This window comes from Furipterus horrens, unplaced genomic scaffold, assembly GCF_987537825.1.
Source record: "Furipterus horrens unplaced genomic scaffold, mFurHor1.1.pri manual_scaffold_8, whole genome shotgun sequence".
NCBI lineage: Eukaryota > Metazoa > Chordata > Mammalia > Chiroptera > Furipteridae > Furipterus > Furipterus horrens.
Window position 1 is genome coordinate 67321161 of NW_028327178.1, and position 72089 is coordinate 67393249.

Genomic DNA, 72089 nt, shown 5'->3' on the forward strand with positions numbered 1-72089 from the left:
GAAAACACTCAGCAAAATGGGAATAGAGGGAGGATACCTTAACATAATTAAGGCTATATATGAGAAGCCTGAGGCCAACATCATACTCAATGGACAAAAACTGAAAGCATTCCCCTTGAAATCAGGAACTAGACAAGGCTGCCCACTCTCTCCACTCCTATTCAGCATAGTGTTGGAAGTCCTAGCCACAGCAATCAGACAAGAAAAAGAAATAAAAGGCATCCAAATTGGGAAAGGAGAAGTAAAACTATTATTATATGCAGATGAAATGATAGTATATCTAGAAAACCCTATAAACTTCACTAAAAGACTACTCGATATAATAAGTGAATTTGGCAAAATAGCAGGGTACAAAATAAATATACAGAAATTTAAGGTTTTTCTGTACAACAATAAAATATCAGAGACAGACAAAAAAGAAAATACCACTTACTATAGCAACAAAAAAAAAATAAAGTAGCTAGGAATAAACTTAACCAAAGAGATAAAAGACCTGTACTCTGAAAATTACCTACCATTGAAGAAAGAAATTAAGGAAGATACAAATAAATGGAAGCAAATACAATGTTCTTTGACGGAAAAAATCAACATCATCAAAATGGCCATACTACCCAAAGCAATTTACAGATTCAATGCAACCCCTATTAAAATACCAATGACATATTTCACAGACCTAGAACAAATACACCAAAAATTCATATGGAACCAAAAAAACCCCGAATAGCAAAAGCAATCTTGAGACAGGAGAACACAGCAGAAGGAATCACAAAACCAGATATCAAACAATACTACAAAGGCACTGTGATCAAAAGAGTCTGGTACTGGCATAAGAACAGACATATAGATCAGTGGAACAGAATAGAGAGTCCAGAAATAAACCCAGGCCTCTATGGTTAACTAATATTTGACAAAGTACAGAGGAACATAAAATGGAGTGAGAAGAGCCTTTTTAACAAATGGTGCTGGGAGAACTGAATAGGGACGTGCAAACAAAATGAAACTAGACCACCAACTTACACCACACACGAGAATAAACTCAAGATGGATCAAAGACTTAAATATAAGCCGTGACACCATAAAAGTCCTAGAGGAAAACATAGGCAGGAAAATTTCAGATATTTCACATAACAATATCTTCACGGATACATCTCCTAAGGCAAGAGAAATAAAGGAAAAAATAAACAAATGGGATTACATCAAACTAAAGAGTTTCTGCTCAGCAAAAGAAAATATCATCAAGATGAAAAAGAAACCAACTATATGGGAATGTATATTTGCCAATGACATCACAGACAGAGGACTGATCTTCAAAATATATAAAGAGCTTATATGATTCAACATCAAGAAAACAAACAACCCAATTTAAAAATGAGCAAAGGACCTGAAAAAACACTTCTCCAAAGAGGACATACAGAAGGACCATTAGCCACATGAAAAAATGCTCAACGTCACTAGCCATCAGAGAGATGCAAATAAAAACCACAATGAGATACCAGTTTACACTAGTCATAATCGCCATCATCAACAAATCAACAAACAACAAGTGCTGGCGAGGATGTGGAGAAATGGGAACCCGACTGCATTGTTGTTGGGAATGCAGACTGGTGCAGCCACTATGGAAAACAGTATGGGATTACTTCAAAAAACTAAAAATGGAACTGCCTTTTGAACCAGCAGGTCCACTACTAGGATTATACTTGAAAAATCCTAAAACACTAATTCAAAAGTACTTATGCACACCTATGTTTATAGCAGCACTGTTTACAATACCCAAGTGCTGGAAACAGCCTAAATGCCCATCTGTAGATGAGTGGATCAAAAAACGGTGGTACATTTACACAATGGAATACTACATAGCAAAAAGAAAGAAGGAACTCCTGCCATTTGCGACAACATACATGGAACTAGAGAGAATTATGCTTAGTGAAATAAGCCAGGCAAAGAAAGAAAAATACTATATGGTATCACCTAATACAGGAAACTAAAGAACAACACAAGCAAAAGAACTAAATAGAACAAAGAGCAGAATAGCAGTCAATAGGGGGAGGGGGGAGGCAAAGAAGGGTTATAAGTAAGGTAAAGGTTTAATCAAAGAACGTTTATAAATGACTCATGGACATGGACAATGGGCAGGGATATGATTGTGGGGGAAGGAGTGGGCTAGGTGGGGGGAAGAAATGGGGGAAAAATGGGACAACTGTAATTGAAAAACCAAAATAAATGAATAAATAAGAAGAAGAAGAAGAAGAAGAAGAAATCAAGAAGTTCTCAAAACAAATGATAATAAACACACAACAACCTAAAACCTATGTAACACAGCCAAAACAGTCCTGAGAGGAAAGTTCATAGCAATACAGGCCTCCCTAAAAAGGATACAAGAATCTCTAATAAAAAATCTAACCCTACAGCTACAAGAACTAGTGGAACAACAACAAGCAAAGCCCTGATTGAGTAGAAGGAAGAAAATCATCAAGATCAGAGGAGAATTAAATGACATAGAGACTAAACAAATAATTCAAAAGATTAACAAAACTAGGAACTTATTCTTTGTAAAGATAAACAAAATCTACAAGACTTTGCCAGGCTCACATAAAAAGAAAGAGAGAGATGACTCAAATAAACGAAATCAGAAATGAAAGAGAAGAAATCACAACTGATAACACAGAACTACAAATGATTGTAAGAAATTACTTCAAACAACTATATGGCCAGAAACTTGACAACCTAGATGAAGTGGACAAATTTCTAGAAACATATAGTCTTCAAAAACTGAATCAAGAAAAAGCAGAAGGCCTGAGCAGATCAATAACAAAGATTGAAATTGAAACAGTAATCAGAACACTCCCAGCACACAAAAGCCCTTGACCAGATGGCTTCACAGGTGAATTTTACAAAACATTTAGGGAGAAACTAATGCCTACCCTTCTCAAACTATTTTTAAAATCCAAGAAGAGGGAAGACTCCTAAACTTTCTCTGAAGCCAGTATTACCCTAATTCCAAAACCAGGACAAGACACAACAAAGAATGAAACTACAGGCCAATATCTCTTATGAACATACATGCTAAAATCCTCAAAAAACGTTGGCAAACTGGATTTAGCAACACATTTAAAAGATTACACAACACAATCAGGTGGAATTCATCCCAGGGATGCAAGGATAGTTTTTGTTGTTGTTGTTGTTGTTTGTTTTAGTATTTATTTATTTATTTTAGAGAGAAGAGGAGGGAGGGAGAGAAACATTGATATGTGAGAGATACATCAATTGGTTGCCTCTCGCACACCCCCAATTGGGGACCTGGCCAACAACAGAGGCATGTGACCTGACCTGGAATTGATCCCCCAACATTTTGGTTCATTGGTCGGGGTTCAATCCACTGAACCACACCAGCCAGGGTGCAAGGATGGTTTAATATTTGCAAATAAATAAACATAATACACCACATAAACAAAATGAAAGACAAAAACCACATGATCATATTAATAAATGCTGAAAAAGCATTTGATTAAATACAACAACCATTTATGATGAAAACACTTAGCAAAATGGGAACACAAGGAGCATACTTCAATATAATACAGCCATATACATGAACTCTGAAGCCAACATCATACGCAATGGGAAAAAAATGAAAGCATTCCCCCTGAGATCAGGAGCAAGATGAGGATGTTCACTTTCTCCACTCCTATTCAACATATTGTTGGAAGTTTTAGCTACAGCAATCAGACAAGAAAAAGAAATAAAAGGCATCCAAATTGGAAAAGAGGAAGTAAAACTGTCATTATTTGCAGATGACATGGTAGTGTACATAGAAAACCCTACAGACTCCACAGAAAAACTGCTCAGCATAATAAGTGAATTTGGCAAAATAGCGGGGTACAAAGTTAATATTCAGAAATGAAAGGCATTTATATACACCAACAATAAAAGATCAGAGATAAAAATGGGGGAAAAAATCTGATTTAATATAGCAACAAGAAAAGTAAAATACCTAGGAATAAACTTATCCAAAGAGATGAAAGACCTGTGCTGGGAATACTATGGAACACTGGAGAATGAAATTAAGGAAGATACAAATAAATGGAAACATAAACCGTGTTCATGGATGGGAAGAATCAACATCATTAAAGGGTCCATTCTACCCAAAGCTTTTTTTACATTCAACAAAATCCTTATTAAAATACCAGTAACATATTTCACAGACCTAGAATAAATTCTTCAAAAATTTATATGGAATCAAAAAGGACCCCAAATAGCCAAAGCAACCTTGAGACAGAAGAACACAACAGGAGGAATCACAATACCAGACCTCAAACAATACTACAATGCCACTGTAATCAAAACGTCTGGTACTGGCACAAGAATAGACATGTAGATCAATGGAACAGAATAGAGATCCCAGAAATAAACCCAAATCTATATGGTCAACTAATATTTGACAAAGGCGGAAGGAACATAAAATAGAGTTAAAAGAGCCTTTTCAACAAATGGTGCTAGGATAACTGGACAGGGACGTACAAAAAAATGAAACTAGACAACCAACTTACACCACACACTATAGTAAACTCAAGATAGATCAAAGACTTAAATATAAGCCATTACAACATAAAAGTCCTAAAGGAAAACATAGGCAGGAAAATTTCAGACATCGCACGTAACAATATTTTCACTGATACTTCTCCTAAGGCAAGGGAAATAAAGGAAAGAATAAACAAATAAGACTACATCAAACTAAAGAGTTTCTGCTCAGCAAAAGAAAACATCAGCAAGATGAAAAGGGAACCAACCATTTGGGAAAACATATTTTCCAATGATACCTCAGACAATGGATTGATCTCCAAAGTATATAAAGAACTTACACATCTCAACATCAAGAAAACAAACAACCCAATTAAAAAATGGGCAAAGGACCTGAACAAACACTTGTCCAAGGAGTATATACAGATCCATAGGCATATGAAAGAATGTTCAACATCACTAGCTTCAGAGAGATGTAAATAATAACCACAATGAGATACCACTTTACACCAGTCAGAATGGCCATGACCAGCAAATCAACAAACAAGAAGAGCTGGCAAGGATGTGGAGAAATGAGAACCCTAGTGCACTGTTGGTGGGAATGCAGACTGGTGCAGCCACTATGGAAAACAGTATGGAATTACCTCAAAAAACTAAAAGTGGAACTGCCTTTTGAACCAGTGATTCCGCTGTTAAGATTATACCTGAAGAATCCTGGAACACCAATTCAGAAGATCCTGTGAACCCCCATGTTCATAGCAGTGCTATTTACAGTACCCAAGTGCTGGAAAGAGCCTAAGTGCCCATCTGTAAATGAGTGGATTAAAAAACTGTGGTATATTTACACAATGGAATACTATGCAGCTGAAAGAAGGAAGGAACTCCTGTAATTTGTGATAACATGGATGGAACTATAGAGAATTATGCTTAGCAAAATAAGTCAGGCAAGGAAAGTAAAATACCATATAATATCAGCTGATACAGGAGACTAATGAACAACATTGAACCAGAGGCATGTAAACAAGGAACAGAATAACAGTTACCAAGGGTGAGTGGAGGGGATAGAAGGGGCTCAAGTAGAGGAAGGATTTAGTAAAGGAACTAGTATAAATAACTGATGGACATATTCAAGGTGTGGTTAGATTGTGGGAGAAGGGATTGTCTTGGTGGTAGGGAGCAATGAGGGAAGATGTGGGACAACTGTAATAGAAAAACATTAAAATAATTTTTAAAATATTTTCTGTCTTAATCTTGAATATACCTCAGCAGAGACAATTCAGATGATTCAGAAGGCTGCAGCTATGGACAATTGATGATTGATAGCTTCACCATGACAGTGTGCCCCCTCATGCATCATGTCTCATGCTGTTTTTTTTGTGTGTGTGTGTGAAACACCAAATTATGTAGGTGACTCAGTCCCCCTATAGTCCAGATTTGGCACCCTACAATGTCTGGCTTTTCCAAAAACTAAAATCACCTTTGAAAGGGAAAAGATTTCAGACTATCTATGAGAGTCAGAAAAGTACAATGGAATACCTGGGGCAACTGGGAGAACTATGTGAGGTCCCAAAGTGTCTACTTTGAAGGGGATTGATGTGTCATTGTCCTATGTACAATGTTTCTTGTATCTTGTATATTCTTCAATAAATGTCTCTTTTTCATAGTATATGGCTGGATACCTTCTGGATAGACTTCTTATTTTCAAATATATGACTTCCTCAATTTTCCAGTTTACTGTCTATATGTAAATATTTTTAAAAAACAAAATATCTAAAACTTTTCACACTTCCCATGTTCCCTCTAGGATACAGATAACTCGACAGTTTTTAAAAATACATTTATTCACTCTCCTCATTCACAACTAATTTGATAACAATCCAGAAGTGTCTCCCAATTCCATAGTTAATGTTTGTTTCATACAATGGTAGTCAATGTCTTAATGAGAACCCTGATAAGATGCTGAAGTGACTTCCAAGTCATTTAAGAGAAAATTGTAAATTTGTTTTAAAACAACATTTTGTAGAAATTTATGATCCTTTTAATAGTCATCATATTTCATTTTAATTGTCTATTAAAGTAGATAACAAAACAACCATAAATTTTTCCCATCCAAGTATGCACATCAGTTTGCAATGTGACTTTGCTATTGTCCCATAAAGGAGTGGAAATTATTTTGTCATCTTTAGAATCTGAGTTTGCCTTATGACTTGCTTTAACCAATAGAAGGATGTGGAAGTGATGTTATCCAACTTTCAAGACTAGACCTTAAGAGAACTTACAGCTTCTACTTTCACCCTCTTGGACTGCTGCCCTAAGACTGCTACATAAGGAAGTTGCTCTAGTTTACTGGATTAGAAGAGGCCATAAAGAGTAGACCTGAGGAGTTTCAGTCAACACCAACTGCTGCCTTAGACCTTCCAGCCCAGCCAACCTCCAAGTGAATAAAGCCGCACAAGGTAGACCAGGGGAAACTAGCTAAGAAACCACCCAGCCAACCTACATATTCCTGAGAAATAATAAATTGTTGTTACTTTAAACTACTACATTTTTAATTTTGTTTTGTTGAATTTATTGGGGTGACATTGGTTAATAAAAGTCTATAGATTTCAGGTATACAGTTCTATAATACATCATCTGTATATTGTATTGTGTGTTCACCACCCCCAAGTAAGCCCCTACATTTTAGAATGGTTTGTTACACAGCAAAATCCAGCTGATAAATCTATGGCAATGATGTAATTGTCATGTTTAAGTGATAACTCCTCATTGCCTTGGAGCCAACTCAATGTAAGAACTCTCCAAAAGTAACATCATATAGACACCACAAATAGGTAAAACTTGAAGAGCAAAGACTCTCCACTTAGGGGCAAGGAAGAGGAGAGGATGAAACCACAGAGGGGTTTATCAGAATCTCTTAGTTTTGCAGTGATTAAGTATAGGCTCTGAGGCAAAGTATTCTGGACCTGCCATTATTAGTTGGATAACCTCAAGCAAGTCATGTTATTCCTCTGTTCCTTAATTTCTTCATCTTCCAATGGGAATAGAAATAGTACCTTCCCTGAGGCTTGTGAGGGTTGAATTAGAAAATATTCATAAAGTATTTCGAAACTTACACAACATCTAGTAAGAGCATAATAAACATTAGCCTTTATTATTGGGAGTGGATAAAGGAAACCTATGCACTTTGTAAGCACAAATTCAATATAAGATGATCGCCTATGTTTGTGCAGCCCATTCTCCCACACCTTGGCCTTAAAAACTGTAGCATTAATTGTTATTGATGTGTATCTTTTTATCTCTTCTACAAAAGCTTGGGACAAACAAGGGACTCCACCTTTCCAGTAATATCAAAGTGTCTCATAAAGAGATAAAGAGAAAGAGAGAGAGAGAAAGGTTTTCAAAATTAAAACATTTTCTCTTAATATTACTTCCTTTTTAAACCACATTACTTATTTTGAAGCAAGAATATTTTATATGTATAATGAGAATTTTACTTTTATACAGGAAATCCTGAGTTTAATGGCTCTACACTGATAAAAACAGATGGAAGTTAGACCATTTATTATTTTCATGTGTATTAAACTCTCAAAAGAAGTGCTTCACTGGACCAGTACTTACACCTGTTACAGCAATTGATAATATCACAACTGAAAGTGGAACATTTTTTAACCCTTAATTTTTCAATGTTTTTATTGTTGTTCTGTTACAGTGGTTTCATTTTTCCCCAACTGCTCTTTCCTGACCCACCCACCTCCCTCTTCTCTCACAGTCAATCCCTACCCTGTTGTCCATGTTCATAGGAAGTTTATATTAGTTCCTTAACTAGACCCATCCCCTTCTTTCTCCCCTTCTCTCCCCCCTCCTCCACTCTGGTCACTGTCAATCTGTTCCTTGTTTCCATGCCTCTGATTCTATTTTGTTCAATTGTTTGTTTTGTTCATTAGGTTCCTGTATTAGGTGAGATCGTATGGTATTTTTCTTTCTCTGCCTGGCTTATTTCACTAAGCATAATAATCTCCAGTTCCACCCATGTTGTCATGAAAGGTAGGAGTTCCTTCTTTCTTTCTGATGTGCAGTATTTCATTGTGTAAATATGCCATAGTTTTTTTGTCCATTCATCCACTGATGAGCACTTTGGCTGGTTCCAGTGTTTGGCTACTGTGAATAGCGCTGCTATGAACCTAGAGGTGCATAGGTTCTTCTGAATTGGTGCTTCAGGATTCTTTGGGTATAATCTTAGCAGTGGAATCACTGGTTCAAAAGGCAGTTTTATTCTTAGGTTTTTGAGGAAATTCCATACTGTTTTCCATAGTGGCTACACCAGTCTGCATTCCCATAAACAGTACACTGGGGTTTCCTTTTCTCAACATCCTCGCCAGCACTTGTTTGTTGATTTGTTAATGATGGCCATTCTGACTGGTGTGAAGTGATATCTTATTGTAGTTTTAGTTTGCATCTCTCTGATGGCTAGAGATGTTGAGCATTCTTTCACATGCTTATGAGCCCTCTGTATGTCCTCCTTGGAGAAGTATCTGTTAAGGCCTTTTACCCATTTTTTAATTGAGCTCTCTGTCTTCTTGGCATTGAGTCATATAAGTTCTTAATATATCTTGGAGATCAAACCCTTGTCTGAAGTATTATTGGCAAATATGTTTTTCCATATGGCATATTCCTTTTTCATCTTGCTGATGTTTTCTTTTGTTGAGCAGAAGCGCTTTAGTTGGATTTAGTCCCATTGGTTTATTCTTTTCTTTATTTCCCTTACCCTAGAAGATATATCTACAAAAATATTGCTATGTGGGATGCCTGAAATTTTAGTGCCTATGATTTCCTCTATGACTTTTATGGTGTCAAAGCTTACATTTAAGTCTTTTATTCATCTTGAGTTTATTCTGGTATATGGTGTGAATTGGTGATCTAGTTTCATTTTTTGCATGTTCTTGCCCAGTTCTACAATACAATTTGCTGAAGAGGCTATTTCACTCCATTTTATGCTCCTTCTTCCTTTGTCAAATATTAATTGGCCATAGAAACCTGGGTTTATTTCTGGGCTCTTTATTCTATTCCATTGATCTATCTGCCAGTACCAGACTGTTTTGATTACAGTGGCCTTGTAATATAGTTTGATATCAGGTATTGTGATTCTTCCTACTTAATTATTCTTAAGATTGCTGAGGTTATTCTGGGTCGGTTTTAGTTCTGTATAAATGTCTGAAGTATTTGTTCTAGGTCTGTGAAATATGTCATTGGCATTTTAATGGGGATTGTGTTAAATCTATAAATTGTTTTGGGTAGTATGGACATTTTAATGATGTTGGTTCTTCCCAGCCATGAACATGGTATATGCTTCCATTTATTTGAATCTTATTTAATTCCTTTCTTCAGTGTTCTGTAGTTTTCCCAGTTCAAGTCTTTTATTTCCTTGGTTAAGTTTATTCCTAGGTACTTTATTTGTATTGTTCCTATAGTAAATGGAACTTTTTCTAGTTTCTACTTCTGATATTTTATTGGTGTACAGAAATATCTTCAATTTCTGAATATTGACTTTGTACCTTGCAATTATGCCAAATTTCCTTATTAGGTTTAGTAGTTTTCTGGTGGAGTTTATAGGGTTTTCTATGTACTCTATCTGCCATCTGCAAATAATGACAGTTTTACTTCCTCTTTTCCAATTTGATGTCTTTTATTTCTTTTTATGGTCTGATTGCTGTGGCTAGAACTTCCAAAACTATGTTGAATAGAAGTGGAGAGTGTGCACATCCTTGTCTTGTTCATAAATTTAGGAGGAAAGCTTTCATTTTTTTCTCATTGAGTATGATGTTGACTGCAGGTTTCTCATATATGGCCTTTATTACATTGAAGTATGCTCCCTCTGTTTTCATTTTGCTGAACATTTTTATAATAAATGGGTTCTTAACTTTATCAAATGCTTTTTCAGCATCATTTGACTTTTGTCTTTCATTTTGTTTATGTGGTGTATTATATTTATTGATTTGTGAATATTATAAAGTCCTTGCATCTCTAGGATGAATCACACTTGTTTGTGGTGTATGATCTTTCTACTCTATTGCTGGATCTGGTTTTCCAACATTTTGTTGAGGATTTTAGCATCTACATTCATTGGCTTAGTGGCCTGTAGTTTTCTTTCTTTGTTGTGTCTTGACCTAGTTTTGGAACTAAGATAATAGTGGTCTCATAGAAAGAGTTTGGGAGTCTTTCCTCTTCTTGGAATTTTTGGAATACTTTGAAAAGGATAGGAGTCAGTTCTTCCCTATGTGTTTTGTAAAATTCATATGTGAGATCATCTGGCCAGGGATTTTGTGTGCCAAGAGTTTTTTATTATTGCTCCAGTTTTACTAATTGTTATCGATCTTTTCAAGCTTTCTGCTTCTTCTTGATTCAGATTTGGAAGGTTTTATGTTTCCAGAAATTTGTCCATTTCACCCAGGTTGTCAAATTTCTTGTCATATAATTGTTCATAGTAATTTCTTACAATCCTTTGCATTTCTGTGGTACCAGTTGTGATTTCTCTTCTTTCATTTCTGATTTTATTTATTTGGGTCCTCTCTCTTTTTTGCTTGATGAGTCTGTTTAAAGGCTTGTCTATTTTGTTTATCTTTTCAAAGAACCAGCTCCCGTTTTATTTATCCTTTGAATTATTCTTTTATTCTCTATGTCATTTAATTCTGCTCTGATCTTGATTATTTCCTTCCTTGTTTTCACTCTAGGCTTTGTTTGTTGTTGTTCCTCTAGTTATTGTAGATGAAAGTGTAACTCTTAATAAAAAATTATCTGTGCTAATTTGTTTTCACTTAACTAAATGGGATAAAATTCTTACAATGATGCTGAGCCTAATACAATCTGAATGATTTTCTAAGGTTATGTTATCATCGCAATTAAAAAATAAAACTTTGGCTACATTCTGACTGAACTGTAGTTCTTTTATTGATTCCAAGCACAACTCAGATACAAATGTTATTTTACGTTCCTGACAGTATCCATTCCATGAGACCACAGGGACCTAAGCATTGATTTCTCTGAACTTTTTACCTTTATCAGGCCTGTCCACTTCAGTATAAATATTATCATGAAGCCTCAACTGTTTGACTTGACTATGGTATTATCCAAATTTAAAGAGTGTGATAGTCTACTGAGCATAGCAGCCTGGAAATTTTTATAGGAAGAAATGAGTCTGGCCATAAACTATCAAATGTGCTCAAAAATAGAAATTTAAATTACCAGTGCCACTCTGGAGCTTCTTTCAAAAAATTACTGTTGGAGGGGCAGTGTTAATCATTATCCCATGGTTCAAATTACATCATAAGATATAGGAGTCTGCTCAGTTTTGAGTATGTTAGGCACCTTTGACTATTTTTAAAGTCTAAACAGAACTAAACACACATTGTAGCCAGCACATTTTCTTTTAATTTTTAATTTTATGCATATTATAAGAATAAAATACATATGCTTATAAAAATTTATTTACACTTTGCACTTTCCAATGTGTGACAATCTTCTTTTTTATGACTTTACATTTATTTTTTATTTTTAGAGACAGGGGAAGGGAGGGAGAAAGAGAGGGAGTGAAACATCAATATGCAAGAGAAATTGGTTGCCTTTGGCACAACCTGGCCCACAACCCAGGCATGCGCCCCAACAGGGAATTGAACCAGTGACCGTCTGGTTCACAGGCCGGTGCTCAATCCACTGAGCCACACCAGTAAGGGCTGTGACAGTCTCTTAATAAATTTTTAATATCTTTGTTTACTTTTGAAAACATCTGGTTTGTGAGAATGAACTCTAAATACTTTTGAGTCAGACAACTGCATATTCAATTAATGTACACCTTTCACATTTAACTGATAAGGCTACAAACATTCGAAATAAACCAATGACACCCTCTGGTGCAAAGAAGCATTGTTAAATATGATCTAGATGCATGAGTGCAAATGTTAGTAAAATATTAAATTCTGCAGCTACCTTTTAAATGTTATTTTGTCACACAAATTTGGTGTATGTTTTCTTAAGGCTTTTAGCACTTGTGGATTTTCTTTAATTAAACTTCAGCAATATATGAAGATCTCACCTACACTTTGAACTCTGAATGGACACCTGATGGAGACAGGTCATTTCTTCTCCTGACTGCTCTAAATGTTATTTAGGACCTTCAAATGGGGAAGGCTTTCAATGTGACACTCTTTCTGAAGACACTGAGTGGAAGGGTTTTGTGCTCTCTGGCTCCTCAATAGTGTGGCCCTAGTGGCAGCCAGCCAGAGAGATAGAGTCATAAATGGGGTGGATTAACTTTTTGAAACTTATTTACTGAGTAAAGAGCAAGAAGACACAAACCAAAACTCAACATGGCTGCTCAGAATCAGCATGCTAAGGTCAGCAACAGATACAACAGGCTTTTTTAGCTCCCTTTCTGTGAACGGAGTAGGACAAGGTCTCTGTACACCAGTTTTGAGTGTGTTTACTTCTCATTTATCTAGGTGGATTTGCCCCACAAAATCTACTTCAATGCAGTAATAGTGGCTATTGAGGCAATAATTAATCATTAATCATTAGTTTAACCAATAAAATCATCAAATACCCTTAAAGTCTTGCTGAATATCTCAGGACATTCAGATTTTACTCATAGCTGACACTGGTGTCTCACTCTGATGCTATTGGAAGTTTCAGTAAGTTCAGAGACTAGTGTTAGTAGTCTTGATGGTCTCTGCAATATGGTCTGCAGGGCTGTGACATGATTGATTTCACCATAAAATGTTGATGAGGAACACAGAAAGAGAAGAAAAGAAAGAAAACTGATAATAATAACAACACTAATAATGACTGACCAAGGCCTAAAGAAAGTGTTCACTCTTTACACATTAAATTTAATCCTCACAACTGTCCAGGGAGGGAGATATTAGTCTCAATAAACAGACAAGGAAACTGAGGCTGGTACATTTTGTCTAAATTTTCACAAAGTGGCACCGTTGCTATGTGTCAAAACTGAGATTTGAACCCAGACAGCCCTGCACACTTTTATGCACTACACACCTCATCTATTCCCAGACTACTTCCTACAGGGGGTTGTTCCATAGCTGATAATCAGAGTTTAAAATATGTAAAAGACCAGGTTAAATACAGTAAGAAAGTTTTGCTTAAAAAAACAAACTAAAAATGAAATTATCTTTACCCCACCTATAAGCAACCTTTTTATTTATCCTAAAATAAACAGAAAAGTGAGGAAATACTTGTTTTTCTTGTGTTTGAGTGCCTCCCTGTATTAGTCTTACTTTAATTGTGAGTTATGACTTTAAATGATTAAGTACTTCAAAGAGACCACTAAAAATGGACACATTGCTTAAAATTAGGGATATTCAAGTGCAGATTAGTCAAAAATATCAAAATTTCACAAATATAAATAAAATTTATTTTATTTCCGAAACCATCAGATTCAATTAGCATGTGTTTTAAAACTCCTATTTACTTGTTCTGTATTCAAAGAATTGGGTATATGTATATGTTGAAGCCAAAGTTAGAAGTTAAACTTCATTTTTGAGATGCTCTTGACTTCTCAGCTAATTTGATAATTCCCACATAGATGAGCCTATAAAATCCATTTTTCACCACATGCCCAGCCTGTCCTCTTTGTTTCAGAATCAGAGCATCTAATTATCAATTACTATAATAATAAAAACAACAACAAAATTACTCCTCTTGTAAATAGAGGTTGTTCACATATGGACAGATTATTGTATATTGAGAAGTTATCTTTGTTTTCATCTTTATCTTCATAGAAAAATGTGTGCTCCCCCTGGTGGTCCAAATGATAACTTTAGCGTCTTAGATCAAGGTAATCATCCTATTACAAATTTGTTTGCCAAAGAGGCCTCACTTATTTTATGTTTTATAATTTTAGGTTCCAATTCAAGTCTTTAAAAAAAATTCAATTTCCTTCAGTTTATTCAAATATTTTGCTCAATTTTCATCCAATATATTTTAATTAAACCAAAAGCATCTAAAGAATTTTTGTTTTGTTGTTTGTTGTTTTGATAAAATAAAATTTTATAAAGCTAAAACCACATCTACCAGAGACTGGGAGAACTCCCCAAAGTGAACATTATGTGGCCATTATAAGATACTAGAAATAATCCTTCAAGTCAATATATCTCACCAGAGAAAAAGGAAACAAAACGTTACAGGATGGAAGTGAGATTTAATAGCTGAATGAACACTTTATCAGCTTATTTCACCCTTGAGAAGAAACCAGAGAGTGATGGCAACTCAGGTGGTTAAATTCTAATGCAGCTGAAATTCCATCACCCATGAAAACTGTAATTGGGATTTCACTTTTGGATTTGTCCAGCCCAGAAATAGACATGTGTTCCAAGAACCACATACTGCTTCTCCTGGAGAAAGCATTTTAGAGTGAATCGGGGGTTTCAACCAGTTTCAACTCCAAAGAAGAGAGTAGAATAAATTGAGTATAATTGTTCCAAGTGTTTAGAACTCCCAAGCTAGATTGTGGCTAAATGTGTGGTTCTCATTTTAATGCCTTGAAAAAAAAAGACAGTGTGATTCCTCCTTGCTTTGCCCTTTGAAAAAAATCAATAACAGAAGGATTTTTTTTTAGTTGTGATCCAATAGTTTGGCCAGAAATATCTCAATCACAGGACATTACTTCAGTGAGTGAGGCTATAGTTCAGACAGCAAGGTCAAGGTGAAGAACAAGTATCACTTTGTGCATAATTCCCACCCATTAAAAGAAGAGGATCAAATGTTTCTCATTACATAGTCTGTCTGGATACACAATCCTTTCATGTGCCCCTCGGGTGCATTTTGGCAAGATTCTAAATTCATAATATCCAGCATAACATGGAGCACGTAGGGTTTCTTTGGAAAAGAAACCCAGGCACTATAACAATTCTAGTTAGAAAAGCTGATGCCAGGAAACATACAGTGTGCTGTTTGATTAAATAAACCTCATCCTCTTTACCAGGAGTCAAGAACAAGTAAACATGGAAACATGCTTGTCAATGAACAGGGCTCATCCATCAGGAGGTTAATTCCACATGAATTTCAAGTGAACTTGGTTTTTATATTTTATTCTTATCCAATATTTCTTCAAATTTCTTCCTCACTGCTTTGTCTCCATCCCTCTTTTCTAACCTAGAAATACTGACACCCTTCAGGGAAAGGAAAATGGCACTGGTCAGCCCCTTGAATGTTTGGATGCTCTTCAGTGAACTGCAGAAAAAGTAGATTTGTCTCCATAAAGGACAATGCTCTGTATATCTTGCCTTTCTCTGTCGTTTTCTGTGGTTTTCTCCCCTTTCTCCTTGCCAAAAGGCAGCCATCTTTCTTTGAGAAGTTCTTGCAATCCGTTTAAAGCATGAAGCTGGCTCTCTTTACAAATACTATTTTTAATAATCTGTTTGATATGCACCTATTCAATTAAATAAAGTGAATACAGTGGAGCTGAAGCTCCTGGTATACAAAGATCAGCTCTCCAGACCACATCTGTGTGTATCTATCACAGCTTTTCCTGTTCACTTTTAAATAGCACATACACAGAAACAGAGATATTCTGCTGTCTGCATTTTTTTTCTTGGAAGGATTCATAAAAGACTGTTACTAAGTTCACCTTTAAGGATGGAGATGAGGTAGAAAAAACTTTCACTTTCATCTCAATGTTTCTGTACTGCTAAAATTTTCCAAAACTCTGTATATATATATATTACTTTGATTCTTTCAAAAATCAAAAGACTATTTGAGTGATGATGTCTTTTATATTTTTAGTAGTTTTCTATATTTAAAAAAAATCTTCTTAATTTCAAAAAAAATTAAAAGGCAGGTGCCAGGACAAATTCAAGTTTCCTCTGGGGAGCAATTCTTCCTCAAATTATTCTACCTGACATGTACTATGTAATTTTATCATGAATCCCAGTGCCTCCTCGGATCCATATGCATGGAGAAAAAAGTACGATATTCTAATGAGATCTTTTGAAAAATGTTTAAATTCTAGACCCCCCATCAACCACAGAAATGACTACCCTACTTTTTGTTTAACAGCAAAATTATCTCCAGGGAGGTGAAGCAACTCCAGGGCCAGCCTTTCTCCAGGTCAGATCACTGTAGATTCCACAGGTCACCACACTGAGGCATTCATTTCATAAGTAGAAATACAAAGTTTCAGAGAGGTCACAGACCTCCAGCACACTTTGGTGGAGCAGGGATTTAACCCAAGCTTACTAGCCCTCAGCCTCAAGAGAAAAGTGATATCCCAACATATCCCATGTGAAATGTGGCACTGTGGCTGAGTGCTCCCCTCCTCTGTGAATGTTCAACCCAGAGCCAAGGAACTGGGAAAGGCTCACCTCCAGCGCAGGTTATGGGGAACCACAACGGACAGATTTTAAAAGTTCCTCACTTTGAAGGTGGCATTTACAACACTGGCACCTTCCATCATCCTGGGTTGCTTTCCCCAGCTCTATTCACCCTTCACCGGGCAGTCCAAAGACAGAACTGAGAAGTGGCAGGGAAGTGGAGATTAAGGCAATTCAGAGATAGAGGCTGGTTATATAAATTTTTCTCATTTCTTCAGAAAAGGCTGAAATGCCTTCTTCCTGGCCCAGGCAAGCCAATCCTCCTGTAGGCAGCAAAGAGGGACATGAAAATCCTGTGGATGGTTAAGCATGTAAAGCTCATCCAAGCAAGTGATAAGGACAGGGGACTTGAAAGCATGCTTCTTTTTCATACTTATTCCTATTATCATTGCGACTAGCTTTTCTGCAGAAAATGCTGACACTTTAGGCTGAGGACCCCAGGTTCAAAATTCAAGCACTAATCCTGGCTCTCTGATGAGATGAGATCAACCCAATTTTCATGCTCAAGCCCTGTAACTTATAGCTTGCTGTACAGGCTGAAGAAAATAAACCAAATGGCTAGCCCTCAATATTCCTATCTGTACAATGAAACTTTTTTTAAAGACAAGAGACTTTGAAACCGGGGGAAAGTTTCTATATGAAAAAGGCAGATGTTTCTTTATGATTAATACCTTCAGCGGGTATGACTACATGATACAAAAAAATAATTTCTCCACTGGTTACCTCCACACATCCAAATAGGCAGCTCCACTTACAAGCAAAACCTTCAATTCAAAAATTTCTTCTGTTAGTTTTAGAAAACCAAACACAAGAAAACAAAACAAAACAACTTATCAGAGACCTCTTTGTAGTTAGAAATACCTCGATTATTTGGTAGCCTGGGATGATTTTCTTTAGCTTTCAGAATGTTTTGAAAAAGTCCTCCATTTTTTGCTCACTGCCTTTTGGCCATTTTGTTTCTCTTAGAATTAACTTCATTTAGGATGATTTCAACGTATTGCCTCTCTACCTCAGTTCCCCAGGGCTGACCTGGAATTTTCTGGGACAAATTTCTGGAAATACTGCTCGCATTTCACTTTCTCTTCCACCTCCTGCCCAATCTGGCTGTAAGTGCTAATGAACACACCAATACAATAATTTTATTTAAATAGCGTTCATGCTGGAAACTCAGGGGTTGAGTAGGTGAGGCATGCCTACCCAACACTCCAGACTGGACATAAACTTACTCACTCTTACAAAGCATTCAGATGCTTTCCTTTATTTAAAGGCAGCTACACTTAACAGGTGATGTCAGACTATTACCAGTGACATTTTCATGACTACAAAAACTGCAGTTTTATGTCCAAGGTCCCAGCACCAGTGCACCTGAAGTTGGAAGCAGTTAACTGCTCTTGTGTCCAGCTCTAGAAGGCACTTCCCACAGTTTTCTGACCCTCACCCCTTTCAAACCAGAAACTAGATTGCACTTTTGTAACCCAGAAGCAGTCTGCAGTTATAACAAATGTGCTGATCTGCTCCCCTCCAACATCAGAAACAGTGCTTATGCATTTACTATGTGCCAGATTCCCTCAGGTTGTTAGATATACAGGGGCGGGAAGAGGCAACTCCAGGACAAGCAGTTTTCTAACTAAGGAAAACATCAATGACCCCATGCCCCTTTCTCCTACCCCACCCAATCTTCTTTGGGGTGACAGCATCTCAGAAGAAGCAAAGAGTAGCCCAGTCACTGGGCACTTAGAAAATACAGATTTCCAGACAATATCTTGGGGGCAGGGTTGAGGGCAAGTCATGGGGTTTTGTTCCAGTTAATTATTATAAAAATATATAAAGCTGTGGCCTCTCTGTTCTCTTTTTAAGTTCCAGGTACCTCATTAGGGCTGAGGAATACAGTGGGTGGAAGGTAAAGAGTCACAACTGCTGCAGGAGGAACTATCACTGAGACCATGTGAGGCTCCCCTGGGTGTGAAGAAAGAAGTAGGAATGAAAAGAAATAATCATTGTCTGTAAAAGGCTGAAAAGAGAGAAGGTGATGGACGTGGCTGGAACACGGGAAAGAGTACAGTAGACAGGGCAGAAAGGGAAGAAGAGAACAGGGGGACTGAAGAGGGAAAATTTTAAAGGACAAAGGGAAGAAGAAAAGGGAAAATGAGGAAGGAAAGGAAAGTAGGGTAGGAAAGAAGGAGGAAGGGAAGAAAGAAGGGGCTGGAGGCGAAAAGGGAAAGAGAGAAGCAGAAAGAATTTCGGACAATCCTAGAAGGAGGAAAAAGTTGATGGAAGGAGTCCACGTCGGAGTGAAGGTCATGCCAAAGATGCAACAGTTGAATACCAAAGTTCAGAAAAGCCTTAAAATCTTGACCCACAACTGAAGTGTGGCCCCGGGGGAGTGGGTTAGAGCAAGGCCTGGGGCTGAAGGGGCTTGTCGCCGCAGCTGGTTCCCAGCACGTCTTCGGCGTGTCCTGCGGCACCGCTCGGGCTGGAGGGCGGAGCTGTGCTTCCGGGTCAGCCGGCCAGTCGGCCACCTCATCCCGGCTCCGGCTCAGGGCAGCGCTACCCCTAGGAGGTGGAGGCCGGGATGGACAGTCCATGTAAGCTACTGAGGCTGTCCCGGGCCTTGCGGCCAGGGCTGGGCGGCTTCCGGTCGGCCACTGCGGGAAGAAGCACAGGGGAGTACGGTCACTGCACGGCGCGGCGCGGAGCCGGAGACCCGGGGACCCAGGACGCCCACAAAACAAGGGGACCGCGCGGGGATCCGGGGTGAACCTGCGGCGCGCGCTAGATGCGTCAGAGATCTGGAAGTGGGGAGCAGAGTCCTGCTCTCTTGGACTGCCCATAACGTCCGTCGGTGCCCACCCTTCCTCCTCCCCTAACGGAGTCACTTGCGAGGGCAACCATAACAAGCAACTCTCCTCGAAAGGCCATTTTGCTGATTCTCCCAGACCGGTGACCCGGTACAATTCCCTTTGCCACGCGCTTAATAAAGGAGTCGCCAGGTGCAGGGAGGTGCTGCGCTTACGACTCGTGCACCCCGTAGCCTGGGAAGCTCTCATATCCGAGACCTCTCGGGGAAGGAGCAGGAAACTAAGATCTGCACACCCGCTCCTCCCAACCCCATCCATCTCCCCCGGCCCCCAGCCAGCGCGCACAAGCCGGAAGAGCTAGCTGCCAGTGCATCGGGTTGGCTGTCCCTCAAAGCGGCCTGGGATGCTCTCTAGGCAGGGGCAAATCGAGTAAGGTGCGGGTCACCAAAGACACGCCCTGGAGAGGGCTCTGGGCAGCCAGGAACTTTCCGACAAAGGAAGTGGCGGCTCTTTAAGTGGACGGCCGACTTCGTTTTCCTCCGCGGCCAGAAAATCCAGATTCCCTCACCACTGTAGGCACAGCACATCCTGGGGTCTAGTGGGGCACGGGATTAAGTGGCGGTAGGCTAGACAAATCAAGTGGCATTGTGTGCGTTACTCTGTTATTGGGGGTTTAGGGTAGAGGCCCGAGTTTTGCTACTGGAAGCCAAAAAACTGACAGCATCATTGCGCAACCTGTTTTTCCTTCTCCGACCCCTCGCCGCTCAATACGAGGCACAAGCTTGTTTACAGCTAAAGGCGCCTATTTTCAACTATTTTTCCCCACCAAATCCTCCTTTGAAGGGTGTCTTGGAGCGCCTCATTTTGGGGTGAGGGAGGACTCTAGAATTTTTTTTCCTGCAGCTACCCTAGCCCCAGGGGCAGCCTACTGTGAGTTTGAGGAGCCGAGCGGTACACCTCTGCACGAGGGATGCAGGTACCCACACGCACAAAGGCATGCACACACATCTGGTTTCTCAGAGGTTTCGAAGGGATCTAAAGACCTTTCCAGGGAAGAGTGACCCCTCCACTCTCCCCTGCCTCGCCTCCCCCAACCTCACCCCACACCTCCACACCACCTCTCAGCTCTCTTTCCTAAACACAGTTGTGGCCTCTCAGCCAACAGTTCTCAGACCTTCTCTCCTCTCTGCAAGGTGTTTAGAAAATATCTGAAGAGACGGTTTCTCAGCCTAGACCCGGTTGCCTTAGAGACTAGGGAGAAAAATCGTGAAAAGTAAACACCCAGGAGCCCAGAGACAGATTCCACCCACTCTGCGTGGCAAATCCTGTCGCTGCGTTTTTAGCTCTGTCCACGCCAGTCCCTCCCTATAGGGCCTCTCCTACCTTCCTTTCCCACAGCAGGACCTGGGGCAATGAGAATCAGTCAGAGGCTGTGACCCCAGTGCACTGGGCGATTTGCAAGAGCTTTAACTTAATCTTAGGGGGACACGCCTTTTTTAAATATTCGGACTGCGATGTCAGGGCGGAGGAAGGCAGGGTGTCTGGGAAAGAGTCTCCCAGGGCTGGATCAAATGAGACCCGCGTTGCCTGCCGCTGGACTCTCAGGCAAACGCCTATGCCCTAGTGCTCTCTGGCAGAGTTTGCTTTTAGGATCGATTTTTCAAGAACTGATCCTGATCAGAGATACCTGGAAGGAAGCTGAAAGTTATCAGTAATAAATATAAACAAAATTTTCTTTGAACCTATGCAATTCCTTATATATTTGATTTATAAATCTTTAGTCTTTCCAAACCCCGGCTGGGAAGGATTTTAGAACCTTGAGGTTTTGAAGTCCTCTGAAAACACACTGTAAATACTAGTTGTCTAGAGGGAACATCTCGGGAAGTTTGTCACCTATGGGGTGGGGAGGAGGTGGTCCTGCCTTGGCTATGAGAAGACATTTGGATAGGTGTTGAGATTCACAGCAAAACAGCGCCTTCCCAAATGTAGATAAACTGGGACTTTTCTATTCCCTGGGTTTCCAAGAATTAAAGTTTGCTTTCATGGATGGGAAATGTAGATTATACTTTCTTGCTTATATAATAGGACACCCACAGGCACTACTCTTTACCAAGATAAAATTCATAAATTGTGATGCTTAATTTGGCATTGGGTTAGATTACCTTTAAGGTAAACTCTAAGTTCATTTGCACCTGATTTGGAGGATATATGGACTAGATGATCAAAAGTATTTGTTTTTACTCAGCATTCATGATATTAAATTACTTTCAGTAAAGAAATTTTTTCCTACAGGAAAACTAATTCAGTAAATGCTATTCGTACTATTGTTATTAACTGAACAACAATTAAATATAGTAATATCCTTGTGGGATTGTTTAAATATGATTTTAAAGCAATAATTAGGTGGGGAGTAAAGCAGTGATTTGGATTCCTTTACTTTGTAATGTTTCAAAGACCAGTTGGGGAAGTGGAAGGTCTTTGAAGTCAGTTTTTCTGCCAGTAAGAATAAAAATTCTTAACCCTAATAGGTATGTAATTCTCATTATTTTTGTGTTCCTTGTTCAAAGACAAACACTTGTGTGCCAGTATGAGATATCACTGTTTAATGATGGGCCTCGTTTATTCGATGATCCTTTACTTATATCTTTAAAGAACTGTGAGGATCAGGAAATTAAGTTATTAATTTCATAACAAATATAGCTAATTCTTGCTACAGACTTTGAAAATTAGTGAGGTGTTTCATAATAGGAAGTGAATATAATGGTAGAAAGGACATGAATGCAAGTGCCATTCAATAGCCCTGTATTTCTAAAAGGAGTTTCTTCTAAAGAAAATCAACCACCAATGAATCCCCACCACAATTAACTCAAATTAGTTTAGAATTCAAAACTGTGTGTTTTAACTTTGGATTGTTACCTACAGGTCATAATTTGTTGCTAATGTTGAGCTTAAAATGCCCCAGAACAAAGTGGCTCTGTTAACAAAGGACTACATTGCTCTGAAAATAGTGAGTCCTTTTCTAAATCTTCTTTCTCCTTGAGATCAGCCCTGGGGAAAATCTTTTAAATCTGTAAATACACTTTTCTAATTCAAATGATTAATTAAATCTAATTAAATGATTTGTATAATGAAGTAAATTCATTTCAATTTCTTATTCAAAGGTAACTTCAGTTGTCCAGAAAGCAGGTAGATTTGAGGCCAAGGACAAGAAAGACCTTAAGCAAAGCTATTCACCCTGAGTCACTTTATTGTTCCTTAAATGTAAAGCTTTAGAGGAGTTCTAATCCTCAATTTTTTAAAATTTTCTTTACTTGGATTTTCCTGTAAATGAGCAACTGATATATATTTTTTAACTTAGTTCAAAGCTTAAAAGAGTCTTAATTCTCAATTTTTGTAATTTATATTCCATGTTTGTGCTTCAGGAAAGGTGAAAATAAAAAATATTTTTGTTTTTGAATGATTTCCTTGACTTATTGATGGCAGCTTAATATATTCACACACACACACACACACACACACACACTCAACTCAGGTCAGGCTACTGTGTCTCTTTGGAAATAAAGTGTTTGCCTGCCCTCTACTTCCACCTTGGTAGGTATGAGATGGGTATGACTGGTAAAGATCCTTCTGGAACACCCCTCTGCCCCAGGCTGACCCCAGGCTGGCCCCAAGGTTTGTGCTCTGTCTCCCTCACTGCTGATGCTGGGACTCCCTGAGGTGACTTCTTCCTTTCTCCAAGTAGTTGAAGTTGCATATTTCTGGTGATCAGAACATATTGCAGGCAGATTTTTTGAAATTAGCTAAATCTGCTAATTTCCTCTGCTATGAGAAAAATTAGGACTCAAGGGCAGGTGAGCTTTTCCCAATTTATAGGAAAAACTGGAACTTGAAGGTCAATGTAAGAAGACGCCCCTCTCACTGTTGACCAGCAATTAAATACCTTAAATCTATTAGTTTGCCTTGTCATGGAGAAGGGGGGAGATAAGGAGAGAGAACTACCAAAAAGAAGCACCTCAAACTACACAGAGTTAAAAAAAAAAAAAAAAAGACTAAACTTAGGGACACATTATAGAAATGTTTTCTTTTTCCCAAGATTGAGGGTCTAGTTGGGGGGTGGCGGAGACCTGGGAAGAAACAGATGGGCAGTTCCTGGAAAGATCCAGTTTTGGATCCAGATGGCAGAGCAGGTCCACCACAGAAGGCAAAGCTTCTCAGGCCACAGAAAGGTAAATCTGAATGATGCTTCTAGACTCTTCAAGGGATGAAGAAATGAGATGCAGAAAGAAGCAATAACTTGGCCAAGAGCACAAGAAGAAAATCCAAACCTGACCCTCTTTCTACTCTATCTGTACAGGTTTGTGTTTTGAGGGGAGAGGGCAGTCCTAGGGCCTCTCTCAACCCATCTGCCCTTCTAGTGATAGGGTATCAGAGAATCGGGCATACACTTATTAGAAATCAATCTGCTCCAAGAAGCTACAGGTTTAACCCAGAGGAAGGAAGGATTTATGCTGGGTACCAGATCTCTCTCACTGCCTTTCCCCAAGATTACACCCCCTCTCTTGAACCCTTCCTAACCTCTGCTTTCATTTGACTCATCCCCACCCGCACCCCTTACCTTCTGGGTTGGAATGCTTGAATGTCATCGTGGCCACAGCGAGCTCCCCGCTGTGCACTGTGACGCTAGCCCCGGAGGGCGCCAGCTGGGGGGCCTGCGCTTGTGGCCAAGGCGGTCCCGGGGCCAGATAAGCCCCTGCCGGCGCGCTGTATACGCCGTGCTGGTTGGAGGCCGGATAGGCGCATGCCGGGAGGAAGCCGCCCACTGCAGAAATGCCAGACGCCGACTGTGAAGATGGAGAGCGACAGACCATCAGCAGGCAATCCAGCCGTCTTCTCCAGCATATGAAGTTACTGAGGAAGGAGATCTTTCTTTCCCCCTTCTGTCCCCTCAATTACCCCCACGCAAAGCTTGGCCCCTAATTTTCCTAGTAAGGATTCTGGCAAAGTTATTTTCACTCAAATTGTTATAAATAATAATGTGAGGAGAGGGGGTCATGGTATTCACCAACCAAGATGTGAAGAGAGTCCTCAACCGTCTGTGTAATGAGTTCAAGCTTTTATAGCAGAAGTACCTTGGCAAAAGGCAGCCCAAACTTCTCTAAAGCCAACCTCCCCCCAAGTATGCACTTAAGAAAAGAAGAGAAAATGCCTTGGGGGCGAAGGGTGGCCAGGTTGCCAGAAATCCCGACACCCCTGGCCTGGGGGAGTTTTTTCTCTCTTTCTCCCACCTTCCCTCCCAATTCTTGCTCTCATCAATTAAGTAGATCTCCTTCCCTCTACCCTTGGTTACCTGAGTGTACTTAATGTCCGCCTCTAATGCGGGTTTCTCGAGCCCATTTACTGCTGGGGTGGCCGGGAAGGCCGTACGGTTCACACTGGCCCAGTCTTCCATCTTAGGGGAGTAGGTGGCACCTTCGTTCCCGGCTAAGGCCCCTGCAGGGACACAGGACGATTTAGTAGGGATATCCAAATCTACACTGGGCTCAAGCTCGACCCTTTGGCCAGTCATCCACACAAGTGCCTACAAGCCCTTAACTCATTTCTCAGGGCGATGGAGTACAAGATTTTGCTTTCACTCCTAGAAGAGCAGAGGTTGCTCCTTGCTCCTCCAAGCCTGCAACCCACTTCCCTCAAAAGAAATTTATGGCGGGGAGGTGGCCTGCGAGACAGGGATTTACTCAGCCATGGCACCTTTCCACTGTCCAGAGGAAGCGCCCAGTAAGATTCAAATTCAAATCCAAAGCAGTTTCGTGAGAATTATTGGGTTTCTCAGTCTCAGCAAGTGTCTGGAAGGCTGGGAGACAGTTCTACTCAAAACTGCCTCTGGAGACATCTGGAATCTCCCAAAAGAGGTGTCAATTCAGTGACCAGCATGCATTCCCGGCACATGTCTGCTCCTTCTGCGCCTGTGCGCCTGCGAGAAACCCAGAGAAAGCCTCAGTATTGAGCTCAGACCTGATGAGGCTACCTTCCAGCCAGCTCCCCACAAGTTGCTCCAGTGGAAGCTTTGGCCCCAGCCGGTGGCCCAGGCTGGGTTTGAGGCACACGAAGAAACAAACCTTGTTTGCAGCCTCTGCAAGGTGTCCCACTGCCACTGGGGCTAAGCTTTCAGTTTCTTTCCACCGCCTCTACCATCTCCTCTCTTGGGCTATGGTGAATTTTGCTTCTTACCCTCCTCCTCAGTGTGCTCACAAAAGAGCATGCCATCCCTTACCTGGCTGCTGGAAGCAGGGGGACAGTTCGAAGAAACGGGGCACTCAGTCCAGCCCACACACGATCTTCCCAAGCTCTGCATCAAGGCTGCACCAATCTTCTCTCCTTACTCTACTCCCTCCCTTCTCTGAGAGATATGACCACAAGTTTGCCCAGTTCTAATTACAGGCAAAGGGCAAATCTTGTGAGCTTCCACTCCGAAGACGGCTGCAGCCCTGGGGTGCCATCAACGGAGATCCCATTTGCAGACCCTGCAATAACGTGGGGCCTGCCTGAGATCTAGGTCACTAGACAAGACCATCCAGGTGGCCCCTTTGCCTTTTACTCAAAAGAATCTTTCGACTTGAGAGGGACAGAACCTTTTGGGAAACTGAGGAATCCCAAGGACCCTTAAGAAGGAGTCAAAGAACTGACCAAGGTTTGTTTGGTTTAGATCTGGTGATAGGGGTTTGCATATTTTTTGCAAGAATGAAAAAAAAAAACGCAATTTCAAGCCTCAGAATTTGTGGTCGAAGATTGCTCTTCCATTTGGGAAATATTTTCCATATTTGCCATAAAAAGTTCAAGATGTGCAAGGGATTCCACATAACGCCCGTGACCCTGGGCCTCCCTGGCCAGCCCTAGTCTTCCCCTGAGCCAAACTGGTCCAAGGAGGGCGAGGAGTTACCCCTTGCCCTCATGTCCACCCCCTAATCTCCGATTCTGCCCCTTCCAAGAAGGTTACAGAAGGCCTCCACGACTGACCTGTTTGCTCCATAAACGTCCGGATGCCCAGGATGTTGCTGACCGAGTGAGCTGAGGGCCATGAACGGGGAATGCTGATGTGGCCTGCTGTGCCCGGGACGCCCTGGTGGCTGCCCATTTTGGCGCCGGTGGGCGACATGGGGCTGGGGTAAGGGTACTGATAGATGTGGTTGTAGGGCAGTGCCGGCTGTGGCGGCGGCTGCTTGCTTGCCTCGTAGGGCCCAGGCTGCACCAAGCTGCCAATCTTATTGCGCAGGATGCGGCTGATGGAGCTCACAGAGGGCACGTTGTACTTGTCGCAGACGCCATCGGCCAGTAGCCGGTCGCGAATCTCCCAGGCAAAGATGCCAGGGTCGCCCTGCTTGTAGTCCCGGATGTGCTTGACTACGTTGGGGGTGGTGACGCGAGGTTTGCTGCCTCCGATGGCCCCTGGCAAGATGGAACCTGTCTCGTTGTAGCGCGCCAAGATCTTGCTCACGCAGCCGTGGGATACGCGAAGCTGCCGGCTGATGTCACAGGGTCGGATGCCCAGTTGCGCCAGCTCCACGATGCGCAAGCGGACGGCGTTGGGCAGCGGGCGGCCGTTGACGAATACACCGCCCAGCTGGTTCACCTCGCCATACGTCTGCTCTGCGGACCCGCCCGAGGACAATGAGCGAGAAAACAAGAAAACATCGGCGGGTTAGCCAAGGGTGGTTGTACCCGGTTAGAGGCCGCACCCTGGTGCGCCTCCGAAAGTGCCCAGTGGTTACCCAGAATCTGCGGACAAACAGCTTGTGTACGCCTCTGAGTGTGGGCGCCGTCGTAGGGATCCCGGAGGAGGGCGCGAGCGCTACAACCTTCCGTGCCCTTTTGGCGCGTCTCATTTGAGGCGTACCAACCCACAAAGCGCCGAACTGCCCCCACCTCGCACAGAAGGCAGAGGACGTGGGGATGTGCGGCTCCTCCGGAACCCAGGACCTGGCGTCCCAGAGATAAACAGGCCAGAGGAAAGAGAAGCGCCAGGACACAACACACCTCGTCCTCCCACCGACACCCTGCCTGCATCTAGCCCCTTACCCATGGCACTCGGGCCAGCCAGCTGCCTGGCGCCGGGGCGGCCGGGGCTGAGCCCAGCGCAGTCCGGGAGAGGTCGGGCGCCGCCGCCGCGGGAGAGGCATAGAGGGAAGTCGAGCGCGAGCCGAGAGCCGCGGCGACCGGGCCGCGGGCTGGAAACGCGTTGTGCGCCGCCGCCAAGCACGCTGCCGCCCGCCTCCGGGCCCGCTGCCTGTGCTGCGGCTGCCGCCGCCGGCTCCCAAGACACTCTCCACGCCGGCGACCCCAGACCCAGGGTGAACTTCATCCGATTAAGAAAAATTCGTCTGACCCGGAGGCTGCAGCACGAGAGGATCAATTTTACGTGTCCTCCACGTCAATCTCGGCAGTCGTGCAGGAGACGCGCGAGTTGGCATCTCATTGGTTCTCGTCACTGCACCCCGACACCCCCCCTCCTCTGTGAAACTCTACCCCCTCCTCCCATCCTCCCCTTTCGGCCTTCCTCCGAAACCCATCTTCATCCCCATCCTCCACTCCCCAACACACACACACACACACACACACACACACACACACACAGTGCTAACCCTAACTGGTCCCGGGACTCGCTCTGCTGCCCTCGAAGCCTTTTACCCTTCCCATTTTGATAAAGATGAGGTAGTCATTTCAAATTGATGAATACTTATTAGCACTAGTACTAGTTTGGGACTTAGTTTTACTATCACCCCCACCGCCATTACTGCTAAAATACCACAGGATTAAAGTTGATCAAGGAACGATAGTCAGTGTATGGCGTCAGTGCACCATTTCTGAATGTGCGTTCAGTGTGACTGGCCCATGGCTTTTGCCGTGTCCCATTTCTGGTCTACACGCCAATCCTGCTTTCGGGAAATCTTTACGATGTCTAATAGTCAGCCCCTCCCTTGGGATAATGGTGTGATTTCAGTGATGTGAGAGGAGTTCATTCTAGATTCTGTCTCCTTGTGAGCAGGCCCATCCACCTGAACTCACTCCACTCTGAAGTAACACAGGAGGAAGGCCAGAAAGAGATTCCGATCTTCTGCCCCCGCCCCAGGGACGTCCTGGTGACCCCAACTTAGCCTAGGAAGGTCGCACGCTGTAGCCCTAGGTCTAGGCTTGAAAGACAGTTCCTTTCATCCAGGCCAGGAACCCAAAGTCCTCCCACACCTGAACTGCTTGGCCTCACCTTTCACACAGCATCCGGGACTTTCAGAGGGTCTTTGTTAAACCACTGAAAGGTCTTTCCCCCTCCATTTAAGGTGGGGAGGGCGGGGTGGTGTGCAGCCCTGAACTCTAACCTGTGCATGAACTGTCAACTCTCCTCTATTTCTATCTTGCACCAACGCCCCTTTCTGGACTTTCCCAGCCTGTATCGCTAACTGTGGCAGTCACAGAGTGAGCTACGCAGTGGAGTCAAAGAGAGCGCAGGTGGAGAAAAAGCTTCTGGTTTCGCCCTGAACTGACGCAAAGAGACCTCGACAAAGAAGTTCCCAGCTTGGAGCCAGTAAGCCAAGGGGCTTTAGGCTGAACGTACAAAAACAGGAAGGGCGGCCGAGGAGGGAGCCTAGGAACAGCCTCGGTTCTCAGGGCGCCCCTGTACTCCCAGCTCTCCTCACAAGACGGGAAGAATTCCAGGCTGGCCTGCCCCAGAGTCTAACGCTTGGGAGCTGGAAGATAGCTGGGCGGTGATGCTGCAGGAGGCGTAGTGTACTCGCCTCCTGACCCCTTTCTCTCCGCTGCGGGACCAGAAAATGTCTCTGGCAACGAATTAACCTGCCCGAATGTGTCAATTAAGAGGACCTGAACTATAAACCCTGTGCTCTCTGGAGGGAGGGCGCGGGGCCCGGGTGCACTGCAACCGAGGACACAGGCAAAAATTATCTTTGGAAAGAAAACCCAAGTTCAAAAGAGGTGAGGACTCTCCCCTTCCGCAATACGGAGAACATAGTGCAGCCTCAGGAAGGCCACATGGACCCAGAAGAAGACTGTCTGTGCAATGGCAAAGAATCAGGTACTTTTGAGAAGACTAGGCCAGTACCTGACTGCGCGGGGTCGGGGTAAAGACAGGGTAAAAGGATAGCTTGAAATACGGTGGGCAAACCGGAGCCAAGAGTTCTGCAAAGATACAGAGCAGAAGATTGATTACGTGCTGGCTGTGGGGTTCTCTGAGGCTGTGCACAGTGTGAGGCGCCCCGCCCAGTTCTGTCCAGGTTATTTGTACCCTATTTGTCCCTGATCTAGACTTTTGTCCGCCGAATTTCAAGTCACCCTGAATATCAAAAAGGCTGATTGCTGGGTCTGGGAACCGCAGTATGCATAACCTAGTGCATCCCAGAGATAAGGTGAAACAGCTAAAGCTATTTCATTCCCTTGTAGGAGAGAAGTAAACAGGAACGCTCAGAGAAGAGATAATAAAACCGGTGATACTTCTGTGAGAGCTGGTTCGCCCCAACTATTCTCAGGGAACATCACGCCACATCTGCCAGTAGAACGCTGGGCTCTGGCAAGGAGGTGCAGTCCAGAACAGCACCATCTCCCCACTCCCCACCGCGAAGGCCGTCGGTGCTGGAGCAGATGGTTAGAAAACTGCGCCTGGGGGCTCTGTGGGGTGTCAGAGTCTGTCGGCCCTTATTTCACATCCCACCTTTCTCCCACTCCCCACCCCTCCATAGGCAGTTGGGTGCCGGAACCACAAAGCCCTCTTCGCAGCCGAATCAAGGCCAGCCTCGGGAAAAGCTTACAGTTTGTCGCCCCCTGTAGGCCCGAGGACCCGCTCTGCGGGTTCCGGAGGCTGGCTAGGGTAGATGAGAGGTGGTCCAAAGGTCGGGCTGCAGCTTGGTCCTCCACGTGACCCGAAAACGGCGAAGTCGCCGGCGCTGAGCGCGCTGGAGGTAAAAGTCTCGCCTGTGCCCTGTTTGGCTGGATTTGGCTCCATTGTCTTGAGCGTCCTGGGTGCAGCGTGAAACAAGGTGAAGAACTGCTCCCAGAGGCACAATGCCCTCCTAGATGAGGACGCGCGACAGAACCTGGGACTTGACGCGTTCAGCTGGAGCTGGATGGTCAGAGAGGTGGAGGACGGATTTGAAAATCCCCTAGAGGCCTCCGGAACCGATCCAGTTTTCCCAAGACAGAGAAGGGAAAGGCAAGGTCTGTGCCAAACGCATGAGGCAAAGAGGAGGCAGGAAAAGGGTGCATGCCCTCTTAAGAACTGGGGCAAGAGGAAACAGGAGTTGTTTTGCGGTGAATAATCTCTGGCAGTTTGACTCCTGAGCCCAGTACCTGAATCTTAAGACTTCTAGAGTTTTGATGACAAGGTCGTCCTTGGAGCGACAGTCAACCCCACTTCGTCTCTCCTTCGTCTCTTTGATTTTTGATGGAACTCTTTAGGATAATTATTTGTGTGCAAATGAAACTTTCCAGTCACAATAAACCAGGGTGTTCCAGTACCCTTGCATTTCAAGGCCTTCCGAAGAAACCTTCGGTAGGGCGGAAAGAGCAACAGCCCGCTCGGCGTTTTTCAGTTCAGCGGCAAGGAAGGAGCCGAGCACAGGAAACACAGGCAGCGAGCGTCGGGGAGAACCCTCGGCAGAGCACAGCCAACACTGGTACTCACCAGCCTCCCGCCGGTGAACAAGGTCAGGATCCTGGGGTCCTCCCAGACAGCCGCGCCTCACCGTGAGGCGCCAGCTACGGTCCAGCGTGCATCCTGGCTCAGTTCAAATCCTACGCTTTTGTTACGATTTTAAAAGCACTGTGCGATGAGTCATGTGGTTGGAAAGCAAAGTTAAACCGAACCCCTTCGTTTTATTTTTAACTTTACTTTTTAAAAAAGTAGCGCAGGCTAAAAATGCACTTTGTACACCTGGTTATATTGTGCCCCTTCTATTCCCCCCTCCACAGTTTTGCAAAGAGATTCCGCGCTCCACACTTGAGAAGCGTAATGAGTAAGAAGTGGCTAGCTGCTGGGAGACAAACGGTTGGAAGAGTTGATCTGGGAACTGTAAGCCTTAGGGGAACACGCGAACAGTGAACTAACTCGCGGGAAACCGGAATCGCAGGGGTGAAGGGGATGGGGAGAAGGAAAGAGGAGGACTCCAGGTTAAAATTTCCCTTTTGTGGACAGCCCACTAGCGCGGGGCAGTGCGTCCTCCCCATCCAGAGGCCTCACAGAGAAGAGTGGTGGAGGCATTGCCCCCGGCATCTGCCGCTCCGGATTGGGACATACATCCTCCCCAGACCCCAAATGGAAGGTGTTGAGTATTGTACCAACTAGCATTAAAACAGAGCCCCAAGAACGAGAAATACAGTCCTAGGCTGCTCAGCTTGCTTGTGACTATGATGTGCTTAAAGTTCTTTGCCTAGCCTCGTATTTTATTCCCTAGCCTGGAAATTTTTATTATGGAAAGCTGGTCAAGTCTGCAATGGTGAGGTGGGGCGCTGATTTCGCTGATTTTGACTTCATTTGGCTGCTGGCCGCAGAGAATGTCCTTAGAAATGCAAGCGAGGAGAAGCAAATATTTTTTTATAATTTTCTTGAAATGAAATGGATAAGCAACAATATATTAATATTTTCTGCATCAATAACAAAACAGTTCCCGGTGTTCATTCAGTAGCCTAGGGAAAAAAAATTAGAAAACAGATTTACCGAGAAACCCTCACTGGAAATAAACAGAGAAACAGAGGGTTGTAAACAAAGATCTAAGGTATTTTCTACCCTGCAATGCAGGGATCTGACTACTACATTTATAACATTCCTTTTGGAGTAGAATATTTTAAATGTGGTATTCGGATGGTAAAAAAAAAGAAAAAACAACACTACAGGAAACTAGTACCATTTTTGTAGAAATGATTTCTATGAGTCTTCTGAAGGAGTGGTGTCCTTGTCATTATCACATGAATATTTTCATGAGTGCAAAATTTTGGTATCCTTTATTGCTCCTGTGTCTTTCTCCTGTCCCTGGCAATGGGCATTGCAAATTTCCCCTTATAGTAAATGACCCGTATTGTCTAATTAAATCTATTTTATTTTAACACATCAATAATAAAAGCCTGCAAAGGTTTTGGGCACTGGCCAAAATTCCACCTTTGCAATGATCTCTCAAAAAAATGTTTATATGGCAGTGCTGAGTCTAAATAGCAATATTAAAATGGAAATATTTGGAAAACTTAAAAATGTCCATGGGATATATTTCCTGCACAGGGTTGGGTACTTGGAAAAGGAGAAATCTAAGAGTAGTCACAGGGGTACAAAGGAAAGAAGTGGCATTTCCTAAGGGAACCAAGGTTCACAAAGACAACAGTGGACCAGGGTATTGCTGCCTACAGAATCAGACTTGCTGTGCTGCAAATATTGACACATGTGAGCCATCCACAGCATCCAGTCTAACTGGAACCAGCTTGAGGTGTACTAACCTTGAAAATTTCTGATCCTCCATGGACATAGAACCTGGAGAATGGATGGAGGACATGAAAACTGAAGTACACATGTATAGAGCTTTTTCTGAAATTAGAGACAATGTCCAGCCAGTCCTGGTTTAGCTGGATTTGTTTGATTTCTTATTATAGATCAGTTCTCTCTAATCTTCAGCACACACATACACAAAAACATAATTCAAGTGTTAGAAATGGGGTAGTTAAGAGGTTTGCAGAATGATTGTTGTAAATAATACATTGGGCACAGAGGAACACTGCAATCTCCTGACAGACTGCTTCCAACTCCTCCTCCTGCCAAGGGACAGTGAATCAGGAGTACTGTCCCCCTCTCCACTTACTTGTTTTTGTATGCTTAAGACTGTCATTCATAATTAGATGTTAAGACTTTATTTTTTGTATACAGCATACAACTTGGAAGCATTGCTATTTTGAAATAAAGGATTTGTTTCAGGGTTGCAGGTTTTTTTGTTAAGCGTAAGCTCAAATCTTGAAATCCATTGGAATTGTGGATTGTTCTCAAAGTAGACTCTCCTTCGTGTTCATTTATTTTTATTTTTGTAGTATATATCTATGTTATTTCTCCTCCAATGCCACTTGAATCATTTTCCTTGTCAGAAATCAAGTGTCTTGTATGATAAGCTTTCTTCAGGCACAACTGGGATTTTTATTCATGAGGAACTTTTTACTGCCAGTCTCACTGGTCACTTTTAACAAATTATAGCTTAATATCTTTTTCTCTTTAATTGCTTCAGTATCCCAAAGCCTGCTATGTATACATACATGTATAGTATGTCCATGGCTTGGTGGTGGTTTTAATTTTCTTCCCCGCCGCCCCCCCCCCCCCCCCCCCCCCCGTGTATGAGCTATGGAGTTTTATTGAAGGCCCGTAATGCCTCCGGTTTTGATTTAGTGTTTTGGAGTTTGTGATCTCATTGCCCAGTATGGAAAATATTAGACAGGGTCTGTAGATTGTATACAGGAAAAGACTCCCATCACAACCACGGACTGAGTGCTCGTCCCCATTGATGCAGTAAGCCAATGTTTAGTTTTTCAATGTTTAGTAAATCAATGTTTAGTTTTTATGCCTTAGAATACAGAGCACTTCAGTTAGTCCTGCTTATATAAAGGTTTCTTGAAGATACTGATTCTCCTGGTGGCTGCACTTTAGTCTCAGGTGCAGGGGTGAGAGTTGAGGCTTGGAAGATCCTGATTCCTAGGTATCACCCCACATTCTGATTGAGTTTGTCAGGATACAGCCTGGACATCTGAATTTCAAGAGCTGCCCAGGTGATTCTAAAGCACATTAAAGTAGGAGACTCTGATTTAGGGGAGCAACAATGTAAAGCAATGCTTCTTGCTTTGCAACTATTTTCAGGGATTCAGGCAAGACTGACTAGCAACTGACTGGCCTCAGTCACTTCTGTGGAAATCATAACGTGACACAAATATTTAAATCCACGTCTAAAAGTCTTTGTTGTGCATTTTATACTGTCACTTTCATCCCTCTTGAAACTGCTGAAAAGGGAGAATGCTGTCTTCTCAGTCTCAATTTGCTGCTATTGGATTGCCATCTTTTAAAACAAGAACCCTCTGTCTCCCTGCTCTCACACAGGTGATCACAGCCTCCTGGTTAAGTGGAGCCATCTGCTCAGTGAACTGAGGTTTGGGAGGTGCATAAAGGAGATGGGGATTGACTCAACTACTTGTACTGAAGAAGATCAACTTTGGAGCGAGGTGGCAATGAATCATGAACAGTGCTCTATGGGTGAGTCAAAATAATTGCATTACCTGAAGAAGTGGAAGTTAAATTGGACTTTCCACATTGTTTCAACATTGCTCTCTAGACGTAAAGTAGCAGAAGACATGCTTCAATCAGTAGACATAGTTTACTATTTTTATGATTACTGCTGTTGTTAACATTATTTGATTGCCATGTACCTTGGAGGAAAAAATATTTGTCACGTCGGCTGTGGCATTGTTGCATTTTAGATCTGAGAATTGCTTTCCCCTCAGGTCACTGGCTTGTGATAAAGATAGAAATGTTAAGTATCCTGGCGGGGAGGGTAAGTGGGAGAAGGGGGAGAGGGAAGAGAAAGAAAGAAAAATGTTTCACCTGTTCTCTTTATAGTCTCCAAAATCAATGAAAATAAAATTCATTTTCATTTTTATTAGCCTCACTTTGGTAATAAACATTAAGGTTTAGACCACTTTATTTGATTTGATTTTTATTGTTTTATAAGCTTATGCATATCCCAAAATTTAAACTGCATTTCATTTTGAAACAAGTTTCAAGAAATCTGAGTGTTAGTCTGTTGCTGCAGGACTTTAATGTTCTTGACATTTAATGTGCAGGTCTTAAAAATCTTTTCTAGCTATAAAATTTTGTCTCTAAGTGACTACTAAGACTAAGAGAATAAATGCATTAATTCTCATGAGATTTTTAGGTCTTACTTATTTTTAAAAATCTTACATGGGCACCTCATGAGGAGATCTTAAAATGTGTAGTTTAGAAACTGCATCAGACTTGTAAAAAATTCTTTATATTGATCTACTTTAATAAGCATGTTGTTTATACTATGTTCTAAGTCAATGTTAAACTAAAGGTATATGAAAATTAATAATAACAATAACAATAAAAACTAAAATGCCTTTAAAACAATGTAGCATTTCTTAGCAACAGCCAGCTTAAAGGTTATAGGGTGGTAACAAGGCAATAACAGATACTGAATATGGCTACAGAACTGTAGACTTTACAAGTGGATATGCTAAGAAAATGAGTTTTTACAGGGTTTCTAAGCATTGCGATGTTGGCAAAGTGGATAACTGAATTAATATTTGTCCAACTAGAAAATACTCAGCATTTGGAATATTGCATCTTGATAGGACAACAGGCAAGATATTTGTTCCCTTATGACAGGGCAGTGTCAGAGGTGCCATACATTTCAGTTTTTGTAATAACACCTCTGGTTGAGACAAGACCCTGCTTAGTTTAAATTCTCTTCTGTAATCACATTTCACAATATACAACCCAGGTCAGTCTGCACAGGACTGGTTTTTGCATGTGCAGGACATGTGTTTGCAATGTCAGCCAACTGATTTAGGCAGAACAAATCTGGCACTTTCATCTTAGTTTCTCTTTTAACTAGGGCATACATAGGTAACTCTGGAAGAAGGGTGGTGGAATTGGCTTGGCTTATGGCAGAGCTTTAATTGGACAAATAGACTTAGGTGAGTTTGATAGTTTAATATCACTCTAGGCTTGAGGTTCTTTGTCATTTTAGACTGCTCACACTGTCTTTCATCATAGAGGGAATGGGGATTTACTTCATTGGCTCTCTATTTTCATTGTGCCTTTAGAACTTTTCTCTGTGTCTCTAATATTTAAAATGATGGTAAACTTGGAGAAATTTATGATCACACTTTATTAGAGCTACTTACTACCTGTGGTAAGAATGTGTGTGTGTTTCATTGTGAAGTTGCCACACAGAGAGTCAGTATCTATAGGTCCAAAAATGAAGATGCACCTTGAACTCAGAAAATGGCCCAACTACATGAAAGCATAATACTGACAAGTGAAGGCTTTCTATTGCTCTAAATTCTTGGGTTGGAATCCAGGCTCTCCTACTTACTTGAGACCTAAACTTATTGTGCCTCTGTGGGCTCACCTACCAGATAGGGTCATAGTAAGGATTAAGTGGCCCAATTATGCTTAAAACAACACTTAAAAACAAGAGGTGGTTAATCAGTGGCCATTATTTTCATTGAATTCGTTTTCCATATTTATTTATTTTATTTTTTAAAGAGATGTAAAGGGAGGAGAAAGAGAGGGAGAAAAACTTAAATGTGAGATAAACATTGATTCATTGCCTCTGAAACATGCCCCAACCAGGGGCCAAACCCACAACCCAGGCATGTGCCTTGACCAGGAATTGTACCGGTGACCCTTCACATTGGGTATAATGCCTAACCAACTGAGCCACGTGGGTCAGGGCTATTTTTCCATATTTTAAGACACTAATACATTTTAATTTTTGTCTTTTTATAGAACATCTGTTAGATATATAGTGAATGATTTACTAATCAAAATATTTATAAGTCAAGCTTTATTAAATTATGTTCTGAGAAGAAAAGAGCGTTAAAGTGTTTTCCTGAGTTTCTGTTTGCTTGCTACTTTCTGTGGTGGCTCTGAGGCACTGCTCTGGGCTGGGTTCAAGACACTGAAGTGACACACATGGGGAGACAGGATCTGCTGCCAACAGAGGGGAATGACAGAGGTACTTAGCAGCAGCTGTAAACTCTCCTGTTTGGGAAATCAGAGAAGGACATCAATAGTTGGCCAAAAGTTTTCCCATAACCATGGGAGAGCTGTGGTTCTTACTGAAGCTGATTCTTTGTGAAATGCTGGCTCTGCACTAACAGGATTCATGGGCTTGTTCTGACATTCCCTTCCATAATATCAAGCTCTCCTTTCTTCAGAGATATGAAGATCTTTTACTTGTATATTTACTTTTTTGCTTTTTTGTTTTAAGTAGATCACATTTCTTCCTTGTTTGTCTTTTGAACATATTCTTTCTTCTACAGGAAGCACCAGGGGTTCCCTTAGGGAATGGGCCCCATCCTTTGTGAACCAAGGCTCAAGCTTGGCATTAAGGGGCAGTCTCCCTGCTCTGAACAGGCAGGCTGCTGCTGTGATGGAATACCCCTGGCTGAGTGAGAGTGAGGAAGGTGTGACTCCCCTGCTTACCTCAAGTTACCATTTCCCCACAGATATGTATCTCTCTTAGGTTGCCCCACATTTTTAACTTTCATCCATTCCCTGACGTACTTCAAATCAAAAATTTTGGTGAAGTGAAATATTCTATTCTTAAAAAGGCTATATGTCATTTGTACCTTACTAATTTAGGCAGAGTGCTTTAGTCATCTCATAGCCTCTGCTTATTTGTGGTCAGGCTCTTACTATAGAGAGTGCTGCTCAGATTCCCATTCCACACCTCCATCCAGGTTTAAGACACTCACCCCAGTGCTTGGAGTGTTGATGCCAACATCTCAAAGCTAAGCCCTCTTCTCATTGCCCTGAGCTGATGAAAGCACAAGGAGATACCCCCACTTCTGGGGGCATCCCACATTTAATAACTACTGATGTGGAAGTACAAGAGCTTCAGTGGAAAAAAACTAGGAAGGGCTATCCAGTGCCAGAGCTTAAATGGGATCCTGAAATACATGACCTCCTTTGCCAACTATGTGGTTTTGTTAGAGAAGTTTCCTTGCTCCAAAAATAAGGGTGGAATCATGAAGATAAAAATTATTGTTATCCAAGTACACAGGGATGGAAGTAAGGGCAGCTCCCAGCCTCCCTGTCATCTTCAGCCCAACTGAGGCAGCTGCTCTAAGCAGGTGGGTGTTCCCTCCAAAAGGAAAACAATTTAGCTTGTGTCACCAGGAGGATGGGTGAGAGTAAGGAGGGGGCTGGGTGTGCTTCAGTGGAACCATCTCAGATTAGCATCAGGGCTCTTAGGATCTGAGAAACAAGAGAAAGACAACAAATATCAAGGTGGGAGGGCTCTGGGACAAATGCAGCAATTTTAAAATGTGATCTGGCTCTTTTCCCAACATATGTAAATTTCTGAAATGGAAATGCAACAGAACTTCCTAAGGATTCCACAAATTAGAACGTGGGAACATAAACTGTGTTGGTAAGCTTATACCATCTCTAAAACATAGCTTCATTGAGCAAATTAATCAAATAGTTTTGGTTACAAGGGGAACATATCTACTGAGAAATAAATAATTTTAGGCTCTTTAAGAGGTGCATGTTAATATATAACTCACTTGAGCAATTATAGAGAAGTTCTACAATGCAGGCATTCAGAGCAAGATGTAATTTTGCCCTGCATGGACTTTATGTTTTGGTCACCTGTTTCTTAAACTTGGGTATGCATCTCCAGCTAGTGGCATACAGGTAGCTCCCAGACACCAGGAAAACACATCCTCCTGAAATCACAATTTCACCTAATGATTTTGAAAAATAACATTATTTTGATATCAAAACAGGCATGGGTTCTTCATGGCATAGGATATATTTTTTGTCCACTTTAAGGGTAAAACAGATGTCAGAAAATTCCCTGGCTCTCTGGAGCCCATGGACAAACAGAGAATTCACCTTTGGTACAGACAGAAAGGGTGCTGCACTGAAAACCTTTGAGCCCCACTGGAAGCAGAGCAAATCAGAGGTAAAGCACAGTTCCCAGCCAGAAGAAGTCACAGCCTTGGTGTTTCAGGAAAAAGTTGGCATCTGAGCGGACCTTCAGGTGTGAGTGGAGAGGGTGAGAAGGGGCAGGAAACATCTGCCAGAAAAGAATAGAAGGTGAGCAAAGGGAAGATCATGAAAAATCAGGGGTGAAAAGAAAACATTTTGGTTTGGGTAGGGAGCAGGACCCCAGAAAGTGGTGACAGAGAAAGCAGGAAAGAGAGCTGAAGCTATGCATGATAAGCCTAGAATGCAAATTAAAGGGCAGCTATGGAATTAGGGGGGGGGGGTGCCAGAGATTGATTAGCTTAGGCTCAAATCCTGGGGGATAGGACATGGACTTCAGAATGCAGGCTGTGCAGACTGAAGACAACTGGCCCGACGACTTTCGTCCTATGGGCAAATCATCAAACCTCTGAATGTCAGTTTTTCCATCTGGAAAATGTGACCACAATAGAACTCATTTTTGAGGACATCAAGAAGATTGAATGAGGTCAGGAAGATAAGGCACTTAGCACAGTGCCAGCTACATAGAAACTGCTCTATAAATGATGGTTGCTGTAATGATATATAACAATTTTAATATTTTGTATAATTCTTATTATGGTTCTCAAGAAGAATTAGTGAAATATTAAGAAATCAAGAGGAAGCCAAGTGAGCTGTGACCTGGGTTTTCCAAAGAGGGGATAGACACCCAGACAAGCATTTTACTCTGCTAATTGTAAAACAATTTTAGCTATTCACTAAGGCAGAATTTATGCAAGCCACAACCTGCTGGCCTGCAATATACTTATCTCTTGAGAACAACAGAACATTATTTTTTTCTTGTATATTTTATTAATTATGTTGTTACAATAGTTCTAATTTTCCCCCTTTGCTCCCTTCCGCCCAGTACCCACTTCCCCCAGGAATCTCACCCCCCTTAGTTCATGTCCATGGGCCGTGCATACAAGTTCTTTGGCTTCACCCTTTCCTGTATTCTTTATTTAAAATTAATTAATTATTTATAACAATAAAAAATAACAATTACTCCCCTCAGACTTAAGACTCTTTATAATCTTATAAAGGACAATGGGTGAAGGTATCGTGCTCCTCTAGCTGTTTCAAGCTGGACATGGCCATTGTCCTACCTACCCTTGCGTCCAGAAATCCCTAATAAGAGTGGGGGTGTGGAGGGGAGGGTGGTCTTCCCACATGGGGAAGAATCTTGCAGACTCCAGGTCAGTTGGCTGTCTCTAGACCATGGCATGCTTGGTTTAATGGGCTGGCATCCTTGTTGTATTCTGGGGGCAACAGATTTGGCAATAGGGTTAAAAGGCATCATTCAATCCATAACCACTAGATGACAAAAGGCAGGGATTAATTTTTAAATGACCCATATTAGGGGGGAAAAGAAAGTCTCTTTGGAGGAAGGTGTGCAAGGCATGCCACACCTGTCCAAAACTCTTTTGCCCACTATACTTAATTTGGTCTGAGGGGAATATTTTAGGTTTCCCCCCTCTCAGACCTCTGGGCCCTTTCTCTTCAAGCCTTTAGGATAGAAAAGAGAAACCAGTTTTAAAGTAAAGCCCACAGACTACCCCATGTTTTACCAACCCAGTCACTTATTTCAGCCAAACCGTTCAGTCTCAGGAGGCAGCAATGCAGACAGGATTAAGTGAGGCCTATACATATGGAGGCCTATAAAACCTGCTGGCTTCCAATATACTTACTTATCTCTGGAGAACAATAGAACCTTATTTTTAAAAACTTCTGAGTTGGGTTGTACTTTCATGATGTTCTCCTTCCCTGCTTTCCCCACTCTCCCACACCAATACGTGCAGTATTTGGAGCATCCATTGGAAAGCCAAGTAACTCTTTGAGGATACCTGAGAGGAGAGGCCAGGGGACAAGTGGGAAACAAAGGCAGGAGGACGTTCTTCCTAGGACCTCCATGGGGACAGATAGATGAGGTCTATGGGCAGAATCACCTCTGCTTCCTTTAGCTCTGACTTTCATGAGCACTGCCTATTCCCCCTTTGTCTGCCTTCCAGGGCTCAAGCCAGCTGCTAGTAACTGGTGGTTCCCCAAAGCCAAGGCCATACTCACTAAGGTCCCAACATCATGTCTCCAGCTGACATTTCCTAGAGATTTTATTCTGTATTTTCAACAGCATGCTGCTCCCACCTGCTACTGCTGCTCCCACTTACCACTGCTACCTCTACCACCACCACCACCATCACTTCCACCACCACCTTCACTGCAACCACCACAATGCCACATTCACCCTGAGTCCTGGGAGGATGATTTGCTCTTTCTCCTGGTTCTGCTCATCTCATGACTATTATTGTAGTACTACTCTTTTCCCTCTATATTCCTTCACTCTTTCCTCCCCTTACTACCAGCATCCCAAATTCTATCTATTCTGTTGTCACTGATACTTTTCTTTCATGCTGAAAACACAACCATTCTAACACATACCAGCCTTTCCTCAATGCTTTGGGTCACCTGCTACTTGGACTTCTGTTTCCAGGACTCTCTCCACTCCCTTACACCCCAAATCTGTACAACACCAACCATCCACATCTCTACCTTTTATTTAAACATTTTCACCTCTCTGGAGGCTCTCCCATGCCTCTGACTCCCAATAAAATGGATGACTTGAACATGTTTCCTGTTACCTGGTTCAGAATTCTAGTACTGTCCTCAACACATTGCCCCTAATTATTTGTTTATATGCCCCCCCCCAGGGGAATGACAGCACCTGAATTGTGGGTATTCAGTAGTATTCATATCAGCACCCCAGCACCCGGCTCAGTGTTTTAGGCACATAGGAAATATTTGAATGAAAAATGTAAATGCAGTTTGATAGCTTCAATTATTTACTCAAAACCCTTTAATGGTATTAGAGAGGCTTTGGGAAAAGCCCAAGCTCCATCCAGACAGCTAGGTCTTCCCCATGCTGACACCCACCATCTTTGTCCTCCAGTGCCCTCCAATACAGACCAGCATTACTATCAGCTGCCACCCAAACTCATTACATTGACTTTCTGTTAATTACATATGTATTTTTTAATTGTTTTTCAATTACAATTGTCTCATTGTCCCCCATTGCTCCGCCCCGACCCAGCCCACCCCTTCTCCCACAGTCATTACCCACCCAGTTGTCCATATCCATGTGTCATTTATACATGTTCTTTGACTAGACCCTTCCCCTGCATATCCCCCTTCTTTTGCTCCCCACTCCCCCCTGATAACTTTAATTCTGCTGCTTGTTCAATTTTGTTCATTTCTTTGTGTTGTTCATTAGTCTCCTGTATTAGGTGATATCATATGGTATTTTTTCTTTCATTGCCTGGCTTATTTCACTAGGCATAATTCTTTCTAGTTCAATCCATGTTGTTGCACATGGCAGGAGTGACTTCTTTCTTTTTGCTACATAGTACTCCATTGGGTAAATATACCACAGTTTTTTTTTTTATCCATTCATCAAGATGGGCACTTAGGCTGCTTCCAGACTTGCCTATTGTAAACAGCGCTGCTATGAACAAAGGGTGCATAAGTTTTTTTGATTTGGGATTTCAGGATTCTTTGAATATAATCCTAGCAGTGGAATCGCTGGTTCAAAATACAGTCTCATTTTTAGTTTTTTGAGGTAATTCTGTACTGTTTTCCATAGTGGCTGCACCAGTCTGCATTCCCACCAACAGTGCAGTGGGGTTCCCGTTTCTCCACATCCTCGCCAGCACTTGTTGCTTGTTGATTTGTTGATCATGGCCATGCTGACTGGTGTAAAATGGTATCTCATTGTGGTTTTTATTTGCATCTTTCTGATGCCTAGTGGTGTTGAGCATTCTTTCATGTACCAATGGACCCTCTGTGTATCCTCCTTGGAGAAGTGTTTGTTTGGGTCCTTTTCCTGTTTTTTAATTGGGCTTTCTGTCATCTTAGTGTTGAGGTGTGTAAGTTCTTTATATATTTTGGAAGCAATCCCTTACCTGAGGTATCATTGGAAAATATGTTTTCCCATATGGTTGGTTCCCTTTTCATCTTGCTGATGTTTTCTTTTGCTGAGCAGAAACTCTTTAGTTTGATGTAGTCTCATTTGTTTATTTATTTTTTCTTTATTTCCCTTGCCTTAGGAGATGTATCAGTGAAAATATTGCTATGTGGGATATCTGAAATTTTCCTGCCTGTGTTTTCCTCTAGGATTTTTATGGTGTCACAGCTTACATTTAAGTCTTTGATCCATCTTGAGTTTATTCTGGTGTGTGGCATAAGTTGGTGGTCTAGTTTCATTTGTTTGCACATTCCTGTCCAGTTCTCCCAGCACCATTTATTGAAGAGGCTCTTCTCACTCAATTTTGTGCTCCTTCCCCCTTTGTCAAATATTAGTTGACCATATTGACCTGGGTTTATTTCTGGGCTCTCTATTCTGTTCCATTGAGCTATATGTCTGTTCTTATGGCAGTACCAGACTGTTTTGATCACAGTGACTTTGTAGTATAGTTTGATGTCTGGGATTGTGATTCCTCCTGCTGTGTTCTTCTGTTTCAAAATTGTTTTGGCTATTCAGAGTCTTTTTGGTTCCATATAAATTTTTGAACTATTTGTTCAAGGTCTGTGAAATATGTCATTGCTTTTTTAATCGGGATTGCATTGAATCTATTAATTGCTTTGAGTAGTAAGGACATTTTAATGATGTTGATTCTTCCCATCCATGAACATAGTATTTGCTTCCATTTATTTGTATCTTCCTTAATTTCTTTCTTCAGTGTTATTCAGTGTTCTGAGTACAGGTCTTTTATCCCTTTGGTCCCTTTGGTTAAGTTTATTCTTAGGTACTTGATTTTTCTTGTTGCTATAGTAAATGGGTTTTGTCTTTTTTAGTTCCTATCTCTGATATTTTATTGTTGGTGTAAAGAAATGCCTTTAATTTCTGTATATTAACTTTGTATCCTGCTATTCTGCCAAATTCACTTATTATGTCAAGTAGTTTTTTACTGGAGTCTATAGAGTTTTCTATATACACTATCATGTCATCTGTAAATAATGATAGTTTTAGTACTTCTTCTCCAATTTAAATGCCTTTTATTTTCTTGTCTGATTGCTGTGGCTAGAACTTCCAAGACTATGTTGAATAAGAGTGCAGAGAGTGGACATCCTTGCTTTGTTCCTGATCTCACAGGGAATGCTTTCAGTTTTTGTCCATTGAGTATGACGTTGGCTTCAGATTTCTCATATATAGCCTTAATTATGTTGAGGTATGGTCCCTCTATTCCCATTTTGCTGAGTGTTTTCATCATAAGTGAGTGTTGTACTTTATCAAATGCTTTTTCAGCATCTATTGATATGATCATGTGATTTTTGTTTTTCATTTTGTTTAATTGATGTATTATATGTATTGATTTGCGAATATTAAATCGTCCTTGCGCCCCAGGATGAATCCCACTTGATTGTGGTGTATCATCTTTTTATGCATTGCTGGATCTGGTTTGCCAATATTTTGTTGAGGATTTTAGCATCAATGTTCATCAGTGATCATAGTCTGTAGTTTTCTTTCTTTGTTGTGTTGACCTGGTTTTGGAATTAGAGTAATACTGGCTTCATAAAAAGGTTTTGGGAGTTTTCCCTTTTCTTGCATTTTTTGGAATAGTTTGAAAGGGTAGGCTTAGTTCTTCCCTAAATGATTTGTAAAATTCACCTGTGAAGCCATCTGGTCCAGAGCTTTTTTGTGCCAGGAGTTTTTTTATTACTGTTTCAATTCCACACTTTTTCTGTTTAGGCTTTCTACCTCTTTTGATTCAGTTTTGGAAGATTATATGTTTCTAGAAATTTTTCCATTTCATCTGGGTTGTCAAGTTTCTTGCCATATAGTTATTTGTATTAATTTCTTATAATCCTTTGTATTTCAGTGATATTGGTCGTGATTTCTCCTCTTTAATTTCTGATTTTGTTTATTTGGGTCTTCTCTCTCTTTTTCTTGATGAGCCTGGCTAAAGGCTTGTCAATTTTGTTTATCTTTTAAAAGAATCATCTCCTGGTTTTACTGATCTTTTAAGTTGTTTGTTTAGTCTCTATGTCATTTAATTCTGTTCTGATCTTGATGATTTTCTTCCTTCAACATGCCTTAGGCTTTGTTTGTGTTATTCCTTTGGTTCTTGTAGCTGTAGGGTTAAATTTTTTAATAGAGATTCTTCTGTCCTTTTCAGGTAGGCCTTTATTGCTATGAACTTTCCTCTCAGGACTGTTTTAGCTGTGTCCCATAGGTTTTGGACTGTTGTGCATTCATTATCACTACTTTCATAAAGTTCTTGATTTCTTCCTTGATGTCATTGTTAACCCATTCATTATTTAATATCATGCTATTCATTTTCCATGAGTTTGAATGTCTTTGATTTTTTCCCTTGAGGTTGATTTCTAGTTTCAAGTCATTGTGGTCTAGGAAGATGCATGATATAATTTTAATTTTCTTGAATTTGTTGAGGCTTGTTTTGTGTTCATTTGGTCTATCTTTGAAAATATCCCATGTGTATTGAAAAGAATGTATATTTTGCTTCTTTGGGGCAAAAAGTTCAATATATATCAGTTAAGTCCATGTGGTTTAGTGTGTTGTTCAATGCCTGTATATCCTTGGTGTTTCTTTGCTTCGAAGATCGGTCCATTGTTGACAATGGGGTGTTAAAGTCCCCTAATATGAATGTGTTGCTCTTGATATCTTTTTTGTAATCTTCTAGTATTTTCCTTATATATTTGGGTGCTCCTATGTTGGGTACATATATGTTTACCAGGTTTATATCTTCTTGCTTGATTGTTCACTTCAGTATTATGAAATGCCCTTCTTTGTTTCTTTTTATGGCTTTTGCTGTGAAATCCATTTGTATGATATAAGTATTCACACCTCAGCTTTTTTTATGTCCATTTGCTTGACATACTTTTTTCCATCCCCTCACTTTCAGTCTATGTAAATCTTTTGTTTTGAGGTTTTTCTCTTGTAGACAGCATATATGTGAGCATATATGTGGGTCATGTTTTTGAATCCATTCTGCTACCCTGTTTCTTTTGATTGGAGCATTTAAAGCATTTTCATTTAAGGTTATTATTGACAGGTATTTATTCATGTCCCTTTACCTGTGTTCCTCTTCCTTTCTCTTGTTCTTCTTTTTCTTAAAGCAGACCCTTTAGCATCTCTTGCAATGCTGGTTTGGTGGAGGTGTATTCTTTTAGTCTTCTTCTGTCTGTGAAACTTCTTATCTTACCTTCCATTTTGAAACAAAGCCTTGCTGGTTAAAGTTTTCTTGGTTGTAGGCCTTTGTTTTGCATTGACTGAAATATTTTTTGCTATTCCCTTCAGGCTTATAGTGTTTCTGTTGAGAAATCAGTTGACTGTCTTATCGGAGCTCCTTTGTATGTTATTTGATGTTTTTCTTGTTGCCTTTGGGATTCTCTTTTTGTCTTTGAATGTTGCCATTTTAATTATGATGTGCCTTGGAGTGGGCCTTTTTGGGTCATCTTCATTGAGACCCTCTGTGCTTCTTGGACTTCCATGACTTTTTCTCTTATTAAGTTAGGAAAATTTTCTGTCATACTTTTTCAATTAGATTTTCTAACCCATGCTCCTCTTCTTCACTTTCTTGTATCCCTATGATTTGAATTTTTTGTTTGTTTGTTTCATGTTGTCCAGCAGTTCTCTTACACCCTCTTCATTCTTTTTCAATCTTTTTTCCTTTTGTTGTATTGTCTGGGAATTTTTTTTTTCTACATTGTCCTTTAACTCACTGATCTGATCTTCTGCTTCATTTATCCTGCTTTTGATTGATTGCACTATGTTCTTCAGTTCAAAAATTGTATTCTTCATTTCTTCATGGTTCTTAGTGATAGTTTCTATATCCCTTTTTATGCTGGTGTAGTTCTCTGTACATTCCTTGTAGCTTCCCTGGATTTTTTGTCATTTCCCTGGAGTTCTTTGTAGTTCCCCTGGAGTTTGTTTTAGTTTTCTTTGAGTTTGTCAATTTCATTGAGCTTCTCTATAACCATTCTTTTGAATTCCACGTCTGATAGTTGGTTTATGTCTGTCCCATATGTTTCTTTCTGGGGATTCCTCTTTTCTTTCACTGGGAGGTTGTTTCTGTGTTTCCCCATGTTGAATGGTTCTTGTTTGTTTTTGTTCCTTATATTTGTCTGCTTTGATTTCCCACCTTTGTGATATGAGATTCTGCATCTGAGACCTGGGGAATTCAGTGGTGCAGTCTCTTTTATCTCCTGAGTCTGGTGCTCTTGAGATGCCCTTTATGACATTTGTTTAAGCTGTCTGGTTGTATTTCAGTTACTCTTTGGTGGATCCTTCCCTCTGGCTATTTGATTGAGAGGCACTCTGCCCACCTTGTCTTGAGTTCTTTTGTGGAGAACACACAACTCGGGCAAGAAACCCACACTGTCCTAAATATCCCCCACCCACAATCACACTACCAGCAGCAAATTGACCAGTATTAATATAAATGTAAAGAGGTTAAGACTATTATACTATAGGAGAAACAGATAAGAGTTGTTTTAAATGAAAGATGATTTTTGAGAGGGAAGATGATAGAATAATAATAGTAGCAAAAATGGTCAAGGCCAAAAGAGACAGTAAGTAATATTTACATTGTATGTGGAAATAGGGAGGGAAGAATGCAGAATGAAGTGAGAAAGTGGAAGTGTATAGTGTTAGGTTTATATAGCAGTTATATGCTATATGTTTAGTGTGAAAGGGAGGGTAAACAAAACAGACAAAAAAACAAACAAAATTAAAGAACAATAGGATAGAGAGAGGGTGGGAAATGGATTAAAGGAAGAGTTTTTACCCAGTACAACCTTTGGATACTGTCTTCTTTTTCTGGATCCGCCCCTGGTCAAAATTCCATGGGTTTCAAATCTTTCCTGGCTGGCTGGCTGTAAGGAGATCTATCTTGATTCTAGGGTTGTTATTCTCTCACTCATGGGCCTGCCGCCACTCTGCTATAAGCCACACTTAGTTGAGTCCCCTCACCCTTGGACCTGAGGCAGCCCCCAGCACTCATCAGGCTTGTCTAGCAACGCTGTTCTGCTGGAGGGCCAGCGTGCCCATGCCAATAGTCTCTGCCCAGCTTCAAGTTCTGTTTCTGCTCCTCCAAAAAAGTCTCTGTATTGTCTCCAAGCTGCAGCACTGGCCTGCGTCCCTGCCTTACACCTGCATGTGCCACTTGCCTGCCTGGGGTTTCTACCGAGTCTGCAGTTCTGCTGCAGCTTTCCTTTATGGGCCCCCCTCTCTAGCTCAGACCTGCTTTTTTGTTTAGTGGAGCCTTGGTGCAAGTGCCCAGGGTGCAGAGCTGTCATCTAGGGTTGCCAGCCAAGGGAGTCCCCACCTAGACTGAGTTCATACAGTTTCTTACAGTCTAGGCTGTTCACTGTCTTCCCACACCTCATGCTCCTTCAACCAAATCTTCTCACTGACCCCCTTCAGTACTTTGGTGGTCAATGCACCTATGGCAGGGGGAAGCTTCCAAGCAGATCCTGGCTAATGAGCCAGTCTGCAGCTGCCCTTTTTGGTTGCGGTGTGGCAGAGATGCCCAGCTGGGAGGCCCTGTGACTCTGCTTGGAGAGCGCGAGCTGAGTTTTCTGCCCTCTTTCACGCCACTCCCACACTCCCTTCCCTGTTTGCGCTATCTGAAATCTGCACTAACTTACTCCTCTCCGTGTTTGTATTCCAAGTCCTTCCAGAATGGGAGCAGGCAGACAACACTGCTATTTATTCTGCCACCATCTTTTCTCCTCTCAAGACTTCCCTTCTCTGAGGTGACAATAGACATTTGAGACCATGGACACTCATTTTTTCTATTTAACTTTATTTTTGTCAATAAGTAATTCATTCACATGACTTAGCGCTCAAAAGATATAAAAAGGTACCTTTTGAGAAGTCTTGTTCTCATCCACATCTTGCCCTGTTCCCTACCTGAAATATACAGCAACCAATTTTTATGAGTTGCTTTTGTATGTTTTTATGCAAATGCATGAAGATAAGGACACAGTCTTTTTCCCAGTTTCTTACACAAAAAACAGTGTGAAGGGCACACTGTTCTACACTTTGCTGTTTTCACTTATTCTGAAGACCTTTCCATATCAGTACATCAAGGGCTTCATGCTCTATTTTAATACCTGTATAGTATTCCAAAAAATATAAATCATAACTATAGAAGAAATACATAACTTTAACACAGACAATGAAGCCATTTAAATTATTGAAGATTTTTCTTATCTTGGTTCAGTCATTAACTCAAATGGAGTCTGAAACCAAGTCAAGAGAAAGCTGAGGCTCAGAAGGGTAGCAATGGAAAAATTAAGAAAGATTATCAAGAGTAAAGATGTGTCATTAGAAACCAAGGGTGAGATCACCTATCTTCTCATATTCCAATTATTACATACAGGTGCAAAAGTTGGACAATGAAGACGGATGACAGGAAAAATATTGATTTATTTGAAATATAGTGTTAGAAGAGAGCTCTACATATACCGTGGACAACCAGAAAGGCAGAGGAGTGGATCCTAGGGCAAATTAAGCCAGAAACATTGCTGGAGGCCTAATGACAAAACTGAAGTTGTCCTATTTGGGGCACATCATGAGAAGGTAGGGTTCTTTGGAAAAAAACAATAATCCTGAGTCAAACAAATCAGCTACAAACTTATGTACTGATCAACCATGAAAGTATGAACACTGACAAATTTAGAAAATACTAAGAAAGTATCATTAACTGTAATGGTGTTGAGCTTTTTTTTTTTTAATTCTCACCTCTTAGCAATATACACCAAAATACTTACTGAAAAAATGGCATCTAGAATTAGCTTTCACATGATGTACCCCATGATGTATTCCAGTACATTTCTTACCCATGACTATTATTCCAGAAGCTGTTCAAGGTAAGAAAGCAGTCCCACAGCTTTCTACTATAATTTAACTATAAATTTTCCAGTAGGCATTTCTTGAATTTCCTGAGCATGGAGTCACATGAGCTGGAGCATAGCTTGGTTTCCTAATATCCTTCAGTTTGAGGGTTGCCTCTAGGTAAGTTGGGTTATCACATGAATTTGATAAGGCAACAGTAGTTTGGTGAGAGTTAACATTCTTTGTTTTTTGTTACAGACATTGTCAAACCTAACTTCAATACCTGGTCTCTTTCCCACTATGGGAGCCTGGAAGATAGTGGTAACAAGGCCACCAGACTCCATTAAGTGTCTAGGGTACAGGAAAATGAAAAACTTATGTGGTCAACTCAAAATGGCTCTTAACTTTTATTGTCATGTTTCCAGACATGGTTGAACTTAAGTGGTTCTCCAAATAATGATCAGAGTCAAACGTTCTGTTTCTGCTCTTAAATACCAATTTCCTGCTCTCTTGTGATTTTCAGATCTACAGTTCCTGCTCACATGCCTATATAGATCTAGATTTTGATGCTAAGTCTGTACATGTAAGATTAAACACAGTTTTTTAGTTTTGATTTTATTACTCAGTCGCCATGGAGACACTGAAAAATGTGTCCATCAGTGTTCTTTTCATGATATCCTTGGGGAAAAGTTTTCTTAGACCACTTCTCCAGTTTTTGTTAAAGAACTTGTCTCCTTTCTCTTCAGATACATAACTGCATAACCTATCATATTTTCCCCAAATGTTCATGTCACCTGTGGCAATTATATGGGATATCATTACTGGAGTATTTAACTCAGTATCTTTTGGTGACCTTACTACTTTATTGGTGTTATTGGTTATAGAAATGTATTGATATGCTGATATAAAATAAAACAAGTTTCAAATCTTAAGAAAGCTTAACATGTAATAGCTTTCAGATGTTAACTTTGTATGATGATGACAAAGTCAAATTTTGATGTAATGGAAGGCAAGGATGGGTGATGGCCTGGCATTTTGGAGGAAATTTTTTCCCCTATTGGTAATAGTCTTGCATTAAACAACCTTATCTGTGGGTATGTTTTTCCCTCTTGAATCGCACATTGACTAATTGCATTTGTTTTCCTCATCTCTAGGCTCAAAATTTTGTCTGAGGTAATTATGGACAGCAAAGAGATCACTATATTTTTCATGATAACCACAGCAGGTTCTTTCTCATGCTGAGGAAAGAACTCACAGCCTGGTGTGAAGCTCTGATACAGCAATGTCACATCCTTCAGGGTTATCAGCCATAGGACTCCTTCTTGCCCCATGCTTTACCTAAACATGTATCCACAGAGGTATCTGCAGATGTCCCTCTTCCTCAGCCATGTAGACCAGCTGGATCTTGGCATTATGAGTCATCTCACTGCCAGTGGAACAGGATTGCTCCTAAGTTGTCATGTGTCATCTCCACATCCATGTCAGAACTTCCCAAACAAGAGCACCCATGGAGAAATGGTTACCCCAGCCAGGATATCAGCCATGCCCAGAGAGAAAAGAGTGCTCTTCTAAGCATTTCTTTCTGCTAAAGTCCCTGGAGCACTTCAATATTTCCAGTTAGAAATAACCTGCATTCCATTATACTCACAATTCAGGTCATGAAAGCAGAATTGGAACTCTGAATTGCAGAAGAGTTGAAAGGGTTCCTGTGTTAAGAAAAAAATAATAAATTTTAAAAATGAAGATTAAGTGCTTTTAAGTTTAAAAACTGCTTAGAGGTAACATTCCATTTATACATAGAAATATAAGCTGTTTCTGGTGTTGAGCTTCCAAAGTGAGTATTGTTATAACCAAGGCCCACTGTCCCCTACCCCCACAAGAGGAGTGGCATAAAATATTCAGAGATCTCCGCAACTGCAGGCAGAGCAAATAAACTGCTAAAGTGGGCTAAGAAGGAGACAGTGTAGTGCTTATAAAGAAAACAGATCCTTTATTGATTAAATGTTCTTTACCTGACCATACTTTAGGGGATGTATACCAACTAAAGTAGGATGAAGTGTAAACTTGAATGTTTAGCTCACAGAGTCTACAAAAGCAGCTGATTAGCAAAAGCTCTAGATTAGGCCTAGCCTGGTTACTGAAGCAATGTGTCCAACATCTCACTCCGGTACCATACTACTCCAGACACACTCCTTCTTGGCCCTGATAATAAGTACTGAAGCTTTTCATGTACCTTCTTTATGCAAGTCATTGCTTCAAACATTTGTACACATTATCTTGCATGAACCTTCCAACAGATCTGACGGCTAAACTTTTGAATTATCCTCATTGTACAGATGAAGAAATTGAAGAACAAAGAGGACAGCTTGTCCCTGGCCATACAAACCAGAAAGTTGCTGAGTCAGGATTTGAACCTGGTATCTGGCTTCAGAGTGCACAATTATTCCCTATACTATGCAGGAGATGGCAACATTGGGATGTGGACACTGTTCTCAACTCAGGAGCCTTCAATCTTCCTGTGAGATTCAATATGTTTCCCACTCAGAATTTCCCAGAACTGATTTCTGGTCAGTGAGCAATCCAGGCCCTAAATGTCTTCTGTACACCCTCTAGCTTTCCATCTGGGATATGTTGACTGCTCACTAGCACCCGCCCCCCACCAGGAGGTGGCTGCTGGTAGGGGGCATAATAAAAGGCAACTGGAAATTTGATTAATCCTGTCTTCAAAAATATTTGGTAGAGGAAATTCTTGAAGATGACTTAAAAAGTGAATACCTGAGTTAACTTGAAGATTTTAATTGCCCATCCATTAATTTTTAACTGGTGATCCCAGGTGCAATGGATTATAGGTCCACAGACCCCTAAAATTGATTGTCAGACTGTCTCTGTGTATTTTCTCAGGAGAGTATCCTTTGTTTTCTTTATATTTTTAAAGGACTTAACTAAAATAGATCTGAAATCATTATTGTATTTGTTAGTCAGAAGTTTATTGTGAACTAGGTTTGGTCTCTAGGCTACTTGGTGGCAAATAAAAATCATTTACAGTAGCACAATAAGTTTCATTATGTTTACTACCAGAAGTCAATGTAGCATTTTAGAAAATACCTTGAACTTGGAATCAGAAGATATTAGTTCTCATGCCAGCTCAGCCATTGCCCAACTATGTCCCAAGGGTAGTCTTGCTCCTTGCCTGCTAAATGTGATGATTTATTTAGTTGCAGACCTAAAAAAATGTAAAATTGTCTTGTAAAAGTGCTTTAACCCTAGAAAGTGTCCATTTCTACACAATATTTTCCTAATATTGGAGATAAGCAGTCACCATGTCTGGCTAAATACACCACAGATATTTAACTTCCATGAAGGATGGCCATTGGAATGTAAGCAAAGGCATAAAATTGTCCTTTCTTAAGTTGGAAGTTGAGAAATACTGCTGCCTTCTTAGGTTGCAAGGACTCTGGACTCCTGAGAAGCTCCGAGAGCTATGAATTGTCACAGCAGGGAGGAGAGCCCCATGCCAAATGAGGGCATGGCAGAGGGTGTGAAAGAGTTCAGAGTCGCCTTCATCTTTTTGTGGAGTCCATCAGCTTAGCCACCTCCATCCCAGGTTATGATTCACACCAACCTTGTAGGAGTAGTATGGGGTCACAGTACCAGGGCTGAGCCTAGCCTTGTCCATAAATTTTTAAATAACAAACTCAGGCTCCCCCAGTGACAGCCTCAACCTCCTGTTGAATGATCTACATTCATTAATTTCAGTGGTCCTAAACTCTAATGATAGCTCAAGCCCCTGTTGAGAATACCCCCCCATAGAACCCATTATGCTCTTCAGGAGCCTCTATTTGAAATTATTTATATTCTTTGGTCTAGTGACTTTCTAACAGTAGTTTAATGCCTGTTTCTTTCTTTTTTTTTTCAGATGTTTAATTACAGTGGAATATTTCAACATCAAAGAAAGAAAAATGCCACATGATATCACCTAATACAGGAAACAAAGAACAACACAAACAAAAGAACTAAATAGAACAAAGAGCAGAATAGCAGTCGATGGGGGGAGGGGTCAGGGAGAGAAGGAGGATAAGGGAAGGGGTTAGTCAAAGAACATGTATGAATGACTCATGGACATGGACAATGGGGAGGGATATGGTTGCGGGAGAAGGGATGGGCTGTGGGGGGCGATGAGGGAAAAATGGGACAACTGTAATTGAAAAACCGAAAAATAAAATAAAAAAAATAAAAAATAAAAAATATAAAAAGCTACTAGCTCGCTTTTTATTATGGCCTGGCTCAGTTGCAAGTGATGTTTAGGGCAATATCAGATATTTAATTGACACCACAGATTTTGCTAATTTCAGAACAAAATGGGAAAATATTTTCCACAAATCTGTTTGTGAAATAGGAATGCTTCCTCTAAAGAAAGAGTTTGGGCAGCATGTCAAATCTGCTATCGACTTCTTAGAGTTTTGAGAAGACCAGAGTTCCTTTCCTTGGCGTATAATAACTTTTCAATTTGCTTTTCATAAGAACAGCCTATATTACATTTTGTGAAAACTAATGAAATTATGTATTCCTTGTGATTATGATCTTATTTACATGGCCATGTGACCAAGACTATTATTTAGACTTAGCAAATGAGCAGACACGTCATTCATCCCCAGACTTTGGTGTGGAAAGCAAGTTTTTTAGGTGCCATGAAACCCTGCAACATAGATACATGTGTTTGAAGGGAGTTAAAGGCAACTTAAACCCATGTAAGATAATATTCCTTGGGAATGAATGTTAAGAGTTAGTTTGTGTCTTTACAACATCAGTCATATGGGTATTGTTTGCATCTGACAGTTTTTCTTTTAAGATTAATGTGCCTATGAAAACCTTGTGCATTTTTCTATGAGGCAAGCTTGCAATCTATCAACATTACCATCAGAATGATACAGTGCTGGGAGAGCAAACCAAATGACAAACAGAATCTGGTTTTCAGAGGCCAGTGTGTGTTGAAGAGAAATGATCTGAAACCAAAATTGGACTTCTTCCAGATATTCCTCCTGCTGCACTGTTGGCACAGCCCATAAGATAGGGGCAGGTGGGAGGGAGGGCAGAGGAACGTAGAAGGCAGACAGTACCACAGGGAGATGGGAGTCAAAAAAGAAGCAGGATTGATTGAAAAATGTAGTCTTTATAGAAAGCAATAGTCATGTGTAAAACCAAGTAATTGAAAAAAAAGTTGTGAAAAATGGGACTTTTTCTGGATCATTAGGGGAAGCTGTTTCTAACATCACCATATGACATGCAGTTGGTGATGTGCAGTTGAAATATGTGATGGGAAAGTTCACCATCTGGTTGGATTTGAGAAGTAAGAAGAGAAGTGGGACAGTGGCTCAAGGGGAGTAGAATGGCCAAGGACTCAAACTATATAAAGAGCCTTCACTCTCTGAAAAGGTACATGAGCTTGGGAATAGAGAAAGAGAAATATAGCTTGGTCTCTAGCAGATAAAAAACCAAAATCATGCCCCTGTTGAGAAATCAAGATGATGTCTGTAGCAGTAAAAGATGCATCAGGCACTTGCAAGGCTTGGGATGAACAGCCATATAGAGATAAAAAATGGATGCCAGGCCAGGAAGACAGAAGGGCAGGGGCGGCTGGCAAGGCTCCACCCAGGCACCCTAGTTGACAGCTCACTAAGCTGAGAAGGATAAAGAGATTTCTCACCCAGCCACCCACATCTTACGGGCTACCATCTTTCTTGACTTCAGTTTTACTTCACCTCAGCTTGTCCAGATCCACTTTCTCAGCTCAGGAAGTGGGTGGCCAGAAATAGAAGAGAACAACGCTTCAGACTTTCCTTGATTTGCAGCCTTTTTGAGTCACAAATCACTTCCAAATGCAGCAGCCCAGAAGATCGCCAGAGATTATGTTGCCTACACAGCAACTGCATATTCCAGATGTAATGAATTGGTGGGGCCTGAAGACAGGCACTGCCAGCAGAGCAAGCCAAGAGGCTAACAGTACCTGGGGGAGATAAGACACTGAGGAGAGGCCAGACTTTCACACCCTCTCAATTCAGGCCAGCATACTCCTGCACAGACAGCTTTAAGTGAGTGTTACCTGGCATCTGGCTTGGGAGAAGTTGTGGGAGGCCAAGTGTTGAGCCAAGTGTGAGGAAGACAGAAGTGACATGAGGACTAACCAGACAGAGAATTCCCTCAGCCGCGTGGGATCCATTCCTAGATATCACATCTGGGGAGCCATCCTCAGCATCAGGCCTCAGAAAACTGTATGAAATGCAGTTCAGACTGGCTACCCGAGGGGGAATTTCTATATAGGCTGCACTCACATCTCCACTCACATCTCTGTGGCTTTCAAGAAAAGGAGAGCAGCCTGGTGGCCTAGGCTGCAGCTGTAGGTACCCACAAGTTGCAGCCCTCTCTCTCCCACTAAAGGACAGATGAGGGCCATCCCATATGTATTTGGTGGGTGGGGTACTTAACATGTTTAAAAGGTTTGAAAACAGAAATTATTACAAATGCAAAAATGTCTTCATCATGGCTTCTCTCAAAGCTGGGGTAGATTCCTCTGACCCTCTGATGATTTCTTTCCCATACAGGTGGCTCTCTTCAAAGCTGGCACTGCAGGGAAAAGCAGTGGTCCAGAATGGGTGAAACCTCTATTGGGCTCATTTTATTTTGATCTACACATTCTGTAGCATAGTGTGGAGATAGAGTGCTTCAGTGTCACTCCTGTCACTCACTCCCAGGCTGTTCCTGAGCAGATCGTTAACACCAGAAACTCCATCCTCACCTGCAAAATGGGAGTAATGTGACCATGGATGCAAAAGGTGCTGGCAGGAAGCACTTTATAGGCCACTGGCTTTTTAAACCATCATCATCAACCTAGTCTATTTACAGGACATGGGTTTTTTTCAAGTTTTATTGAGATATACTTGACATATAACACTGTGTAAGTTTTAAGTGTACACATGTTAATTTGATACATTTATATATTGCAAAATGATCACCACCGTAGCATTAGCTAACACCTCCATCCCCACAACACAAGATTTTTAAGAGTGAAGCTCAAACTCCTGAAAGACAAATAAATAGAGTGTATGTAAATGTAGTTAAATGGAGCATCTTTCTCATAATGGTGATATAGATATATCTATTCCATTCAGAATTCAGTGTCTCTTTCATTCTCAATACATATATCTTGTTTTCTTTTTTCTCCCAATAAGTGTGAACCAAAAACCAGCTTATTTTTCTACTGTGCCATAAAAAAGTCCACAGGGGACATTAGTCTGGACAGGTCCTAGGAGACACCACCTCTTTTCCTTTCCCTGTTCAATGGTGCATTTTGGAAACATCTGCAATCCACAGGAATGGGCTATCCACCATCCTTGAGGCATCCTCAGCCTTATAAATTACTTGACTTAAGTGCTTTCTGAACAGCTGAATGGAGCAGGTCACAAAGCCTGCTGTGACCAAGGCCAATGCAGGGGCTCAAACATTGCTGGTGGAAGGATAGATTGGTGCAGCCTTTGGAAAATCAACTAGTCAATATGTCAGAAGGTTTTTAAAATGGACATCTTCTGTGATCCAAGAAATTCTCTTACAATGACTTTACCAGAATAGGTTGACTAGTAGGTTAACCACATGGATGTCCATGCAGCATAGTTCATAAAAGTGAAAGAACAGCAAGAACCTAAGTGTCTGACTATAGCAACTGTTTAAACTAAGGAATGTCCACATAATTGAATAGTATGCAACCAACAAAAATGTAAGAACACAACCAGGAAGAGGCATGAGAGAACTTTGTGGGTTGATGGTAATGACCTATACCTTGACAGTGGTTTGTATTACACAGGTGTATGCAAAACAAACTCCTTGAATGATTCTTTTATACATTTCACTACATGTAAATAGTCCTCATAGAACCATAAGCAAATATTGAGCCCTAGTTAATTAAATGCATGCTGAGATTGGAGCGCAGTGTCTTAGAGCTTTGTGGCCTCAGGGCTGGACTGTGGCTATGGCTGCTTGTGTAGAGGCATCTGGAAAAGTCTATTAAGTGTTGATAAAAAGGTGGGTTAAAAATATTTCTTCGAGATCCAAGATGGCAGAGGAATAAGTGGAGGCTACACTAACCTCCTCCCAGAACCAGTCTGGATTTACAACTTAATTGTGGAAAAATCACCTGGAATAACCAACTGAACACTAGCTGGAGAGAAGTCTTATAACCAAGGAGAGACAGAAAAGGCTGCTACATCACAGCATGACTGGTAGAGAGTGGGGAGACTCGAAAGGGCTGTTTGGGCTTCCATGGGTGGCAGCTGAGGGGACTGGGAAACAGCTCAGCAGCAGGGGGTTCCCCCTGAGAAGGGCAGGTTCTAAACCTCCAGCTGGGCTTCTAGGCCTACAGCAACAAAGTGGAAAATAATATGGTATCAATCTGTGAAAAGCAAAAAGCCACAGGGTTTCTCGTTAGCTGGAGAGAAACAGTTGTAGAAAGAGAGCTCATAAGCCGGTCATGTATGAAAATATTTTGGCCCCCACTTACCTTGGGCTCAAGCAGAGGGAAGGCAGAGAAGATTAGAGATGCTTGGGGAGAATTTGGTGCGGTGACATTGAGGGGAGAACTGAGGGAGCAGCTGACTGGGTCCCAGTGCTGACTCATTCCCAATACTCATTCTCCTCCAAGTGGCATCAGCATGAGGTGAAGCAAAAGCCACGCCTACAGGAATTAAGCTGCCACACTCTTTGTCCTTAAACCTGATGGCTAATCACAGATTGAATAGATTAACAACTAAAAGAGACAAAGGCAGTAGATCCCTGGTAGTCTCCAATAGGCTGCGTAGGCCCAGACTGGTACACAATCTAATGCCACCAGGAGCAGATCCAGGAAGTGCAGATCAATCTAAGAAGCAGCAACAAACAATAAGAGTCACAAAAACGGAAAGACAGAGAAACAACCCCCCCCAAAAAAGGAAAGAAAGAATCCCCAGAAAGAGTCCTAAATGCAATATAGCAAGGCAAACTATCAGATATGAAATTCAAAATATGGATTATGGGGAAGCTCAATGAGCACAGCGAGCTCAAAGAAAACTACAAAGAACTCCAGGGAAACTACAAGGAACATACTGAGAATTACACCAGCATGAAAAAGAACATAGAAGCTATCAACAAGAGCCATGAGGAAATGAAGAATACAATTTCTGAATTGAAGAACACAGTAGACTAAATTAAAAGCAGGCTATAGGAAGCAGAATATCGGATTAGCGAGCTGGAGGACAACATAAAAAAAAAAACCCCAGACAATACAACAAAATTGGAAAAGGCTGAACAAAACTGAAGAGGTTTTAAGACAACTGCAGGACAACATGAAACACAATAATATCCGTATCATAAGAATTCCAGAAGGAGAAGAAGAGGAGCAAGGGATAGAAAATCTGTTTGACGAACTAATGACAGAAAACTTCTCTAACATGATGAGAGAAAGAGTCACACAGTCCAAGAAGCACAAAGGGTCCCAATGGAGATGAACCCCCAAAGGCCCAATTGAAGACACATCATAATTAAAATGGAAACATTCAAAGACAAAGAGAATCCTAAGAGCACAAGAGCGAGATAACTAATAACACACAAGGGAGTTCCAATAAGGCTATCATCAGATTTCTCAGCAAAAACACTACCAGGCAGAAGGGAATAGCAAAAAATATTCCAAGCAATGAAAAACAAAGGCCTACAACCAAGAATACTTTACCCAGCAAGGCTCTCATTCAAAAGGAGGTGAAATAAGGAGTTTCCACGACAAAAGAAAACATCTCCACCAGACCAGCATTGCAAGAGATGCTAAAGGGAATGCTGTAAGAAGATGAAGAAAAGAAAGAGACAGAGAGGAACACAAGTACAAAGGGGGAAAATGACGATGAATAAGTACCTATTGATAATAACCTTAAATGCTCCAATCAATAGATATAGGGTAGCTGAATGGATTAGAAAGCATGACACATATATGCTGTCTACAAGAGACCCACCTCAAAACAAAAGATCTACACAGACTGAAAGTGAAGGGATGAAAAAAAAAAATTCCACCCAAATTAACATGAAAAAAAAAAAAGTTGGGTAGCAATACTTATATCAGAAGAAACCGATTTCAAAGCAAAGGCCATAAAATAAGACAAGGGAGGACATTTCATTATACTTAAGGGAAAAATCCATCAAGAAGATATAACCCTTGTAAACATATATGCATCCAACTTAGGAGCACCCAAATATGTAAGGAAAGTTTTGAAGGACTTCAAGAAGGATATAGACAGCAACACACTCATAATAGGGGACTTTAACACCACATTGTCAACAATTGACAGATCTTTGAAGAAAAGAAAAACCAAAGATATTGAGGCATTGAACAACACTCTAGATCAAATGGACTTAGTTGATACATATAGAACTTTTCACCCCAAAGAAGCAAAATATACATTCTTTTCAAGTGCACACGGCATATTTTCAAAGATAGACCACATGGTGGGACATAAAACAAGCCTCAACAAATTCAAGAGAATTCAAATTATATCAAACATCTTTTCAGATCACAATGGCTTAAAATTGGAAATCAACCTCAAAGAAGAAACTCAAAAACATTCAAACTCATGGAGAATGAATAACATACTATTACATAATGAATGCGTTAACAATGACATCAAGGAAGAAATCAAAAAGTTTCTGGAAACGAAGGATAAAGAACACACAAGAGCCCAAAACCTATGGGATACAGCAAAAGCAGTCCTGAGAGGAAAGTTCCTAGCAATACAGGCCTACCTGAAAAGGTTGGAAGAATCTCTAATAAAAAATCTAACCCTACAGGTACAAGACCTAGAGGAAGAACAACAAACAAAGCCCAGAGCGAGTAAAAGGAAGGAAACCATCATGATCAGAGCAGAATTAAATGACATAGAGACCAAACAAACAATTGACAAGATCAACAAAAGTAGGAGCTGGTTCTTTGAAAAGATAAACAAAATTGACAAGCTTTTAACTAGGCTCATGAAGAAAAAAAGAGAGAGGATCCAAACAAATAAAATCAAGAACAAAAGAGGAGAAATCACAACCAATACTACAAAAATATAAAGATTTATTATGAACAACTGTATGGCAAAAAATTTGACAACCTAGATGAAATGGACAAATTTCTGGAAACATATAATCTTCCAAAACTAAATCAAGAAGGATCAAAAAACTGTGGTACATTTACACAATGGAATACTCTGTAACAGAGAGAAAGAAGGAACTCCTGCCATTCGCAACAACATGGATGGAACTAGAGAGAATTATGCTTAGTGAAATAAACAGGCAAAGAAAGCAAAATACCATATGATATCACCTAATACAGGAAACTAAAGAGCAGCACAAGCAAACGAACTAAATAGGACAAAGAGTAGAATAGTAGTCAATAGAGGGGAGGAGGGAGGGAGAGAAGGGGGATAAGTAAGGGAAGGGTCTAGTCAAGGAACATGTATAAATGACTCATGGACATGGACAACGGGGAGGGATATGATTGTGAGAGAAGGGGTGGGCTGGGTGGGGTGGAGCAATGGGGGGAAAATGGGACAACTGTAATTGAAAAACCAAAAAATAAAATATTTAAAAAAGTAGAAGAAACAGAAAGCCTGAACAGACCAATAAAAACTAGTGAAATTGAAGCAGTAATAAAAATTAAAAAAAAAAAAAAAAAAAAACTCCTGGCAAACAGAAGCCCTGGACCGGATGGCTTCACAGATGAATTTTACATATCATTTAGGAAAGAACTAACTCCTATGCTCATCAGACTTTCAAAAAAATCCAAGAAGAGGGAAGACTCCCAAACTCGTTCTATGAAGCGAGTATTACACTAGTTCCAAAACCAGGTCAAGACACAACAAAGAAAGAAAACTAAAGGCCAATATCGCTGATGAACATAGATGCTAAAATCCGCAACAAAATATTGGCAAACTGCATCCAGCAACACATTAGAAAGATTATACACTACGATCAAATGGGATTCATCGCAGGGATGCAAGGATGGTTTAATATTCGCAAATCAATAAACGTAATACACCACATAAATAAAATGAAAGAGAAAAACCACACGATCATATAAATAGATGCACAAAAAGCATTTGACAAAGTACAACACCCATTTATGATGAAAACTCTCAGCAAAATGGGAATAGAGGAAGCGTACCTCAACATAATAAAGGCCATACATGAGAAACCTGAAGCTAGCATCATATTCAATGGGCAAAAACTGAGAGCATTCCTCCAGTAGTCAGGAACAAAACAAGGCTGCCCACTCTCTCCACTCCTATTCAACATAGTCTTGGAAGTTCTAGCCAGAGCAATAAGACAAGAAAGAAAAATAAAAGGCATCCAAATTGGAAAAGAGGAAGTAAAACTGTCATTATTTGCAGACGACATGATACTGTAAATAGAAAACCATATAGAGTCCACAAAAATATTACTCGACCTAATAAGTGAATACAGCAAAATAGCAGGGTTCAAAGTGAATATTCAGAAATCAAAGGCATTTCTGTACACCAACAATAAAATTTCAGATGTAGAAACTAGAAAAAGATCCCATTTACCATAGCAACAAGAAAAATAAAGTACCTAGAAATAAATTTAAATCAAAGAGGTAAAAGAACTGTACTCAGAAAACTACATAACCCTGAAGAAAGAAATTAAGGAAGATACAAATAAATGGAAGTATATACCATGTTCATGGATGGGAAGAATCACCATCATTAAAATGTCCACACTACCCAAAGCTATTTACAGATTCAATGCAATCCTTATTAAATACCATTGACATACTTCACAGACCTAGAACAAATACTTCAAAAATTTATATGGAACTCAAAAGGGGCTCAAATAGCCAAAGCAATCTTGAGACAGAAGAACACAATAGGAGGAATCACAACACCTGATATCAAAGTATATTACAAGGTCACAATAATCAAAACAGTCTGTTACTGGCATAAGAACAGACATATAGATCAATGAAACAGAACAGAGAGCCCAGAAATAAACCCAGGTCCATATGGTCAACTAATATTTGACAAAGGGGGAAGGAACATAAAATAGAGTGAGAAGAGCCTCTTCAACAAATAGTGTTGGGAGAACTGTACAGGGACATGTGAAAAAATGAAACTAGACCACCAACTTACACTATACACCAGAATAAACTCAAGATGGATCAAAGACTTAAATGTAAGCTGTGGCACTATAAAAGTCCTAGAGGAAAACAGGCCAGAAAATTTTAGATATCCCACGCAGCAACATTTTCATTGATATATCTCCTAAGGGAAGGGGAATAAAGGAAAGAATAAACAAATGGGACTACATCAAAATAAAGGGTTTCTGCTCAGCAAAAGAAAACATCAGGAAGATAAAAAAGTAACCAACTGTGTGGAAAACTATATTTTCCAATGATACCTCAGACAAGCAATTGATCTCCAAAATATATAAAGAATTTATGACTCAAGACCAAGAAGACAGACAACCCAATTAAAAAATGAGCAAAGGACCTCAACAAACACTTCTCCAAAGAGGACATACTGAGGGTCCATAAACATATAAAGGAGTGCTCAACATCACTAGCCATCAGAGAGATGCAAATAAAAGCTACAATGAGATACCACTTCACACCAGTCAGAATGACCATCATCAACAAATCAACAAACAACTTGTGCTGGAGAGGATGTGGAGTAATGGGAACCCTGGTGCACTGCTGGTGGGAATGCAGACTGGTGCAGCCACTATGGAAAAGAGTTTGGAATTTCCTCAAAAAAGTAAAAATGGAAATGCTTTTTGACCCAGGAATTCCATTGTTAGGATTATATCTGAAAAATCTTGAAACACCAATTCAATAGGATCTATGCACCACTATGATCATAGCAGCACTATTTACAACAGCCAAGTGCTGGAAACAACTTTAGTGCCCATCTGTAGATGACTGGATCAAAAAAATATGGTACATTTACCCAATATTGTACTATGTAGCAGAAAGAAAAAAAGTACTTCTACCATTTGCAACAACTTGGATGAAACTAGAGAGTATTATGCTTAGAGAAATAAGCCAGGCAACAAAAGAAGAATACCTTATGATATCATCTATTACAGGAGAATAATGAAGAACACAAACAAATGAGCAAAATTGAACCAGAGGTATGTAAACAAGGAAAAGACTAATAGTGACAAGGGGGAAGGAGGTAAGAAGGGAAAGGGCCTAGTCAAAGAACATGTATAAATGACGCATGGACATGAAAAACTGGGTGGGAACTGACTGTGGGAAAAGGAGTGGGCGGTGCGGGGAAGCAAGAGTGAAAAAAAGTGGGACAACTGTAATGAAAAAAAATTTTAGTGGGGGAAAAAAGTAAATATAAAGAATGGAAATGCAATTTTAGTGAATATTAGAAGGACAAAGATTTATCTTCATACTGTATATTTTTCTCTCTACCTCATCCCTCCAGAACTTGGCATTCTGAAGAAGTAAGCAATCACATAAGTTTATTTGCATAAAACTAATAAGACCAGTTGTTAAGAGAGGTTTTTTTTGACCAAGACTTTGACTGGAATTTCATGCCTAAAGGAGAAATGCTTGTACTTTGGTTGTTACCAAAAAATCCTGAGGAACTAAGATTGACCTTCGAAGGTAATAAAAGTCCACGAGAAAAAAGGCCTGGTACCTTGGTTGGTTGTGCGGTCCACGGCCATCTTTCCAGGGAAGAAATGGAGGTTGCTTTCCTGAAAGAGGGCTAAAAGGGACCTTAAGGCACAATGGAAAACCAGAAGGACTTGGAAAAGACAGGTGTTTATGGGCAAGGCTGAATGGCAGGTATGTGGCTCAGCTCCTGTGCCCTGAAAGGCAGACTGAAGGTCACCCTAAATGTTCCTTGTGTAAGTTCCAGCAAAGCAGAACTAAAGATCATAAGTGATCATTTTTTGCTTCTGTTGTGTTTATACAAATGAACAGGATAAATTAAAAATGGACTTAATGCAGTCCCTTTAATGACAAGGAAGGTAATCTTAAAGAGAAAAATCATGATGCAAGGAAAACCGCAATGCTCAGTGGTAGACTACAAAGTAGTGCAGCTAACCATCTTTAAAGATTTTTTTCATTTAAAGTTTGTTTTCTTTTTTTTATGTGTTTTATTGATTATAATGTTACATTTGTCCCAATTTCCCTTCCCTCTTCTCCCCTCCACCCGGTGGCCCCCCTCCCTCCAGTTGTCACCCCCTTTTAGACCATGTCCATTAGTTGTGCATATAGTTCTTCTCAGCCTCTCTCTGTCTATTCCATTCCCTCCTACCATGATCCTTAATTCCTATATCATCTCACTCCCTCACCCCCTTCCCCCTCCCTGCTGATCTCCCCCCAATATGTTCCCCATACCTATAGTTCTTTTTCCACTCTCGTTGCCTGTTTAGTTTGCCTTTGTTTCAATTCTCTAGCTTCTGTTTTTGTTTCTTGTGATGCAGTTTTCATTTTAGATTTCATAGTTTTGATCCTCCTTTTTCTAAACCAGTCCCTTTAACATCTCATATAACAGTGGTTTGGATCTAATGAACTCTCAGTTTTGTTTTGTCCTGGAAACACTTTCTCTGCCCTTCTATTCTGAATGACAACTTCGCTGGATAAAGTATTTGTGGTTGTAGGTTTTGGGTTTTCATTACTTTGAATATTTCCTGCCAGTCCCTCCTTGCCTGCAGGGTCTCCCTTGAGAAGTCAGCTGATAGTCTAATTGGGACCCCTTTGTACATGATTCTTTTCTTCTCTCTTGCTGCTTTTAAGATTCTCTCTTTATCTTTAACTTTTGACATTTTGATTATAATGTGTCTTGGAGTGGTTCTCCCTGGGTCCAGTTTTTTTTTTTGGAACTCTCTGTGCTTCCTGGACCTGTAAGTCTATTTCCTTCCCCAAGTTTGGGAAGTTCTGCTTTATTATATTTTCATTTAATTTTTCAATTTCTAGTTCATCTTCTTTATCTTCTGGCAAACCAATGATTCTTATGTTGGGCCTTTTATAGCTGTCCCAGAGGTTTCTGATCCTCTCATCATTTTCCTTGCTTCCCGTTTCTTCTCTCTGCATGGGTTGACTGTTTGTTCCTTCTCTTTGTTCTGGTTTGTTGATTTGAACTCTGGATTTTATTTCTTCACCATCTGTCTCGTATGTGGTTTTGTTCCTTTCAGTATGAGTGTTTTTCGATTCTTTCTCATCTTTTTCCAGATCTTTTGTTAATACTGTAAGCCACCTGATAACAATGGCCCTGAACTGAGCCTCTGACAGGTTTCTTACTTGTTCATCTGTCAGATTCTTCATCTGTTGTCTGGTGAGCTGTGCCACTGGGATTTCTATAGTTGTCTGCCTCATTTTGAGAGATGCGTTTTGTTTTCTTGGGCCAGCGATAGGGGGCAGTGCCTGTGTATTCATCACGACCCAGCGACCGGTGGCAATCCGCAATGTTTTTCACCGCGCTGTGGCCCTTTGTGGTCACTACCCAGTGACCGGCGCCATTCCGCAACCTTTCTCACTGCGCTGTGGTGCTTTGTCATCACAACCCAGTGACCGGCACCTATCCGCAACCTATTTCGCAGCGCTGTGGCGCTTTGTGTGGGGGCGGGGGTCCAAGATGGATTCACACAGTTATTCCGCTAGGAGACCGGGATCCATCCTCCCGCCCTCTGGGCTTCCCTGTTCAAGACGATGTGGTGGCTGCTTTCCCCAGCATTGAGGTTGCAAGCTGCCGAGGTTCGACTGCAGCCGGGATTGTTCTCCCTGCCGCTGTTCCTGGTGCGACCGCAAACAGCACCACCCACTTTCGCTCTTCCTACCTGCCAAAAGGGTGCCGCTGGTTTATAACTTCATACGTTTTGCTTCCGTGTAGTTTTATTTTCTGGAATTTCTAGTTATCTTTTGTTTTGAAGTAGTTGTATTCCTCTCTAGTTGTAGAGGGAGACCGAGCGTGTCCGTGTAAGCCTCCATCTTGGCCGGAAGTCCTAAAGTTTGTTTTCATTTGAAAGTTAAACTATGTCTGTGGCATCATCAAAGATGCTCAATTTACAGGCAAGAAGAATGTCAAATGCCTTGCAACTGGATGTCTTTCCAATAAGACAGTCTTATAGACTTAACTTATTTGTGCATTATGTTGCATAAATTAACATCTGTTTTCTGTTTTCAAAGGGTATAAGCCTATGATCTCATTACCTGAGTGTCTGTATGTATAGGCCTCACTTAATCCTGTCTGCATCGCTGCCTCCTGAGACTCAACAGTTTGACTGAACTAAGTGGCTGGGTTGGTGAAGAATGGGGTGATCTGTGGGCTTCACTTTAAAACTGGTTTCTCTTTTTATCCTAATTGGTTGGACAGAAAGGGCCCAGAGGTCTGAGAGGGGGGAAACATAAAATATTTCCTTAAGCCCAAACTAAGTATAATGGGCAAAAGGGTTTTGGGCAGGTGAGACGTGCCTGGCACACCTTCCTCCAAAGAAGCCCTTCTTTTCCCTAATGAGGGACATTGAAAAATTAATCCTGTCTTTTGTCATCTAGTGGTTATGGATTGAATGATGTCTTTTAACCCTGTTACCAAATCCGTTGTTCCCAGAATACAACAAGGATGCCAGCCTGTTAAACCAAGCACGCCGTTGTCCAGGGACAGCCAACTGACCTGGAGTCTGCACGATCCTCCCCCGTGTGGGAAGGCCACCCTTCCATTCACACCCCCACTCTTATTAGGGAATTCTGGACCCAAGTGTAGGTAGGATGACGACCATGTCCAGCATGAAGCATCTAGAGGCCCATTGTCCTTTATAAGATTATAAATGGTCTTAAGTCTGAGAGGGGAAGAGTGTTATGTTTATTGTTAAAAATATTAATTAATTCATTAACTATTTTAAAAAAAGAATAATGTAGAAAATGGTGAAGCCAGAGAACTTGTATGTACAACCCATGGACATGGATTGGGGGAGGGGTGGTGCTGGGCAGAGGGGAGCAAAGGGGAAATTATTGGAACTATTTAACAATATAATCAATAAAATGTACTTTAAAAAATAAAATAAATGCATGCTGAATTGTTTAGGGGTGAGGTGTACTAGTGTCTGCAAGTTCCTAGGAATCTTTAAAAAGAAAAGATTGATGAGTGTATTGATGGAGTAATAAAGAGGTATCTAAAATACAAATATTGCAAAAGTTTAATTGTAGAATGGCAGATATAGAGATGTTCACTCTCTATAAATTCTTTCAGCTACTCTGTATGCCTGAAATTTTTTATTTAAAAATAGGGGAAATAAAAATATACTTAATTATACTCATAGTAAATTATTAAAATGCTTAATTTCACTTTTAAATGGTAAATGTGTTATTTTTAACTGTTACAATTAGAAATAACTTGCTTATCTTTACACTTTTAAACAATGTATTTACATCAGCTTGTGACTAGAAGTTGCTTCTTAACATCCCATTTCTCTTCTCATAAGTGAAAATTAAGGACAGTGTTACAAGCAGGTGGCATGGACAGATTCCACACCACATGTCCTCTGAGGGCCACTTAGGACCCTTATTGACAAAGTTCACCTAAATGAATTTTTCCATCATGGCCACAAATAAATATGTACTTGTTTCTCTGCAGTTTCTAAAGCTTCAGAGGCATGTTACTCAATAGTAAATGTTATTTTCTGTGAGACCAAACTCAGGTGTCTTGAAGATAATCATCTGAAGTGGTGTGATAACACTCTTCACACTTGAAGTTCAAAGAGCTCCATGAAGTTGACAACCAGATTCCAGTTCTACTTTTTGATCTTTCTCCTATGGGAATGACAGGCCATGTTTAATGTAGAGGGCTAGGTGGAGAGTAGAACTATTAGATTAAATGGGCTCAGTAGGTCTTAAATTCTTAGTAGGTAAGGAGTGGTAGATCCTCATGGTCTCTCATAGGATACAAAGACAATCTGCACATGCTGTCATTTTTTAATGAACTACAAAAGAGAAGATTTGTAATATTTTTTAAGTCTGACACTTCTAAGAGAACTCTAAATTTTTTCTCCTTTTGAATTATTGTAAAAATACTTATAAGCTCTTATTTAAATGTTTTTAATTTTCCAACTAATATATAGTAAAATTCAATTTTCTTGTGTATGGTTATATAACACTTGAAAAATGCATAGTTATGTAACCACAACAATAATTAGGATATACCTTCTTTTCTTTCAAGAAGCACAGATATAGATATTGGAAATCTCTAGCTATAGCTAGAATATTCTTCAGAATATTCTCTTTCAGTTCATTTTGTGCCTGGAGAAATAGAGACTATGTGAAGGTCATGGAACTTTTTTGCTGAAAAGCAACATTTGAAATAGTGTCTTGTAAAAGTTTGTCCTCTTTTTGAAACAAAATAGATTCCAGACAGAAAATGTTAATTAAGATGTGGGTTGGGGGAAAGTCTGTGAGCAAATGAAATTATCTTTTTGCAAGATGAGTTCAAAATTAAAATGCTGAGTACAATCATGCGGTGTCAGAAGGTAACTGAAGTTTGACTATAGTATGGATGCTAGAGCCAAACTCCCTAAGGTAGAATTTTTTTACAGTTTTATTAAGGTATACTTGATATACAAAAATACTTCTTGTATTTAGTGCATTCAGTGTTTGGGCTCAAGTCTTGCTCTTCCACTTGCTGGCTGTGTGACCTTGGGCAAAACATTTACCCTCTCTGTGCCTCAGTTTTCTCTTCTGTAAAATGGATTATAATACCATCCAACTCATAAGGGCATTGTAAGGGTTAGCTAAAAACTTGAGCTCATCGTAGGCATGGAGGCAGAGCTGGCAAAACATGGACTCACACATGTTGTGAGGCACCTGTTCCCACCAAGGGCTTCCTTTTTCCTCAATGGAGCACCAGGAATAGGGAGGTTCAGGAGGGTGCCTCTTAGGCCAGGGGTGCTTTGTGATGCCTAAAATGCTGGCTTTAAGTGAAAGGTATTGCTTATCACATTTCTCTGGACGTTGAAGTCTCAAATCTCCTTGTGGTTTTATAAACAGTTCCAGAAAATCATTCTTAGAGGAGGGCAATGCAATGCACTCACCACCTGTGTTTGCAGAGCTGCTGATTGAGCTGGCTTTGGCCTGTCATTGTCCCTAGCATTGACCCTCTCATTCCTGTCCTGTCACTCTCTGATTCCAGCCTCCCTGTATCCATCCCACCAAACAGCTTTGCTTCTCACATCCCCCATCATGCTGCCACAAGACTCAGTCCAGCTCACCCTGCCATCACTGTGTGAAGCTAGTGGGCCCTGGACTCCCAGCCCTGCGTCCTGGACTCAGTCTCCCTGCATATCATTCCTTCCATAATCCAATTGCATTCTCCAACTGACAACCCAAGTCTCCCCAGGCCCTGTGCTCACTGATACCTTCTCCAAACTGAAGAACAATGTAGAGGGGAGCTAAGTGAGGATTTCAGCTAAAGGTCTGGAACTAGAGATCACTGGAGGCAGTAGAAGGGGTAACTGGGCTCTGGACTCACCAAGGCAAAGCAGTTGCTTCAGACAGATTTTCAGTACCATGTTTCATTCTCCTAAATTTATGGCATTTAAAGAAATTCTCACTGAGGAATTCTGGCTGTTTTTTCACCTAAGTCTAGTCACATCAGACAAAAATATACCCTTAATGCCATAGAGTGAGAGAAAGTGTGAACTTGGAAGTGTGTGTGGGTGTGTGTCTGTGAATCTCTGTGTGTATCTATGTGTTTGTGTGTGTATATGTGTGTGTGTGTGTGCTTTGGGTTTCTGTTTACCAAAGCCCATATTTTCTTTTTTAGTAAGTCAGAAAATTAACCTCCCAATTATGCAACCAAATTATTCACAATTGTGGCATTGTGACATTTCTACTTTATTTGATAAATACATTCAAATTGAGGGTTTCCAAGCAATAATGCACCCCTTGTTAGAAAATCTAAGGCATTCAAATGTCCTGATGAAAGCAGATTGGTCCGAATTCCAGTTACACATTAAGCATCTTGTTTTAGATATCTTGAGAAGTTGAGAACACAGTGGGATTAGTGACTCCATCCCCGCTGTTCTGTGATTTACTGCTGCGTAAAAAACCACCCCAAAATTTAGTGCTATGAAACAATATCCATTTGATTGTGCTCAGGGATTCTGTGTCAGGAACTTGGGCAGGAAAAAGGGAAGGTAGCTGTGCCTGCCTCTCCAAGTCAATGCCTCAGCTGGAAGACATGAATAAGTTTTATCTTTTGGAAGTGTCTTCACTCCTGCATGTGGTTCCTGGGCTAGGATGACAGACTTAAAGCATGAGAATGCTGACAGCAATGCCCACACAAGGCCTCTTCATGAGGCTTGGGCTTCCACGTAGCATAGTTGTCTCAGGAGGATTTGGACTTCCTACCTGTGGCTCAAGACTCAGATGTTCTATTGTACAAATTGGGAGCTGCATGGCCTATCATGACCTCACGTTGGAAGTCCTATGGCATCACTTTCAACACATTCTGTAGATTACAATGAGTCAAAAACCCACCTAGATTCCAGGGGAGAAGGCATGGAACCTTCCTCTCCATGGGAGAGTGTTACAAATATATGTTTTAAAACCACTACATCTGCCCTTATGAAGGTTACAGCTTAGTAAGGAGACCTTAGTGAGTAATCTTAAAAATGAATATGAACTTTAAAGATAATAAAAAGTGCTATGTGGAAAAAGAACATGTGTGGAATTCTCCTTTACTGGTTTGTCATGGTTT

At 40.9% G+C, this 72089-nt stretch overlaps 1 protein-coding gene and 1 long non-coding RNA gene across 2 annotated transcripts; one reads left to right on the forward strand and one right to left on the reverse strand.

The window, feature by feature from the left end:
• Positions 1–19383: 19383 nt before the first annotated feature.
• Positions 19384–28095, reverse strand: PAX1 (paired box 1). Its single transcript, XM_090285184.1, has 5 exons — positions 27767–28095; positions 26708–27337; positions 25041–25183; positions 24309–24534; positions 19384–19540 (listed from the first exon to the last, which is right to left on the reverse strand). Exons 1-5 carry the CDS (start codon positions 28047–28049, stop codon positions 19449–19451), a joined length of 1374 nt encoding a protein of 457 aa, XP_090141310.1. The 5' UTR covers positions 28050–28095; the 3' UTR covers positions 19384–19448.
• Positions 28096–30637: 2542 nt separating this feature from the next.
• LOC150003090 (uncharacterized) lies at positions 30638–54358 on the forward strand. Its single transcript, XR_016512650.1, has 3 exons — positions 30638–31398; positions 34809–34961; positions 54236–54358. It is a non-coding gene; the product is annotated as an uncharacterized LOC150003090 (long non-coding RNA).
• The last annotated feature ends 17731 nt before the right edge of the window (positions 54359–72089 follow it).

Coding starts and splice junctions, on each gene's coding strand:
- PAX1 (XM_090285184.1), bottom strand. CDS start 28,049: ATGAAGTTCACCCTGGGTCTGGGGTCGCCGGCGTGGAGAGTGTCTTGG. Junction 25,184..26,707: donor GACGTTTATGGAGCAAACAG/GTCAGTCGTGGA, acceptor GTGTCCCTGCAG/GGGCCTTAGCCGGGAACGAA. Junction 19,541..24,308: donor CAAGCATTCCAACCCAGAAG/GTAAGGGGTGCG, acceptor TTCTTCCCGCAG/TGGCCGACCGGAAGCCGCCC.